This window comes from Protopterus annectens, chromosome 1.part0 (assembly GCF_019279795.1).
Source record: "Protopterus annectens isolate FY-2018-M chromosome 1.part0, PAN1.0, whole genome shotgun sequence".
NCBI lineage: Eukaryota > Metazoa > Chordata > Ceratodontiformes > Protopteridae > Protopterus > Protopterus annectens.
The window spans coordinates 1,304,980,265-1,305,052,353 of NC_056725.1; positions in this window are offsets into that span (position 1 = coordinate 1,304,980,265).

Sequence of the window (72,089 nt, forward strand, 5' to 3'; positions counted from 1 at the left end):
GGTCTGACAGCTGAGCATATTTCATGGTTTAACTTCATGGAATATGTGACTGGAGGTTTACCAAGCTCATCTGAAAATATCAGCATATTCACTAAAAATATTCTGTGTAAAACTATCACTGTTATTCAGATTTGTATGGTGGACCTCTTTATTAAATGAAATCAGTCCCATTCTCAGACTGTCTTTGAGGCATAACAGTGACTGCACGTGTCTTTTGACTATGTAAAACTGCAAGTCATAGCTGTTTCCAGCAGAATGGCATGAAAGAACTACTGCACCATCAGACTGAATCTTTTCACCACCTTAGTCAACTAGTTTTGCACAATTTGCTAAATTAAGTTTCTCACCAGCTTTTACTTTAGCAAACATTTGAGCTGATATAACATTGTACTTAGATCCAGTGTCTACTTTAAGCTCTACAGGTTTACCATTAATTTGTACAGTACAAAATATTTCACTCTTTGCTGACAACTGATAATCTGCTGTATTAACGGTTTCATCGATCACAGAGACACCATCAACATAGAAATTTTCTCACAGCTCTCAATGTTTGCAACAGTCTCTATCTGATCCATTTGCTTCTTTGCATACTCTCTTTTAACATAAATCTGCGGCACTTTAGACTTGCAAAACCTTTTGAAATGATTCCACTTTTTACATTTGTGACACTGCTAACTAAAAGCTGAACACTTTTCCCATTTAGGTTCATGACTGCCTCCACAATTGCAATAGTTAAAAATGAGGTTGGGTGTGGCACTGCCTCTTTGTTTATATTTCTTTTTCATCTTAACTTTCTGCTGCACACTATCAACATTCGCACTAGCAGATACTGCAAACATGCTTTTCTCCTTTTGAAGCATATTCATATGCTTTTCTGTAATCTCATTTATTTGACAAATCTCAATGGCTTTGTTCAATGTTAATTCACTATCTCAAAGCAAAATCTTTCTCACTGCATCCTTATTAACATCACATACAAGACTGTCTTTTATCAACTTATCTTGTAGATCACCAAATCTGCATGTTTTTTGCTTTATTTCTTAAGTCAGTAATATATGCTGCAATAGTGTCACCAAGCTTTTGAATTCTTGTGTATAATTCATGCCTTTCCAAAGTAATATTCATCTGAGGGTTACACATTTCTCTAAATTTACATTTTAAGCACTCAGGGTCTTCCCATGTTTCAGTCTGTATCACAGTATGGTGGTTCTCCCCCTCTCCTGTATACACATGCATTCATAAATGAATGTTCCCGCTAAGTAGCCTCTGAGCCAGCTAAATTGAGAAATATAAATGCTCTTGTACATGCATCTTTATCAAAAAATGCAGCCTGTAATAAAATATCATATTCCAGCTCAAACACTTTCTAATTCTCAACAATATTATTATCAAACACCATAACAACAAAATTCTTTTAAACATAAGTATAAACCTGATACTTGTAATTTTGTTCAAGTACACAGCCATCTCTCTGAAAATGCTTTACTTTAACACTGCAAATAACTCGAACACCCAGACACTGCTGACACTTTGAAAAGTCTTAGTTACTGGGAAAAAGTCGGACATTGCAAAAAAATTCAGACAGTTTAGCCTTTTTGAAGATTTTAAACACTTCAGAGATTATTTCAAACACTTTAAATAGTATGCTGCTATCTCAGACATTTTGAACATCACAGAAATTATTTTGAATGCTTTGAATGCTGCACCACATGTTTGGTGACTAAAAATCATTTAAAACGAGTTTAAGTAACTTTTAATAACCACTGACCTGTTTGAGCGTTCACTCTTGGATATTACTCCACTTCTAACTGCATGCTTCATGGTTTGCGAGCTGTTTCAACCTTGGATCCCATTCTGACATCATGTCACATGTCTCGTGTATTCAAATGAGACACTGAGGCTGGGTATGCAGTCAAGTAATTTATTATACATACACACATCAGGAGCTGTAACAAGTACACATACTTTGTACTTCATATGCTTACTGACTAACTTGTTACTTTTAATACACTCACATGTGCATCTCCACTGAAGCTTACATTCACACTGTCTGACTACGCAAAATGGCACTGATCTCGCATGTGCTCAGTAACTTATACACACGTGCTGTCTAGCTAGAGTGGCTGACTAGGTTCAGTAAACATACTGATCTACACTCCCGGCAGTTGGGGATCTTTTGTTGTCTTTAGCCTAGTTTCTTAGCTGCTGGCCTTTTCTCTAGTGGCATCAGTTATGATATTTGGTGAGAGCTCCTCTTTATACCTGCTTGATTGACATACATGGACTGCTTAGAACTTGCATAAGGCAGGTCAGCAAATAGAGCTTGCACCTCAGCTGAGATGCATATCTTTCCCAAATGGCCTGGATGGATGACATATCTAGCAAAGAAACATGTAGACTAGAACAAGGGGGGAAGGGAGGTATGGCTTATTATACCTGAATTACAGCCAATTAACAATTACTCAAAACACTGGTTATGGCTTATTGGTCACAGTCAAAATGTTAGGACTTGCTTCAGCGAGTCCTAAAATGCAGAGACTGAATCGGCAAAAAAAAACAATTGACACATACTAAGTCTGCGATGGCCATTTCTTGGAATATTCCTTTTTCCATGGTATGACAATCTTAAATTTTGTATATATAAGTTTGGGAGGTGTTGGGAACTTGCCCCCAACATTGGGGGAAGGTACAGAAGGACTTACCCCATGCAAAAAACAAGTTTAAAGTACAAGAGTGATGGTCAATATTCACTCTTCTGCATTTTCAGTCTTTTTTTGATGTGTTGGCACTCGGAATTACAGGTGTCAATATTTCAATAGGAAGCCTGTCTTATTTAATCTGAATTTGCATCCAGTTACCATCTACTTGGAGCACACAAGAAAAATACCCACTAGGAAACAAGCCTTGAATCTTTAATATCAGAGGAAAGCACTCTATTGTTAAGCAACAAAGAAATACCCAAGACATGAATATACAAATGTGCTAACTACCACACTGAAAAACTAAAGGAGCTGATTCATTCTTACAGTTACAATTGAAATACATAGTCATTAGATCACGGAGTTGGTATATTTAATTAGGGGTCTATATCACTTCAACGAAATGGCTGAAGTTCGAACACCATATGTTCGAACTTCTAATCTCGAAGTGCAAAAACATAGAAGTCTTAGAACAGCGATTTTTTTTCCCAGGGAAAAAAATTGCTGTTCCAAGAAACACACACACAACACAAGCACACCAAAAAAACAGCAATCCAGACACATACACTTAAAATCCTACATCTAGCCCTACACTAAACTGTACATACACTATCCACTTACCTTAACCCAAACCCTAACCCTAAGATCCGTCACTATCGCACACCCACCACCCGTGCCCTAACCCTAAAGTCTGTCACTATTGCACACCCACCTCACCCGCTCCCTAACATCTGCACACTTACTTTAACCCGACCTGTAACTTTCCACCACAGCGCTGACTATAGTGAAGCCACAGAAACGGCCCACCAAATTCTTTCCCTGGGAAAAAATTTGGTGTTCCGCGGCTTCGCGATAATCAATTTTCAGATGTCACAGTTCAAACATATGGTTTTCAAACTGCTGATGTTTCGACAAACTGATAGGAACCCTTTAATTAGCAGGGGGTGGGGGGGGTGCAGGGGTGAAGCATAAAAAAAAGATTGTTTTGGTTTTATTTTTTTTTATTTACGGTTCTAAGTTTCAAAACTTTGATCTTATGGTCTCAACCGTCAGAAATACGAAGTTTTGAAACTTCAAAAATTTAGAAGTAGATCTATATATATATATATATATATATATATATATATATATATATATATATATATATATATATGATTCACTGAAAACTCATTTCACTAAATTTTAAAACACTCATACCCAATCGCTGAAAGTTCATATCACTGAAAACTCATTTCACTGAATCACATTTCACTGAATGTAAGTACTGTTGGGCAAATAAAATGTATTTGCCCTTTTCTCCACTTTAGTGCGATCCTGGAGTCAGTATATATATATATATATATATATATATATATATATATATATATAGAGAGAGAGAGAGAGAGAGATGTAGATGTAGATATAGATGTAGATGTAGATATAGATATAGATATAGATATAGATATAGATATAGATATAGATGTAGATGTAGATGTAGATATAGATACAGATGTAGATGTAGATGTAGATGTAGACATAGATATAGATATAGATATAGATATAGATATAGATATAGATATAGATATAGATATAGATATAGATATAGATATAGATGTAGAGGTAGATATAGATATATACATAGATATAGATATAGACATAGATATAGACATAGACATATAGATGTAGATGTAGATATAGATATAGATATAGACATAGATATATAGATATAGATATAGATATAGATGTAGATATAGATATAGATGTAGATTTAGAAGTATATATAGATATAGACATAGATATAGACATTGATATAGATATAGATACAGATGTAGATGTAGATATAGATATAGATACAGATGTAGATATAGATAAATCTGAACTAAGCCTGCCATGCCATATACATTAGTGTGAAGAGGTTGAATAAAAAGTATTTCTTTTCATTTTCTTCCCATTGGGCCTGTGACTACACTGTGCGGAGAAAACATACTGCAGCAGCAGAAAGAATTGTTCATGAGCCACAACTGAAGAAAATGCTTTCAGCTGAAGTAACATCATGGGTAGGAAACCTATAAACATTACTGTGATTCAATATAAAGAGAAAGAAACTGACACCCAACCTTTTTTTTTAAAGTTTAACCACCAATGGTTCCAAAATAAAACAGCAGTGAGCACAAAAGGAGAAAGGCAGTGGGGGGAGATATGAGAAAATCTGCAGCAAAACAAATGTAACAACAGCTGTCTAACTACTAAATCTGTGATTTATTTATGGCAAATCATTGTTGGCTGAGATCACCAAACAGTCTAACCCTGAGTTTCTCCTCAGTATCCTTCAAAATACACATCAAATGAACTCAGATGTTGCAGAAGCTTACTGAACATAACACAAACGTTTCACTCTGTCACTGTGAATTGATTTGTAGCTTTAACAGGATTCCCAGCAGAATAAACCTGACAAGCATGACCACAATAAATAACTAATTAAAGTAAATGAACCCAGGCAGCAAACAAATGGGAAAAAAAAATACACCTCAAGCATAGAAATATGGAACTGAAAGTGAACAACCTGCTTGATAGAACCCAAAACCAATGAAGCTGAACACTGTGACTCAGATAAAAGCACTAACACATCACCATAATGCTGGACAATGGCAGAACCCTGAAAACATGGCAGAACAAGTAAAGAACAGTAATCCTGGACTGAAATAAAAAATAATTACATGGACACCACTGGGAAGACACGGGGGGATTTTAATAAAGCCTACACGTTTTTTTTTGCCACGTAGGCATTACACAGTGATGACAACATGAGCACGAACAATTTTAGATTCATTAAGCACTGCTGAGCAGCGTGCAAACATGGAAACTTCCATGGCATGCAAATCACCTCATAAGCAGGTGAATCTATGCAAAATGAGGCAGGTAGAGTGATCCAGTAATCAGATAGGCAGCTCTGCAGACCCCATGTTAGTGACTGTAGTGTACACTGAAAAATTCCATATACAGGACTGTAGACAGACAAAGGGGCTGTAAAAATGTAGGGAGATACACAGAAATGGCATAGTACACACACATATGAGCAAAACTATCCACTTCATGTTCCGAAAGTTACAAGAAATATATTAAAATAATTTATTTTTTTAATAATCCTAGCATGTTTGCACGGCACACTGCAGTGCGCAAACATGCCTTATAAAAAAACTGGAAAAATTAAATATTAATAACATGAGACAGAAATGTGTTACAGGACCCTGTGCAAATATGATCCTGACCTCCGACCAATGTCTGTTTTGAGTTTGCATGTTCTTCCTATATCTTTGTGGGGTTTCTCCCATGTACCAAAAACATGCTGAGTGTTTCCATCTCAAACTCACCAATGAATGGAGCTGTGGGCAGCAGCACAGACTATACATGGTCCCCTATAGAGGGAAGAGTTGCACAGACCAACCACTTTGGACATCTACTGTGGTGTGCAGTATCCTCAAGATATGAGAACACAGATCACAGACTGTGTGCCTTGGCAGGGCTAGCCACCCAGTGTAAAATATGACTCTAGGTGATTCAGTCATATTGACTAATGTCACCAAAATGGGCATAGGTAGTTACCAGCGATAAGTGGGTTGAGGACCCGGCCTACTCTGACCTATGCCAGGGACCCTTGCTAATGGTAGAAGGGGTATACTTGCCCCTATTGGCCAGTTTGTGCCTGCCATAAATCCCAGCAGCGATGCATCAATAAGCTACTGGCCAGATGGTGTCTAGTTGCCCAGCCTGGGTTACCTGGGATAGCTCTGTTGAGCGAAAGCTGGATGTAAAACCAATCAACCTGGCAAACATGAACTGAGAATTGATACCCTTAATGTAGGTTCACTGACGGGATGCAGCTTGGAAGTGGATGACACGACAATATGGAGGAGACTGGACATCCTATGTATCCAAGAGATGAGATGGAAGGGCAGTGCAGCAAAGCCACTTGGCTTGGGATCCGGACTCTACTACTCAGGAGGGGGACAGGCTAAAAATGGTGTAGGAATTGTGGTGAGAGAGAGGCTTTAGAAGGCAGTGAGGGGCATCATCAGAATTAATGACAGACTCATGGCAATCAGACTCCATTGTAATGATAGGCAGTATTCATAGTCTCAGCCTATGTCCCACAGCAGGGTTGTGACAGTGAGGAAAAGAGTGCATTCAGACAGCAGTTGCTGGACCTACTAGATAAAGCAGGACAACATGAATTGGTGGTGATAATAGGTGACTTGAATGCACATATCGGGATAGACAGAATAGGATATGAGGACTGTCTGGGCCATTCTAGACTTCTGTCTGGCAAATGGATTGATATTAGCCAACACATGGTTCAGAAAGAGAGACAGTCACAATATCACATACAAGAGTAGCCAACATGCAACTCAGGTAGACTTTCGCCTAGTAAGGAAAAGGCACTGGGGTAGATTCTGTGATTGCAAAGTCATCCCCAGTGAAACAGTTGCCCCCCCCCCCCAGCATAAACCACTAGTTGCCACAATCAACTGCAAGCAGTGGTCAAAGAAAGCTCTAAGGTCAACAGAGACCAGGTTAAAGACCTGGAAGTTGACTGGAGAGAAAGTACAGCAGTTCAAGGAATTACTCAGGGCTCTAGCACCCCAAGAAGAGGAGGAAATAGGTGGAGTTGCAGAAGAATGGCAGTGCCTAAAAACGGCATGTGTTAGGACTATAGAAAAGATATGTGGCCAAGCCAGGTATGGAAATAAGGTACATAAGAAAAGCTGGTGGTGGAATGCAGAATTCCAGGAAGTCATCAAAAGAAAAAAGGAGTGCAGGAAGAAGTGGAAGACAGAAAAGACTGACCAGGCTAGGAAGGACTACTGGTTGGCGAACAAAGAAGCTAAGAAAGATGTTGCAATAGCAAAGAATAGGGCATTGGAGGCACCCTACCAACTTCCAGAAAGTGACTCGGTAAGTGGCACAAAGAAACTATATGAGGTTGCAAGGCAAAGAGAAGACAGTCAGACACCCTTCATGAGGGATGCCAGCAACAACTTGCTCACCAGTCCACAGGACATCAAAGGCAGATGGAAGGAGTATTTTCAGCAGCTTCTGAATGAAGAAAACCCCACAGAAGCTATACTGCCCCAAAAACAGCCAACAATGAGAGGAGAAGAAGAGGAGTCCACCCTAGAAGAAGCAAGAACAGCACTAAGGAAGATGAAGTCAGGGAAAGCAATAGGCTCAGATGAGGTGACAGCAGATATGATAAAGATGCTGGGTGAGATAGGGGAGAAATGGCTCTTGAAGGTACTAATAGCAGTGTGGAGAGAAAGGTGTTTCCCAGATTACTGGAGAATAAGCATACTCATGCCAGTGTACAAGAACAAAGGGGACATCCAGAAATGTGTGCAGTACAGAGGCATCAAACTCCTATCACACTGCATGAAAGTTCTGGAGAGGGTGATTGATAAATAGATACACAGAGTAGTAGAAAGTAAGATGGGAAATGAAGAGTTCGGCTTCAGATCAGGATGCAGCACAACTGACCCGATGTTTGCAGTGAGACAGATACCTAAGAAGAAGCTAGTGATGAGGATAGATTTCAAATGGGCATTCCTAGACTTGGAGAAAGCATATGACAAGATTCCAAGAAAGCTGATCTGGGCAGTACTGTGGTGGTTTGAAGTCCCAGAAACATTTATAGAATTAGTGCAGGCTATGTACAAGGACCCAATGACTTAGGTACGAACAGTGTTCAGCCTCATAGAGGGGTTCCCAGTGGGAGTGGGTGTACTCCAGGGTTCAGTTCTGAGCCTACTGCTGTTCATACTGGTGATGGACTACATTAGCAAACTGGTCGGAGGGGACAGATCAACAAAGTTGCTGTATGCAGATGATGTGGTATTACAGGTTGACTCTAAGCTAGAACTTCAGCAAATGATAGGAGAATGGAATGCAAAACTGAAGGCACATGGGATGAGATTAAATGCAGATAAGATAGTGGTGATGGCAGAAAATTGGGGAAGTCAGAAGAAGCTGAGAATAGAGATAAAAGGGAAGATAGTGGAACAGGTAAACAGCATCAAGTATCTAGAAAGGGTGGTTGAGAAGGGAAATCTGAATGAAGAGGTCAAAGCTAAAATCAGAGGGGCTGCAGCCAACTGGCATAGAGTGTCAGGTGTAGTCTATGATAGAAGAATGCCAAAGAAGTTGAAAAGTAAGGTGTACAAGTGAGTGGTGCTACCAGAATTACTGTATGGTACAGAAACCTGGGCAGTAAAGGCAGAACAGTTGAAGACGCTAGAGGTGATGCAAATGAAGTGCCTGAGAAGGGTGGTAGGATTCCCACTGTGGGACAGATGAAGAAATGAGGACATAAGAGCAGAAGCCAAAGTAGCTCCAATTGCAGAAAAGATCAAGGAGAACAGATTACAGTGGTTTGGACATGTGCAGAAAAGCAGAAGACAATCTGGTGAGGAAAATTTGAGACAGACAGGAAGAAGGTAAGTGGAAGCGAGGACATCCAGCAAACAGATGGATGGATTGTGTGAAAGAAGATCTAATTATATGGAGCTTTTCTCCCCAAGCCTCCACTGAAAATGGGCAATTTTACCCAGTCAGACTTATAAATAAATAAATCTGCGACAGTCAGGCATGAGTGTTGGAGATGGCAGGAGTGTGGCAATGAATCTAGAGAGTTGGCGACAGTTAACATGATACGCCGACCCCATGTAGAAAAAAATGGAAAGGGGGGGGGCTGATGATGATGATGATGATGATGATGATGACCCTGCGTGTAGTATCTACAATGGTGCGCTGGTGCTGTTGCTAATGTGGAAGGGCTTGGAAGGGAGGTATCCGGGTTGTGAGCACGGGTCCCTATGCAAGTGAGGTGGAGATACTGACTAGCATAATGGGGTAACTATGTCTGCATATCCCTCCATCTAGGCAGAGAACCATGTTAGTGTCCACACAGGAGGTAGCTAACATCAAGAGAAGGTGTGTCCAGTAACTTCTAAGCTCATTGGAGCTTAGCTGCTACTGTTTTCTCGGCGCACCTCCATACTGAGTGTGGAAGCCTGGGGGTGTGTGTACAGACTTCTAAGCTTTCTTTCTTACAGGCCACATATTTCCATGTGTTTGTGCGGCACACCACTGTGCTGAGCTTGGCAGTTTGGGGGGGTGCACTTACTAATAAGCAGTGTTTACCTACAGGGTGTGCATTTGTGAGGTGCACTGCAGTGCTCACAGTATGTAAAAGGCCAATGATGTATTAATTAGTGTTGATCCTTGCTTAACTTAAACTAGGGCCATTAAATTATGTCAGTGATATACTAGGCAGGTGCACTGCATCATAAGTAGCCAATCATGCAGGCAGTACCTACAGTAGAACACTATAAAGTATGCATATACCCTACAATCTGATTTTTCCCCCATACTCTGCACCATTGGAATAAAGACTTGGGAACTTTAACTGAAATAATGCTAGGGGCTGCTGCAGGTCTGCTACATTTGTATGTGTTAGATGCTGAAGTCAATGCTGCTGCTGCTGGTGCTGCTGACAATAGGCCTAGGCAGAGAAGGAGAAGAGCTTTCAGGCTGAGGGTAACCTTCCAGGAGCTACATGAGCTGGAGATTGTAGAGCACTACAGGGTAGACAGTGACATACTACAAAAACTCACTAAGCTCTGCCACCCTCGACTCAGGCCTAGAACCAGCAGAGGGGAACCCATCTCAGTGGAAACAAAGGTATGTGTAACCCTTATAATAATAGCCACAGGTATCTTCCAAAGAACAACTGAGGGCATGATGGGGATCTCATAGGCATCAGCATCCAGGGTACTTCATCAGTTCTGGATGCCATGCTACCACTTGCCAGTGGGCACATATATTTTCCCCACACCCCTGAGGCGAGGGCCAGCAATATGCAACTCTTCTACCATGTTGCACACTACCCTTAGCTACTGGGTGCTATAGATTGCACTCATGTACACATCAAGGCACCACCCAGTGAGGAGGGTAGAATCTAAGTCAACCGCAAGGGGTACCACTCCATCAACTGCCAGGCTGTGTGCAATGCCCAGGGCATTATCATGAATGTGTCTGCTGGCAGCCCTGGCAGCTATCACGACTCCCATATCTGGCATGCATCACAGCTGTACCAGATGTTTGCTAGGGGGGACATCCCACACAGCCATTTACTGGTGAATGCTGGCTACGCACTTGGAACCGCGGATGATGACACTCATCAGATATGCACACACACCCACGGAAGAATCCCATAATGAGGCACATGCACAAACTAGGCACATCATAGAGCATGTATATGGGTTGCTGAAGTTGCCTCAATATATCTGGTGGAGCCCTGCAGTACTCTCCAGCCACATGTACACTTATGTTCACAGTATATGCCATAGGTTCATAGGTTCATAGGTTGGTACTGGGCTATCTGCCCGAAGGCATATATTAGCCCAGCCACATTGTTCAGTATTCACCGCCCCTTTAGTAGTTCCCTAGACCCTTGTACTAGCAGCTAGTACCCTTGGCCCCTATCTAGTAGTGCCGTTGGTGTAATCCCCGGTGTGAACTTTCTGTTACCCATCCACTCATCAAGGTTCCTCTTGAAGAGTGATAGCGAGGGACTGTCTTATGTAGATCGGGACCTTGTTCCATGGTAAGGGAAGTCTCTGTGAAGGGAATCTATCCCTCCAGCATGTTCTATTCATTGTTGTGTTGAGGTTTATATCCCTAGAGCGTGTAGCTCGAGTAGATTTGGTTTTGCTAAGATGGAGCATGTTCAACAATTCTGGGTTGGACATGGCTCTGTACGTTAGACAGAGATCACCTCTGAGAAAGCGGTATGCAACAGAGAACAGTCTTAGCTTTTTCAATCATGCTGCATAGGGCAACTGTTTGAGGCCAGTAAACCTCTTGGTTAGGTACCTCTGTGGTCTCTCCAGCTGCTGGAGATGTCTAGCCAGGTACATTCCAATTGGTGCATTGTACTCAATAATGGGTCTGATGAGGGAAGAGTAGAGGGGCACCATTACATCCTTAGATCTTGATGCGAACCCTTTTGTGATCAGATGGTTGCATAGAAGCATTTTCTACCCACTTTGGCAACATGGTTATCAAAGGAAAGCTGACTATCTACTTGGGTCCCTAGATCCCTTATTTCTTCTTCAGATTTCAGGGGGTTATCTCCTATGTTGTAGTTTGCAGGTACTCTGTTTTTTCCAAAGGGGATTACTACACATTTTTTTGCATTTAGCTTGAGACCTTGGCTTTGACACCATGCATCAGTCTCATTTAGGCCCTTCTGGAGGATCTCCATGTCAGCCGGAGACTCTATTATAGCACCCAGTTTGCAGTCATATGCAAACTTAGTCAGCCACAGCCCTTCCATGCTTGCCTGTACTTCTGAGAAGTACATGCCAAACAGGAGGGGCCCCAGGACAGAGCCCTGAGGCACACCACTTGTTACTGGTCTGGATTCGGACATAGATCCCGCTACTCTTACTATATGGGATCTGTCTGAGAGCCAATTTGTGATCCATCATGTGATGTAAGGTTTATGCCCAGGCTGGTGAGCTTATCAATAATACCTGAATGGGGAATGGTGTCAAATGCTTTAGCAAGGTCAAGGTAAGCCGTGTGTACCTCCTTTCCCTTATCTATAGCCGGAGTAACTGTCTCAAAGAAATCCACCAGGTTCAGGAGGCATGATCTGCCCTTGACGAAGCCGAACTGTGTGGGGTCCAGCGACTGGAGGTTCCCAATCTCTCCATTTATGAGTTCCATGATGATTCGCTCCATAGCTTTACAGATCAGACTGGTCAGGCTTATTGGTCAGTAGTTCCCAGGCTCAGTTGTGACCCCACCCTTGTGTAGCAGGATCACTGTTGCCGTGTGCCATTCTATGGGCACATATCCTGTGGAGAGGCTGAGACTGAACAGGGTATTAAGATGCGGAGTTAATTCCTTTTGGAGCTCGCGTATGACACAGCCTGGGACACCATCTGGTCCCATGGAGGCAGTGTTTTTAGCTTTAGATAGAGCCTTGTTAACCAACGTATCAGTAATAATTGGACTTACACAATCCCCTAGAATGGTAATAGGCCCTGTAGGTGGTGAGGGGGAGGGGGATTTGCACTGAACCTGTCAGCCAAGATGTTGGCAATGTCAGAAGGGTCAGTGTATTTTGTTCCATTTTGTACTAGCTCAGAACAGACCTGAGCATTGCCGTTTAGGTTTTTGATGTAGCCATAGAAGGCCTTATGGTTATCCTTGGCATCCTTGGCAACTTTCTTTTCAAAATTAGCTTTAGGTGACTTGATGAGGGCCCTCAATTTCTTACTAATGCTGATCAGGGATGATTTTTCTACTTGAGATTTGGCCTTTTTTTGTATGTCTCCTCCTTTTATTGTAAAGTTTGCTTATGGCCGGGGTCCACCAGACTTGTTTCTTCTTGCTTGAGGAAGGAGTCTTGGTTTTATTTGGGATAGCATGGTCCATGCAATCCTGAAGATGCATATAGAGTGCCTTGGTGTAGGATTCCGCAATCTGGATATCATTATCCTTCTGCAAGAGAATAGTGAAGCTTTCCACTTCGGATGCAAGTAGTTTGAAGTTTGCTTTGGAAAGGTTTTTGACTATGGTTTCTTTGACTGGGGGAGGTGGAGGGGTGAGGATGTCCAGGGTTATCAGTTTATGGTCAGATCTGACCAAGGAGGGAGTGATAACGGGTGTGGTACAATGGGCGCCCATATTTGTGATGATTAAATCCAATATTTTGTCCCCTCTAGTGGGGGGAACATACTAGTTGTTCAAGGGCATTTGAATTTATAAATTCTATGAATCTCTGAGTATAGGAGTTGGAACATTGGTAGTTCACCCAGTCTATACCAGGGTAGTTGAAATCACCCAAGATTATGGTATTGGGTAGGACCTTTATATTTTCCAATGTCTCAAGGAATGCAGAGTGAGCATCTTGGGACATGGTGGGCGATCTATAACCAGCTACAACTTGAAATGTGGTTTTGCCTGCTGATAGTTGCACATGGATGATCTCTGGGGCATCATGCTGCGCTACTAAGCTGGAGATATGGGTATCCTTGATGAATATGGATACACCTCTGCCCTTTGTACTGTGATCTTGTAACTGAGGCCGGAAGGTATGATATGAATTGTAACCTGGCAGTGCTGGGGTGCTCTCTTGAGCCTTGAACCAGGTTTCCATCACTGCACAAACATCAATTTTCTCCATGCTGAGGAGAGCCTTGAGTGTGTGCATTTTGAGGTTGAGACTTCTGGTGTTGAGTAGCATTACCCTTAGTTTTGGGTTACCTGTGCTGGTTACGGTGGATGGTTTGTCCTTTGAGCCTTGCCTAAAAAAGGCACTATGGGGACGGCAAGAGCCTTGGCCAGTATTCGAAAACCTAGGGGTGACAGGTGCAACCCATCTCTGGCAAAACAGTGAGGCTTGTCTATCATGTCATCCCAGGCAGACAGACACTGGATCCCCTTAGAATGACACCAGAAGCTTAGCCAATTGTTAAAATTGATCATTCTGTCTTTGTATTGTGGTATCATTCTAGATGAAGGTAGTATGCTACTCAAGGGCAGGGTCATACCAGCTTGGGCTACATGATCAGAGAGCTCCTCAATGTCTCTTTTCATGTAGTCCAGGGAGGTACGTCTTAGATCATTCACACCAACATGTACAATGACAGCGTCATACTTGTACTTGTTCTGGAGTAACCTAAGTGCCTGTGTTATGTGGCGGATTCAAGCACCCGACAGGCAGCTGACAGTAACCTTCTCCTTGTTCAGCCTGGTGAGTGGAACATCCGCGTGCCTTACTATAGGGTCTATTACTAGTGTGTTAGGTATGGTGTTTTGCCTTAAGGGCTGTTGTGAGGCACACTACTGAGGTGAATTATGTGTTTTCTGGCTTGTGTTTGGGGGTGCAGGTTGCTTGCTTGTCTGCTTTGAAGGGCACTGTTTCTTTTTCAGATTGGTACCTAGTGCCTCCGAATATGTTTTTGTGTATTTATGCATATGTTTTGCCAGTGCTTGTTTTGTAGATTCATGTGTGACAGGTGGTGTGATGCAAGTGTGTCCCTTATCCTCTTGACTGTCTGTTACAGTCATGGGTTGAGAGCGCTTAGCCTCCAGTCTGGCTGTGTATTTGCATCTCTCACAAGTGTTTGTGTCTAGAGGTAAGAGGAGAGGGTTGTCTGTATACATGAGGCAGTTGTGACATTGCCTCAGGATGCCCAATTCCACCAGATGAACTGGAGAGTACACCTGAAGCTGACCTCTGGACATGCTTTGAAGAGTAAATTGAACTTAAGTCCTGCGGATGATCGAGGGTCTTATGCTATATTATAATAGTGCTGTCTAGGAAATTTGGAGAATAATAGTGCTGTCTAGGAGATTAGGACAAGTGCTGATTTCTGTTTTGCAAGTGCTGCAATAAGAGCAGCTGATCTGAAGCACTTGAGTTGAGGCTTGCCTAGTTCTAAGGGAAAATTTACAGCGCAGACTTTGTGGGGCCGGGAATAGTATACCCCAGCTAACCAGCGCTGCCCGATGCTGCTCTGTGCGCAAGACCGCGCTACACAATATGGTCCTGTGGAAGCAGCTGCTGCAGGATCAGCACAGGGAAGGAATATATAACCCCCACCAGTGCCTAGATCACCATAGCCACACTCACAGGAGAACTTGGAGGAGGAGGCCCCTGATGATGTCCTTGTAGGCAGATGTAGGTGTGCCCAGTATGCTTTGGCATTGGCTAAGAGACAAAGCATAGCACATACACTGACATCCTAGGGCCCCAGGGACTGACACCTTACTCCCACTCACATATATATACATATAATGAAATAGCTGATGCCAGGCAACACACACAACCTGGACCTATCCATGTATTAGTTGTGTACCGCTTGCATCATACAGAGTCAGCCCTGAACTACAGGTATGTCAACTACTGCATTAGCAAGGTAAGTCTCTAACCTACACAATAATTGTAAGAATTACTATAATAAGGTATGGTATGTATGGATCTGCTGCAGTTATGCAACAAAATATAGTGGGCTATTTGGTCAGAGTTAACATGGGGCACCTGATACCCAGTCCAATAGTATATGTTCCTTAATATTCACTAGGCCTCATGGTTGGAATATTCACAACATCAGGCAAGGGAGATGTTAAACAGTGGGCACACATGATATTTGGACTACTGTCTACCCATGCTGATTATGTGCTGTTGTTATCCCACCCCAATACAGTGGTGTACCCATATAACCGCTTTAATAGAAAATCAGCTATGGTATAGTAGTGGACCAGGCAATCTCAGAGCGGTAACATAGGTAGTACTCACACATTCTATGTCTCTCTTCATGCAGGATAACAATGTACATATGTATACTGTTGAGTGTGTGATGAATGACCCCTCTCTGTTTAGCGAACTGTGTGGCTCAGTGGACTAAGAAAGCTAGCATGGGTGATGGAATTGATGGTTCTAATCTGGAATTACTCACTTTTGCATGTGAGGTAGTAGTATGTTGGTGTTCTTACAGAATGCCATACCTCCCAACCTCTCAGTACAAGAAATCTGGACAAAGCCAGAAAGATTGGAGGGACAAAAACCCAAACATAGGGACAGAGTTTAATTATTGGTCACATAAACCTTGCTGGAAGAAAAGGTGTTGCAGTAGTACATATATTCCGATGGATATAAAGTCTGACACACAATTGTTGGTCTGTAGTAAGTAGAATGTATTGATGTCAGCATTCAATAAAGCACCAGAAGACCACAAATGTGTGAGGAACAGACCAAACATATGATCAAAACTCTGGACATCCTGTGAAAATCAGGACAGGTGAGAGGTATGGGTATGCAGACTGTTAGTCTGTTGGTGGTGTAACATTACCAATCCCAGTCACATATTTAGTACAGCAGACAGCTCGGGAATGCTATGGACATTTTGACTGAAGTGCAGTACTGTAGAAACAGGGGCGGATGTTGATGTCTGTAACATACAGAATCCCAGACTAGAATACAGGTAGGTGTGGCCTGGAGTCACATGATAAGTACTGACAGTCTCACTGGGCATGCCTATACACTTAGTAAAAATGAGCGCAATTCTGTTGGCCCTTCATTGACATGACCTATTATGTATAAATGTCTATACATACAGACATATACGTACATGTATCCATCTGTTAGTATCTTTCTCTCTCACATGTATCACATGTGTGTGTATATCTATCGCTATATAGTGTCAAATATATATATATACCTATATATATTAAAATGATACATAGACACCACCTTATATGTACTGAACACATATACATATCATACACATACACAGCTACATTTATATATACATCCCTGTTATATACAGAAATATGTGTGTGGATGTCTGCATTGTCTGACATACCCTAATAATGGTGAGTAAACTCCACTAACACACAGCCATAATGTTGCTCAAAGGATCCAAACTAAGGGTGCAACAGAACATACTCCACTTACCTACAGACCCCATGCTTGCTGGATGTCACCACATAGACAAACACAGGTGAGCAGGTGGTATAATGTATAATGGTCTCAATGCACATATGGACAGGGCACATTGTCCATGCCCATGGTGTCACCTATATAACTGCAAGCAGCCACATATGGCCATACTGTAACTGTACACACATAGCTAGGATAACATCAGTTATCTCACTGCTAGGATACTAGATGCAGATAACAGTATGAACCAATATCACTCTGCAGGCCACAGATGCTGTTCAACACAAGCCTAGTTTGTGTAATGCACAAATACTGTGCCTGCAATCACATATGCAACAGACTTAACCTGTGGTGCATGCAATAAGTATTGTGATCTAGGGGTTCTAATCTCACTGCAGCCCACTTGGTGTGCGTTTGTGCATGTGTGCGTGTGTGGGTGTGTGCACACACGTGCATATGTGTGTGTGTGTGTGTGTGTGTGTGTGTGTGTGTGTGTGTGTGTGTGTGTGTGTGTATGCATACCCCTGCAAAACAATGGACATGCCCTCATGGGCTATCTACCTGCAATGGTTATGCAGTTTTTGGGCCTGTAACTTGATACTGGCTTCCACACTGCCCATTTCTACAAGGCCTGTTGGCAGCCACCTTAAGACTACAACCTGACAGTGTAGTAGCAAGACTTAAGTTGCAGAGTGTGTGATAAATACTGTCATCCGCAGTGTGTAATACTAGATAGGTGGGGGTTCTAATCTCATTCTGCCCAACATGGTGCAGGCGTATATCCATATGGCATACGTATGATAACCTGTGTAAAGTAGACATAGATAGGGTTTTGCATCATTTTATTTGTAGCGGGCGATGTGGCTCCCCAAATGACTGACCACAACAAGGTTTGCTTATATCAACGAGCAGTATATGTTCTAAACTGAGAGTGCTAGCAGACATGGGCTGTGTTGTGTGTATCAGGTACTGTGATCTGTAGTGTGTGCCAGTACATGGGTAAGTGTTCTAATCTACATACAGCCAACATGCAGTATATGTGTGCCTTGGCATGTCCTGGATGCAGTGAGTAGAAGCCATGCTAGCCTGAATGTGGTCATGTTTGTGTGTGAGGCTGTTACAGCAGTGTACATCATGTTAGGGGGCCATAGCACATGTAAACTTAACTACCATAATGGCCGTACAGCACTCACAATCAGAGACATCTGTATACCCCTCGGTACAGGACCAGCACATATTGCCCCAGTTCAAGAGGGACTCAAGCAGATGCTGTGTGTTGAGATGATGGCTGCCCAACCAATCAAACAGATAGCATGTGCTGAGATGCACTGAGGTGCTCTGTGTACCTTTAGGCAGGGTGTGTTTCAAGGTTGTGTTTATGTCTGCTAGACAAATATCTCCCACAAGCATGTAGTACTAATGTCACATAGTAGGTTAATGCCCTTACAGTGAGTCATCCATCTACTATGCTCCCTACAGATAGCCAGCATATGCACGCCAGCAAGGTCACACCTTTCCCTGTAGCAGACCTTATCACAAATTATGAACACATGAGTATGCAGACCACCGCCATTCTTCTTGGTAGATTGTCATACGGATGTGAACCTATGGAGCCATGCACGTATACTGCTGTACCTTGCTGAAGTCATATTTATGCTTTGCTGCCATGCCATGCTGTGCCGCTTCACTGCCACCGTGTGTCCATAGTTTATCCCCTCAGACTCCTGCAACAGAAACATACACAGGTCTATGTCATACCTGTCATTGTGTAACAATACCGCCAGTACAACATCATACAACATAATGTCCTCAAAAGTATGTTGCGGACACATGACACATGCCAGTGTATGTTGGTGACCACTATGAGTGGCATGCAAAATAATACTGCATTACACAAGTACATGTCAAGTAATCTAGTCACCCTGTGCATCAGACACATAGCTTCATTCCCCTGCATCAATGGGAAAGATGTCAGGGATGTGGCACAGGTATCATCACTTGCACAAGGTGATGTGTGGGACTGCTGGAGGCCTAGGTTAGCCCAAATGGTTAACAGTATGTGAGTGAGTCAGAAAGGGGACCGGGTTAGATGGAGCATGGAGAGGTGCTGTGTGTGTCTATAGGTGACCTGTATGTGACAGTGGTGTGTGAGTGTGTGCATGTACGCAGTCAAGCTCAGTGCTAGCCCTACAAGTATTTATGTTGGACAGCTGTGGTCTTTAAATGGTAGAGATGACAGTTCACCATCTCCAGCCCTGAACATAGGAACTGGCTCCACCAGGAGTTGCACTGGCACCACCATGCCCATGGTCTGATGATGACTGCTGTCTGCTAGGACCGTGTCCCCACGGGACTGCCCAGGACCACATGCCCTTGGTCTGCCATGTTGTGATGTGGACAGCGCACTCCCCTCTGTAGTGCTGGATGTACTGCCTCTACAGGAGCGTAACTGTTCATGGCCACATGGACTCTTAGCAGATGGTGTTGCTGACCAATGTCCACAGGTCTGATGCCCTACTCCAACCACACGTTCCAGTACAGACAATGTGCAGCCCAAGGCTGACACTGTCTCAGCCCACTGTCTGTCCAATGCATCAGTGAACTGCTTGAGGTGTCCCCAATGTGGTGGAGGCAGTCATGGATGTCAGACTGTGCTGCATCCATAACCCTAAGCATACATCTGTTCCACTCAAAATGTGCCTATGCCTCCATTATGGCCTAAAACATGTGCTGAGTGGCCCATGATGTGACACCTGCAACAGGTGATGAATGGAGAGCAGTCCTCCTACGAGCAGCCTGTCAATCCACCTGTGTGAGACCTCGCCAGCTCTCTGGCTATGGCCAGTGTCTACACTAACTGACACCATAGTTGCCACACTAGCCTGTTCAATGTCTCCACCCTCTGACTTTCCCATATATGAGGCCTGTGGGAACTGGTTATGTGTGAGCATACTGACTGTGTGCAGTGACATTGGGGGCAGAAGAAGGATGTCAACCTCTGGGACAGATTCGGCCCCCGACAACCCCACCTGTGCCTCACTGTGGCCATCATCAGCAGAGTCCAATGAGACACTGACATCAGGTGATGTGGGGGAGAGACCCCTACCCCCAGTCACCTGTAGAAACCAAGACAAAAGCAGTACATTACTATCTGCACTACTATGTATGGAAAATCCACAGAGAGTCATAATAATGAGGATCCATAACTGCATTACCAGTCTCACATCTTCTCATCTCTGCTTTCATGCACAACAGACTTCCTCACAACAACATACACATTCAACTCAAGGCCTTTATAACAAACACATTAAGTAAATCACGTGACATTATACCAGTACAATGTACTTTTCAGGTATGCAATATGACACTATACCTGATAACACAGCACATGAAACCTAGTACATCTATCTTAACAAATGCTTACAAATACAAGTTTCAGTGCCTAAGGTATGTACAATTGACCTTTCAGTATGTACAAGGCATGTGGGATTAATTGCCTCATGTACACCAGGAGGCATATTCACTTTGAACTATAACTGCAAAAGTGTTTCTGCCCATTCAACTACACTACTGTGATTATCCACTCTTGTAAACCTAGGTAACTGTTCCAGACTGGAACATACAAACATTCTACTGTGGTTATATGCAACATTACCTGTACATAAGATATTATCCTGGCCCTCACCATTAATAGCATATGTATGTTCCATAACAAAACAGTACCAAGCTTATCAGAAGCAGGAGCATGGCCTTGAACAACTCCTGACAGACCTGTAAAAAAGTGAGGGTGAGATCATTTCAGTAACACCGCATGCTGCATCACAAGGTAATACCTGCGTATATCTCACATGTACAGTAGCTACTGTGTTACTTGATATATTGCTGATATTCTGAGTATGAGTGTACAACTGAGCTAAACCCCCCACAGCACATAGACCTGACACCCACGTAAAGGTACAGCCTGACAGAATGACTGCTACAGTATCACAGTGGTGACCACAGTAAGCTTACCTTCATGCTCCTCAGCTGTGGACTCTGTGTCACCCACCTCCACAATGTATAGTGTGATGAATGCCTGGAAGCTGTCATGTGTCCCTAGGTTCACCAGGAGTTCCTCAGTGACCGTGAGTGGTTGTTCCATTGCAGACCCTCCATCAGTGATGGCATAATCCCTGGCTACATCAGCTGCCCTTCATCATGCAGCAGTCACCATGTCCATAACGCATTGTTGAACCTGCTCATATGTCCTGTCCGGGTGGCCAGTCTCATTCACATCCTGGACAAGGTCTGCCCACAGCGCAGCCCACTGTTCCCTGTTATGTCTTCCCTTGGATAGGAGGATGTGATGATGCTGCCATAGTCCTTGAAGTATAAGTTCATTCTATGCATCTGAGAAGGGGGCATGCCTTCTGTAATACATTAGTCCTGAGACACACCAAAAGGGAAACACATTACAAGATCAAATACATGGATGTCCACTATGTATAGATACAGCAAAAACAAAATGGCCGGCACTATCCACTGCTTGCTCACACATGTCATACCCCACAGTGTGACAACATTCTATGTGTGTGGATACAACCAAGATAGTATCATTAGTGAGGTAGTTCTCTGTGTGCCATGAGAGATTCTGCTGTATGATCATATACACAACATTCCAGTCCACTGTGGTGTATTCCCTAGGGCAAGACATCCACTAATATGTCATAAGACTAGTCCCAGACAAACAGCAGTGTGCTATTATGATCACTGTATTGGTACCTCTAACAACACCAGTGTGCCACAATGGCAAAAGACAATACAACCCTGATATATTGTATGTCCCCTGTATGTGTAAGACAGCAGGGTATCAATGACATGTCATTACCACAGGTCTAAGACAGGCTTATTGCCATAATCCCCATTCCCCGTACCTCCATCCTCCCATCTGCATCATGTTATACACAAAAAACAGTTACATACCTGGTAGAGTGCAGTACTGCTCTGTTGAAATGTGCTGCTACTACTATTGTGTCACTAAGGTGTGTTCTGTGTGAGGGAAGTCTCTACAGAATGTTTTCCCATAGCCAGCTGCTTGCATTTTGACACGCTGCTCATTAGCAGGCAATTGCCGCTAAACCAATCTGTGACTCTGATATGTTAATTGCAGCCAAAACAGCTGAGTTGCAGTATAATTAGCCAATGACATGGAACCACTGTGCAATGTATAAGGCCTTCATGTAGAGAAGGGCCCCTTTCTTAACTGCTGAGATGGACATTACTATGGTGAGGAGACTACATAATCACAAAGGGTAGGTCTGTAGCAGAAACCTTTAGATAGAGCTGTGTGTGCCATAGGCTGCAGCTGCTGCTGCAGGTAATAGATATAGGAAGTGAGTGTGAACACTTTGGAGGGCAACAAGCTGTAGGTGTATCTGTGTCAGCTGTGTCAGCCTTGTTGTAGAGACAGAGCCAGGATGAGAGTACCCCTGACACTCCAAATACAGCATGTGTTTAAGGTATGTATGTTAGGCAACTGTGTCAGTAACAGAGTACTAGGTGACATAAAGTAATACTCTACAGATATGTGATGCATGTCCCTACCTGCAGGCCTGTGGCTTCCAGCAGTGAAAAGCGGTTATTTACTTTGCAATGCTTTGTGTGGATAATGAGTGCATGAGTTATTCATTAATTGCTGTCTTCACAATAATGTAATTGAAATGCAACACAATACTGGATTTGAACCCAGAACTGCATCTGGCAAAATGTACTGCATGCAAAGCATTTAACAGACTGAGCTACTGAGTCACTGCTACAGTGGGTGTATTTGCAAGATATATGTGCACATATACAGGCTGTAACATACATTTACTACATCCTTCAGTATAGGCATGGCTTTATATGGATGTATTTCTGTACCAGAGTCCCAGTTGAATAAGTATTTTACCATGAATGCCTTAGCTGATGATTTTCTACATGTTGCTTATAAAAGGGCACATTTACATGGCATCACAGGCCTCAGTTACATCCATTATTATTATTATGTCTTTGAATGTCTAGTGGTGTATTATTGCACCAGAGTCCAAGGTACATTCCCATGTATTCCATTATTTTTTTATTCTAGTTTGGGCATTGCAGCATGGTACACAGCTCTACTGAAACATGCCTAATGACTAATTGGCAATTAGTATGTTTTGTTGAAACCACCTGTTTTAATTAAGAGTTGCGTGATGTGCTGGGTTAATGCAGTCTGCTGCAGGTGTGATGGGCTCAGGTTTGAAACATGGCAGACGTATTTATTTTGTACATGTGTCTTACACTGTTAAAAACACATATAGTCATTATAGCTCTATTTAGCTGAGCTTAGTGAAGCTGCGCAACTCGGCATGTCAGGCAGCTCAGTGCTAAAAAAATATAAAAGAAATGAAAAAAGGGGAGATAGGAAAGTGGTGAAATGGGGGCAAGAAGAGGGAAAAACTTAGTGAAAGGTAGGGAGGGATGTGCAGGAAGGGTGTAGGAAAGAACCACAGCTATCCATTTCATGTCCAGCAACAACTGTGCACTTTGACAGAATTAGTAGATCAATTTGGATTCTCAAACTCAGAGAGAGGGATGAGGACAACATAACTGCATTGTCAAGCCAGTTGGACTAAATTATGTGTGTCCAGTAGACACGTGCAAAATGGAGAGCTATGTATGGGACGATATTTTTTTTTTGGGAGAAGTACCCATTTTTTTTAAGGTGAGAGTGGAATGTTAGGGAGGGGCATAGGTACATGTAGGGAAGGTAAGTTGGGTAGATGAGGATGCATTTGTAAACAGACAAGAGAGACAAAAGACAGCGGACAGGGGCTGTGTGTGACACATGAGACTGAACACCTTGGATGTGGAAGGTGTTGTGGAATCCGAGTCCCACGTGCCTCCAGACGGCAGCAGTGTGACTCACATCCCCACTCATGGGACTGTCAATACTGCTCCATCACTGCCCTGAGGGTGGCTGTGCTGGAGGCTGGGCACCAGAGCGAGGCTGACCCACCAGGGTGGTCAGCATGCCCTCAATCCAGTGCAAGCAGTGGCCATAGCCATTGTGGACTATCCTGTGCACCAGGACTGGCAGCTCCACATGGGTGAAAACACCCCCTCAATCACCACTCACAGAGGGTGGTACTACCGGATGCTGCAAGTAATGTAGGGGCAGCAGAGGGGGACCACCAGTCTGGGTCCCAGACATGGTGACACCCAGTGCCATGGCTGGTTGAAGCAAGGTAGGGGGAACAGCCAGAATGGGCCTACCTTGACCTGCTGTGGGATATGAGGTATAGCAATATGTTATGGTTAGTAATAACCAAACCAATGATAGTATTAACAGAATCGGACATCATATATATATTCATCCAAATACATATTAATGTATAACGTGCAACACAACATTAAGTAACACAATAGCTAGTATGTTAATAGCATGCCAGTAAAAAGTAAACCACAGGGCCAACAAAACAGTTAGTTTAACAAATATGTTTATATTGCATCATAATAAAACATAACAATAATCAACCACATTTTCCAATATATAGTTAGTTTAACGAAATATGTTATTATTAAATCATAATAAACCATATCAATAATGAAACACATTTTTGCAAAATATAGTTAGTGTAACAAATTATGATAATATTAATTCATAATAAATAACAGTAATAAATAAATGAAGATAAGGGGTGGGGAGAGAAAGAAAAATTCCATTACTGACATTGCAGCCTATATCCCTCACTACACTGAAATATATACTCTACAGATGTGTAGTGTCAGATTTGAGTACAATGACTACAATTCTCCTATAACTAATGCAGCATATACATACCTTTCAAGCTGTCAGCATGGGTCAATATGGGCCAAGCAGTAGCAAATGCAGGTACACCACTACACAGAACAGTTTCACAAAATGTGAACTTGCATAACTACCCAGGTGTTCTGTAAATGGATTTGGTAATACATTGCATCCCAGGTATTAATTTATCTGCTAATCATGTGACAGATAGATTAGGCAGTTTTGATTACATTATGAGAAATCATGACACTTGAAAGGCATGTTTGTGTACAGTACATAAACTAGACAGGTGTCATGCCTTAGTTGGCAGGCATGGGAGTAGAACCCAATAGCTGTGACTGTAGGGGATATCTGCAAATAATGTAATAATTGACTGCATCAACTTAGTACAGACATGCAAGGGATACAGCCATACTGGGATTACACAGCTTTACTTATGACTCAACAATGCTGATGAACACATTTCTGGTATTGATCTTAACATTCCGTGAAATCTAAACACACTATCTTCTCATATTATGGGCCACCTCACCCATATATTTGCTGTGTTCCTGGTGAGACAGAAAATGTGAGCATTACTTGACTGATACTACTGGATTAGAACCCAGGACTATGTGAGGCAAAATGTACTGCATACAAAGCATTTAACAGACTGAGCTACCAAGTCACTGCTGACTGTTGAATGACTGATACTTGTCTGAAGACCACCTGGAACTATACTATGAACTGAGCACTACAAGTTACAGGACATTCCTCTGGCATTCTAGTACTATTACAGTGCTATAGTAGACTGCAGTGACAGTAGAGCTCACATGCATGGAATACAACCATACTGCATATATGAAAAAAAGCTGTATTTTAGAATCAACAATGCTAGTGAATACATTTTACTGTTATTGGTTTGAAATATCTATGAAGTCCACAAACAATATCTCCCCATGGACTGGGCTACCTCACCCACATACCTTTATTACCTGCTGTCTGAGGAAGAGAGAGCATTATGTGACTGATATTGGCCTGGAGATAGTCTTGAACACTACTATGGGCTAAGCAATACAGTTTGCAGACCATCAGATTTGCTGGCTACAGCTATTACAGTGTCACACTTGACTGCAGCAATCTTACCATTGACAATCAATGCATACAGCCTGCATTCCAGTTCCTGCTGAACAACATTTTGCTTACTGTTATTGGTATTCCTAATGCTTTATCAATATACAGTTTTTAGTGTTCATTTATTACACTGCAGCTATACAGCTCTAATTACTCATTTATTGCACTACAGTTCTGCATGCCCATTTATTGTAATACAGTTTTTCTTGTGTATACTTTATTGCAGTAAATGTTTTGCACATTTTTGCTTCTTACACTACAGTTGGCATACTAAATCCATACTTAGCATGCTCATGCTGCAACCTGGCTAGGCACCTGGCATGCGACTTGAGATTGCGAGCCCCCTCAGTTGCAGCTGTTGGGAGAGAAGCAAACCATTATACATACCTGTTTTGCAGACCTTCAGCTTGCATATATTGGTTAGACGGAGGAAGACATACTTACATACTAGTGGAGCATTCACAGCTCGAGCTTCCAGGACCCAGGTTTCCAGGGTTCCCCTCTTCCTCCTTTTCAGGTCATCAAAATGGTCACAACACTGCTCACCTGTGCGAGGGATACCAGTAACACTGGTGAGTTCCTTGGCCAAATGGTCCCAGGCCTCCACCTTGCACTCTGAGCACTGGAATCTGCCCTGCATCAGCTGGGGTTCATGTTTTTAATAAGGAGCCCTACCATATCACTGGACTCCTGAATGCCCCACTATTGCACCCAAAAATACCCACCTTCACCAACATCGCCAGCCATACCAACAGTTGAATGAAATCCAATGACTTTTACAGAATTCCCACCTATTGGGATAATATAGACTGTTTCCTGCCCTTACAGGTCATTCAGCAACATTCAAAAAAGCACTGCATCGCTTAGCAGCGTGCAAACCAGCTAAGCTAAGCCAAACAGCATGAAAACTCGCAGAACCATTGTTTTAGCAAGACTTAGCACCATCAAACATTGGTAGCCATTAGCATGTTTATGCATTGCTTAACATGACTGAGCAGTGCTTAGCAGAGCACAGCAGTGTCAAAATTCACAATACTGTAATGAAATTAAAGAAAAATAGTACATTCATTTACAGACATATTCTGCCTGTTATGGACTCGAACCTAGGACCTACTACACATAAGACTGCAACTCTACCAATAGAACTAGTTAGATGCTGTAAAAACTAGTATACTTTCACACATACTACTAGGCTACCTGCTAGTATTGCTGAGCACCACGCCGCGCCACACAAATATGCTTAAACACACCTATAAATGAATAATTACATCTGGTTTCTATTTTTAGATGTCTGGCAGGTGTCTGCCATATATGTATGAGCTCCACTCAGCTCTGCTGCACTCTGTGCTGCACCGCGTAAATGTTTGTCTTTTCGGCTTTTCCCGGTTAGTGGTCGCCACAGTGGAACTCCGGTTCGCTAATGATTGGCAGTAGATTTTTATGGTGCCGAGTTGCCAGCCCGATGCCCAACCTTCAGTGAAGGCACACCCATTCACACATGTCAAATGTCATTTAAAAAATACATATATCTATATATATATATATATATATATATATATATATATATATATATATATATATATACATATATCTTTAATTATGATAATTAATTACATCCTGTTTCTATTTTAAGATGTCTGTCAAATGTCAGCTGCCTATATGTGAACACGGCTTGGTATTGCTGCACTCCACTCCACGCAAACATGCAGTTAAATAAAATAAAAATAATTATAAAAATATTAAAAAAAAATAACACAGCATACAAAAGACAGACAGCTGACATGCTTTGCAACATTATAACAGTGGCGGGGAGCATTACAGGGAGCCTCACACTCATCTGCACCATGGGCACGCACTATACCTCTCCCTACACTGATTCAATATCCATGTTCTTCGGCTCCCCCTCAGCAACACTCCATCATTAATATTCATGACACTCTTCCGAGGGGGAACAGTGGCTGTGTACATGGATACATTCAGTGCAGGCTCTACACTGTGCCTTCATGGAGCCTATTAAATCCTGGGGACAGTCATTGTTATATAATTAACAACATGATAAAACCACAAAGAACCATGAACTGCAGACACAGTGAACAAACCCCAAGTGCTAAAGAAATCCACATAATGAAAAAGTTCACTATAACTGCAGCAAGTAAGAATTATTTAAAAAATACTCATTAAAAATTACTGGCAAACTTACTGGTCACAGGCAAACAGAACTGCTGGACTGGTTCACCAAAGAGGTGGTGAGAGCCTGCAGACCAGGAGTTAAACAGGAAGGGACCTTAGGGCAACTGATAGCATACTTCAAGTTAAAGATGGCAAAAGGACAGCTCAGTTTGTCCTGAAAGATAATTTATTTGCCTGAAATAAACTCTTTGAGTTATTTGCCTGAACTGAACTGTGTAATATTTAACTGAACTGACTTGTGAATTACCAAATCAGCTGTGTTTATTGGAAAGTTTGCTATTAAAGGTTGAACTCTTTGATTTTTCACTGCAAATAAATTGCACTAACTTAAGTCAAAGTGCCTCTGGTATGTTGATTTTCTACAATACTATATTAGCAAGAGAGAGAGAAACATGCTGAGTAAGTGAAGTGTGGATACACTCACTAAAATCATGCATATGTACTTGTTTACTTATTTTTTGAAATAACCAGTAACTGCCCTTTAATTATTAGCAATATAAAACTCCATATGCCAAACTGCAGAAAAGGTAAAAACAAAAGAATGCTGTAGAACCAGAATTAATCCGTGCCTGAAGCAACAAATGCTAGTGTATGCCGGGCTAGTATAGTTAAGCAGTAAGAAAGGGATGTTTCAAAATTCAGGATCGTGACTATGTAATAAGCGCCACTTTCTGTGCTTTTTTGTTTTTATACTATGTATATGTCATTCACAAATTCATTAATATTAATCATTGCAGTCACTTGTACTACTATGTATCATTTAATCCTGTGGTAACATCTCAAAAGGGACAGTTCTCATTAGCCTGCCAACTCAGTTACCAAATAAACAAATTACAATAAAAGGTTGTTATTATACTTTTATTATTTGTTTGTTTGTTTATCAGGGGAGTATTAACAAACATTTTTCACAATGATGAATAAAAATAACTGGAACCATTTTTGTATGAAGTAGGTAATGGCAGAGCTTTCTCATTTAAATATTCTGTTTCTTCTTTGATGATGTCTCACATCCAAACAAGAAAAACAAAAAAAACTTACTTTTAAAATAATAGTTTGACTTGAAACATAACTCGTGGTGATAATATACTAACGCTTCACACAGCTGTAAGATGCATTTCAATAGTATCTAACTGAAGCCACAAAAGCAGTACTTGCCCTTCACTGCCTCTCATAAGGATCAAAAGCATGGTAACAGACAGCCACAGCAGACTGAAGTACAGGAACACAACCTTCCAGAAAGCACTATCTTTACAGCACTCCGATCATGACAGAGCAGGTGTGCTTGCCTGCCAGCATTACTTGCATCAAATAAAAGATCTGGCCAGTGATTAGATCAGCTTTTTCCCTTGGAATACAAAAAGGGTCAACCAAGTGAGCCAGAGAACTGTCAGGTTGAGTCAGGTTAATGTGTATGAGATGGATGAGCCCTAACAAATCATTCTGTCATACCATTTTTATCTGAAAATGTTTACCAAACCTGTACAGATGACTAACAGAAACCTAGAACATGCATGTCAGCTACTACAGTTATATTCTAACTTTATCGTTTTAAACTGGCCTGCTCTTGCTTAATTAACTATAATTTCACAGCATAATTCAAATTATATCTGACTCTCACCTGCTAACTCAGAATTGCACATGACATAATATAATCTCATGTCATTCAGCACTATGGTATTATAAATGAAGACAATAAGACAGGAAACCTATTGCCTGCTGGCATCCAGTTGAGCTACTCTGAGAAAGTCATCACTGGAAAGTCACTAGCTCAATATAGGGGTCTATGTCATAAGATCTAAAGTTTAAAAAAATGAAAAACAACTAAATATCTAAAAGTCAAAATATCAAAAATGGGAATTTGCCTCTTCTCCACTCTCAGAGTTGGTATATATAATTAGTAGAGTGGAGTGGGGTGCAGGAGGCTTGCCTCCTGCATTAAATGTTTTTGTTATTTTGAGTTTTAGATAGTTTTGTCTTTTGAACCTTAGGTTGACATAGACCTATGTATGTATGTATACATATATATATATATATATATATATATATATATATATATATATATATATATGGGTCTACTTCTATTCGCTGACATCCCATTTCACTGAAACCCATTTCGTTGACAGCTCATTTCATAGACAAACTTTCAAGGTGTGTGCCCCCCACACCCCCCAACTATATATTACAACTCCACAGTCGCACAACAGTGGGGAGGGGGGCAAATCCCAGGTTTTTGCCCTGATTACTTTTGTCTATGAAATGGGGCTGTCAGCGAAATGGGTTTCAGTGAAATGGGATGTCAGCGAATAGAAGTAGACCCATATATATATATATATATATATATATATATATATATATATATATATATATATATATATATATATATATATATATATATATATATATATAGGTCTACTTGAGAGTACCGAAATCTCAGTAGACTGACACATGAAACACCGAGCCGAAAAGCTCAACGTGTCAGATGACCGACACATCAGAATGCCAACTTCTGAATGGTCGACAGTCCATCTTGAGCAGAACAGGAAATCTATTCTTGTAAACATTGTAGTATGATCTCGGAGTTGGTATATTTAAGTTACAGGGGGTATGGGGGGTGAAACCCCCCCATGGGGTGCAGGGGGGCATATCTCCTTCCTGTAAGAACATAAAACGTGAAGGTAAGTGTTTTAGATTTTTTTATTTGTAGTGTATATTTTGTTTTAGTGGTAAGGGTTTAGTTTAATATAGATGGTGGGCAGAGTGTGAGTGAGGGAAACTAGGTAGTTTTATGTTGAGTGTTGTGTTTTTTCTTTTGAATGTTGTTTGTGTGTGTTGTGTGTATGTTTTATGGAGGTGTGTCGGGGTTTTGACGTGTCGGTATTGTGTGTGTCGGGTATGTGCGGTGTTGGTGTTGTGCAATGTCAGTGTTGTCAGCTCTGTGTTTTGCATGTCGGTTATGTGGGATGTCGGGTAAGTGAAGTAGACCCATATATATATATATATATATATATATATATATATATATATATATATATATTTAGGTTTACTATACATACCCTAAATTTCAGATAACTGAAAACCACATAACTGAGGTGAAAAAGTCAAAACTTCATATACACGAATGTCCACATGGCCAAAATGTTTCCCAGGGTAAGTAACCACTGGCCCTAAAATGCACAGAGAACACACTGCACCATCTACAACCAGCTCAGGTGGGGGGGGTTACTCCCCCCACACCCCATGATGTGGGGGGCTGTGCAACCCCCCACATGCCCCCTTACTAAATATACTAACCCTGTGATCACACTACAGTGGGGAAAAGGCTAAACCTCCCCTTGTTGGCCCAGTGGTTAGTAACCCTGGGAAACATTTTGGCAATGTGGACATTCGTGTATATAAAGTTTTGGCTTTTTCGTCTCGGTTATGCAGTCTTCGATTATCTGAAATTTCAGGTATGTAAAGTAGACTCATATATATATATATATATATATATAGTTTGGGTGTGTGGGGGATATGATAGATCCCAGTTTTGCATTTGCAGAGAGGGCTGTTTTTGTGTATTTTGTGACCTTGGGAGTATTGCTGTTTTGAGTTGTGTCCTTTCAAAGTTTTAGATGCTTTTTGTTTGAATAATTATATGTCAAGCAAATGAGAAGTGTACATTAGCAAGGTGCCTGATGTTTTATCTCTGAATGTTTTTAAGTGGGCCACAAAAACATGCTGTCAATATTTGAAAGCATTATTAGATTTTAAATTTTAAATTATAAAATGATCCCATCATTTATTCATGAAAACCCAGGCTTAAGGGTAGACTTACTCTTAATGCATGGCAGAACTAATGCTGAAAACTACATGTTAAGTAAAGTCACATAGATATGTAGGACAGGTTGATTGGCGATAACCTTGAATAAGAAGAGAAAGTGAAAAGGACAGAGGTATATTTTACAGCAGGCAGTGATTAAAATGATTTTTCCATTTCCATTTCCATACAGATTTGTACTCAGGGGAACTTCAAAACTTGTGGCTACTGAAAATACCCTTAAAAGACTAGTTAAATGGCTGTTTCAGAGACTTATCTTCTCAAATGCCCTTTCAGAGACAGAATATAAATCTGTACCTCTGTTTAAATCTTTTCTCTGTGACTAGAATTAAAAACAAAATCTTTGCTCATACCAGAAGTTTGGACTTCATTTTGTCTATCCCAAAGGTCCCTTAGCTGAGTGCTTCTAGTTTCCTTTCCCCTTTATTAATCATCTTGCCAAGCAGCCTGGAGAAGCCTGTATGCAATTAAGGAGCTCTGAAATGAATACAGTAACCCAGCATGCCTTCAGAAGCTTAATGTCTTACTGGTCCCCAGCCATAAGCACAGAGCTTCTCATTTCATGTTCTATATACTACCCTAAATCAAATCTGTTCTAAATTCTAATTAAATCCTCATTGGCTTAATTGAATTATTTTTTCTTTCTTCTGTTCTGTACAAGTTGTCTAAAGTAATTGTAAAGATCAGCCCTGTGAAGGACCAAAATGGAAAATGTTACACAATGTTTCTCAAAATAACATACTGCTATTCTAATAACCTCTAATGCTTTATGTACTAGTGTTCACCATTACAGCCCAGCAATACTGCTATGTATATTCAAAGGTAGCAAATGTACTTGTAGTACTAATGGAATCACTGGTGCATGGCCATCCACACACATACGCACACACATACATCATACATACACACGTGCGCACAGAAAAAAAACATGCTTAGGTATAAAGCAGAGACATGCACATGGCAGGCACACACAGTTGTAAACACAGATAAGATAATTACAATTTACTTGTGAAGACATTAAAAGAAGTGTGTACTGCAGTTATACAAACATTTCAGTCATATCAATACTTCCTGAAATTAAACACAACTACATGTGTAACACAAACCTAATATACACTTTTAACCATTCCCATGCAGGAAAGCAGGAAACACAGGTATCCACTAATTTCCTCTGCCAGCTACAGAATACAGAATAATCAATGCCGGAGATATTAAATGACTCCCTACTTTCTATAATATAGCCAGCTAAGTTAAAATCCACTGACTACCCAACACAATAGATAGTCTTTAATGCTTCTGTAAATCCTGGATTCAGGTAATAAAACTCTCAATGACTTCCAACAGTCTTTTTCATGGCATATTGTATTTAATCTAATGTTAAACAGCATTGAACTGACAAAGTTTACACTAGCTGGCTCCCTTCATGGATGATTTTCTGCTCCCTTATTCATAAATTTAGCTGAAATAAATCCCACTCAAATACATTTAAATGAATAGAAGATGTGGTAATGGGTTACATTTTACATTCATTATATGATGCTCAACCCCCTGAGCATGTTCATTTTTTTCCAGAAATGTTAATGAACTGAAAAGTAGGTATTCTGTTAATACCTGGTGTCAACACATGATATAACCATTTGGTATATTGATTTACTTTTATTAGAAATATTTATGAACTTAGAAGTAGGTAATATGTCAATATCTGGGGTCCACCTATGATTTCATGACACAATAATGCAGCATCAGTGTTTCACAATATTCTGTTTACCCAGGGTAAGATTCAGTGACAATGGTGCATAGTGCATATGAGGAATTGCCAGCCACATGCTTGTGTGCCTCACAATATATGTGCCAAATATAGTAGTGTGCACAACAGGTGATGCAACAAAAGACCTGTAGATCATGCATCGGAAAGCACACTGGTTAAGGTGCATGGAATACGTCAATGCACATACTATGGTGTTTCCTCCAGCACTAGTATGCACTTCAAGATGTAACAAAAGAGGTAAAACACATTGGCAGAAGAGAGTGCAACACGTGCAATGATTTATTATTGCACTGTGTACACTGGTTCCTACATGCTGTTCTAAGCAGCCATCTATTATATTTCTACAATGTGATCTACATCCCTGGGGCCTGCCATGCTTTCTGGCATCTGGTTATGTCATCTTTGTAGACACAATAAATCACAAAATGATGTGAATGAATTACAAAATATAACCAAAGCAAAACAGTATTAATGCATAACCAAATGATGGCTGTAATGGTTTAAAAATTCACAATTTTATTACAGATATTGAGAGCTTTCCTCCCTCTAAATGAGGACTTCATCAGACTACAAACATAAGGTTATCCAGAAAGTCTTATAATTTATACTAACAACAAAACAACGCCATTGGTTAAATACAAAATGAACAAATAAGTGAGTAATTGATTGTCAGTTAAACATTTAACCCTTACTAAAACCAGGACAACACTGTGCAAGAAGCATTTGTGTTTAAGTAAGAATTGTTCAAACAACTTAAAACCACTTTCTAACATTCCTTATTACAACAGAATTTATATTAAATACCACACACTTAAAAATATGCATATTAAGTTATAATAAAATTTAAAAATCACTCAATTTTAACAAAGAGTTAGAAGGTCACACTGAAAAACCAATCAGAAAAAAACTAAATGAAAACTCCAGCCAAGCTAGAACTTCCAGTGAGTGACCTCCCAAACCTCCTGTAACAGAGGTGCATGGGATATATGCAAATGACCCTTATGAACATCAGGTGTTTCAGCTATATGGCAATTCTGATTGCCCATGGCTTTTACATTTGAAGTCGTTTTAAAGGACAATTTCAGGCCAATAAAGCCAAACCTCACTAGCTATGGATATGCATATTTCGGCCTTGTTATGACCTCGTCAGCATAGCATAAGCAGAGTGTTTGACTAAGCATAAGAAACACAGGGTTGTTATATCCAGATGATGTCCATTATCATTAGGGTGACTGCAAAATATCCCAAATAACAAATTAAAACAAAGAGTTAGAAGGTCACACTGAAAAATGAGTGACCTTGGAAGTTCTAGCTTGGCTGGAGTTTTCATTTAGTTTTTTCTGATTGGTTTTTCAGTGTGACCTTCTAACTCTTTGTCCATGTCCCATGGCTAACTAAACAAACTAAGCAGTTACTTACCTCCAGGGATAAAGCCTGGAAGGAATGTCATAGAAATAGAACCCCACAACTTGAACTCAGATATAAACAACTGCGTAACAATGCCAAAAAGCAAGTCATCAATGATAAAAAAAGCTATTTCTCAACTAAACTCACTACCGAAAAAAAAAAAAAAGGTTCTGGAACTCTATTTCCTCTCTCCTCAATCCTGGTACTCAACATAACCCTTCCCCATCTCTTGACAAAGACCCTCAAGAAATTGCCCAAGCCTTCAACTCACATTTTATTGAAACTGTCCAAAAACTTGTTAATAATTTCTCTCTACAATATAACAAAAGTACAACTGTCAACAAAAACAACAATACACCCTCTAACCACTCCCCCACATCAATTGCAATACCAACAAATTCCCATCCACTACCCTATTTACATAACAACCAGTACCCACCTCTCTAATTTGTAAACTGCTCTCAAAACTAAAACCATGCTCCCCCTCATCTGATGGCCTCCCAGCTGAATACCTAAAACTTGCAGCAGATTCTATAGCTCTTCCAATTAGCATTCTTATTAACCGATTGATCTCTGAATTATATGTCCCACAGCTATGGAAAAACTCAGTTATTACTTCCCTTCACAAAGGTGGCAACACCAGTGATCTATCTAACTACAGGCACATCTCCATATTTTTACCTCTATCTAAAATTCTAAAAAAGTGTATTCATTCACAATTGCTAAAACATATCACAGATAATAACTTACTTGCACCCACCCAACATGGTTTTTGGCCAGCACACAGCACAACAACAGCCTTACTGTCATTTACTAACACTGTATACAAAGCCCTTGATGCAGGCCTACTAACATCAGTGATCCTACTAGACCTATCAAAAGCTTTTGATACAGTGTCCCACTCAAAACTACTTGTACAACTTGAGTCCATAAACTGCTCCCCATACACTCTAACCTGGTCCCATAACTATCTACACAACAGAAAACAATCTGTTAGATGGCAAAGCAAGCAATCAGATTACCTAGTCAACAACACAGGAGTTTTCCAAGGGTCTATTCTTGGGCCCCTGATTTTTAACATATTTATTAATAATCTCCATAAAGCATCCCAATCATTCAATGCACGGATGATTTGACAATAATTACATCTTCTAATAACATCTCAGATCTCCTAAATTCAACACAAAATTCATTTACTTCTATTGAATCATGGCTTAATGAAGCTCAACTGCTACTTAATACCAAAAAATCAAAATGTTTACTCTTCACAACCAAACCTCTAACTCTAGACTTTAAAATATTTTCTCACAACAATACAGAAATTGAAACTGTAAAAACAGCTAAACTACTTGGCATTACAATTGATGACAAACTATCCTTTCAGAAACATTTACTCAATTCAATCTAAAAGACCTATTTTAAGCTTGCCAAACTCTATAGGCATAAACTCTATTTGGACAATTCCACCAAGTTGAAACTAGCTAATAGTCTACTTCTACCCTCCCTTCTCTATGGTTGCCCCATTTTCACTAACCTACACACATATCTCTCCTGAACAAACTGCAGTCATGCTACTATAAAATAGCTAAGTTTGTCGCCAACATGCAACTCACACATGTCATTGATTGGCCATTAAATCGATAAACGGGTCCAACTTCCTTCATTACCTACATTAATCCCAACTTACTCTCACCCACAAACTACTAAAAAATCCAAACTACTGCCCATCCCTTCAAACTATAATACAAATACACACCCCTACTCGGCATCTTAGGTCCTCTAACAAACAAATCTTAACCATAACTAAACCCAGCAAAAGAGCTGGGCAATGCCATTGCCAAACTTTGGAATGCACTCCCTCAGTCTATCACCCAACTAGACTCTTTAATAACATTTAAATTGGCACTAATAGAACACTATCTCAATAATTGTGTCTGTTCTTGTGGTCACATGATTAAACCACCTTAAATGTTTTTGGCCACTATACACTACAAATACTTTTACTAAATGAATATATTTGCAATTTACACTCTCTGACTTTGAATCCAATCTCTTTTGAATTCTTTACTTTTGTCACGGCATAAACAGAATTGATTAAACAGTATTCTTATTTATGAGAAGATACACACAGAAATGTTGAAAATTAAATATCCTGGTTTTATTTTCTTGTATTGTATACCTCTATATAATGTATTTGTATATCTACTTCAATTTGTATTATGTAAAATCTGTCTTTATATTCAAACTTTAAGCTGATGTTATGTAAAAACTTGTGTGTCTGTATGGAGTTTTTCTCCCCGGGCCGCCACTGAAAATGGATCATTTGGACCCAGTGGACTTTCCCGGTCAACAAATGTCAACAAATCAATAAATAATAAATACATACATGCATGCATACATACATACATACATACATACATAAATAAATAAATATCTTTATATTGTGGGAAGGTATGAGTGGTGATTTAGGACTGTTTGTTGATTATTTAAATACCGCTACTACTTATTTCAAGTTTACTTTCAATAGTAGGAATAATAAAATTAGTCATTTGGATACACTAATCTCTCATTCGGAGAATGGTTTTAAATCCAACATTTATTGTAAAAACACTTTTTGCAATTCATATCTCCATTTTTCAAGTAAACACACCCTTGTTCAGCAGAAAAGTTTAATTAAGGGGAAGGCAATAAGAGTGCCCAGGATGACTTCCAACCATAAGGAAGCCTGGGAAGAATTAGTAAAACTAAAGAATATGTTCCCTGCAAGAGGCTATTCGAGACGTATATTGGATGGAACTAATGAAGAAGTGTATAAAGAATGCAGTGAAAATACAATCCCCTACTTAGCATAGGTTTAAGTAAAATAGTAAGAAATAATGAAACAACACAACACAGGAAGTCATATGTTACTGAATACAATCAATACATTAATGAGATAAAAAATATAATAAAAAAGAACTGGATCATTTTTAAAGTGAACCCAGATGCATTTAAGGCAGTAGGTCCTGAGCCTTCTTTCGCCATGAAGACTGTCCAACTTTAAAAGATTACTTGAAAGCAAATTATGCATGAGCAGTAGTAATATGAGAGGGACTACCCCCTGTCATGAGCAGTAGTATTGGAGAGGGACTACCCCCTGTCATGAGCAGTAGTAATATGAAAGGGACAACCCCCTGTCAACAGCAGTAGTAATAAGAGAGGGAATACCCCCTGTCATGAGCAGTAGTAATAGGAGAGGGACTACCCCCTGTCATGAGCAGTAGTAATAAGAGAGGGACTATCCCCTGTCATGAGCAGTAGTAATAGGAGAGGGACTAACCCCTGTCATTAGCAGTAGTAATAGGAGAGGGACTACCCCCTGTCATGAGCGGTAGTAATAGAAGAGGGACGACCCCAGTCATCAGCAGTAGTAATAGGAGAGGGACTACCCACTGTCATGACCAGTAGTACTAGCAGAGGGACTACCCCCTGTCATGAGCAGTAGTAATATGAGAGGGACTACCCCCCGTCATGAGCAGTAGTAATATGAGAGGGACTACCCCCTGTCATGAGTAGTAGTAATAGGAGAGGGACTATCCCCTGTCATGAGCAGTAGTAATAGGAGAGGAACAACCCCCTGTCATGAGTAGTAGTAATAGGAGAGGAACTAGCCCCTCTCATGAGCGGTAGTAATAGGAGAGGGACTACCCCCTGTCATGAGTAGTAGAAATAGGAGAGGGACTACCCGCTGTCATGAGCAGTAGTAATATGAGAGGGACTACCCCCTGTCATGATCTGTAGTAATAGGAGAGGGACTACCCCCTGTCATGAGCAGTAGTAATAGGAGAGGGACTACCCCCTGTCATGAGCAGTAGCAATAGGAGAGGGAATAACCCCTGTCATCAGCAGTAGTAATAGGAAAATGACTACCCCCTGTCATCAGCAGTAGTGATAGGAGAGGGACTACCCCCTGTAATGAGCAATAGTAATATGAGAGGAACTACACCCTGTCATGACCAGCAGTAATAGGAGATGGACTACTGCCTGCCATGAGCAGTAGTAATATGAGAGGGAATACACTCTGTCATGAGTAGTAGTAACAGGAGAGGGGCCACCCCCTGTCATGAGCAGTAGTAATAGGAGAGTGATTACCCCCGGTCATGAACAGTAGTAATAGGAAAGGGACCACCCCCTATCATGAGCAGTAGTAATATGAGAGGGACTACCCCCTGTCATGAGCAGTAGTAATATGACAATGACTACCCCCTGTCAAAGGCAGTAGTAATAGGAGAGGGACTACCCCCTGTCATGAGTAGTACTAATAGGAGAAGGACTACACCCTGTCATGAGTAGTAGTAATAGGAGAGGGACTACCCACTGTCATGAGTGGTAGAAATAGGAGAGGGACTAGCCCTGTCATCAGCAGTAGTAATAGGAGAGGGACTACCCCCTGTCATGAGCAGTAGTAATAGCAGAGGGACTGCCCCCTGTCATGAGCAGTAGTAATATGAGAGGGACTACCCCTGTCATGAGCAGTAGTAATAGGAGAGGGACTACCCCCTGTCATGAGCAGTAGTAATAGGAGAAGGACTATCCCCTGTCATGAGCAGTAGTAATATGAGAGGGACTACCCCCTGTCATGAGTAGTAGTAATAGGAGAGGGACTACCCCCTGTCATGAGCAGTAGTAATAGGAGAGGGACTACCCACTGTCATGAGCAGTAGCAACAGGAAAGGGACTACCCCCTGTCCTCAGCAGTAGTAAAATGAGAGGGACAATCCCCTGTCAACAGCAGTAGTAATAGGAAAGGGACTACTCCCTGTCATGAGCAGTAGTAATAGGAGAGGGACTACCCCCTGTCATGAGCAGTAGTAATAGGAGAGGGACTACCCCCTGTCATGAGCAGTAGTAATAGGAGAGGGACCACCCCCTGTCATGAGCAGTAGTAATAGGAGAGGGACTACCCCCTGTCATGAGAAGTAGTAATAAGAGAGGGACTACCCCCTGTCATGAGTAGTAGTAATAGGAGAGGGACAACCCCCTGTCATGAGCAGTAGTAATAGGAGAGGGACTACCCCCTGTCATGAGCAGTAGCAATAGGAGAGGGAATACCCCCTGTCATCAGCAGTAGTAATAGGAGAGGGACTACCCCCTGTCATCAGCAGTAGTAATAGGAGAGGGACTACCCCCTGTCATGAGCAATAGTAATATGAGAGGGACTACACCCTGTCATGAGCAGTAGTAATAGGAGATGGACTACTGCCTGCCATGAGCAGTAGTAATATTTGAGGGACTACCCCCTGTCATGAGCAGTAGTAATATGAGAGGGACAATCCCCTGTCAACAGCAGTAGTAATAGGAGAGGGACTACCCCCTGTCATGAGCAGTAGTAATAGGAGAGGGACTACCCCCTGTCATGAGCAGTAGTAATAGGAGAGGGACTACCCACTGTCATGAGCAGTAGTAATAGTAGAGGGACTACCCCTTGTCATGAGCAGCAGTAATAGGAGAGGGACTACCCACTGTCATGTGAAGTAGTAATAAGAGAGGGACTACCAACTGTCATGAGTAGTAGTAATAGGAGAGGGACTACCCCCTGTCATGAGTAGCAGTAATAGGAGAGGGACTACCCACTGTCATGAGCAGTAGTAAACAGAGAGGGACGACCCCCTATCATGAGCAGTAGTAATATGAGAGGGAAAAGCCCCTGTCAACAGCAGTAATAATAGGAGAGGGACTACCCCCGTCATGAGCAGTAGTAGTAGGAGAGGGATTACCCCCTGTCATGAGCAGTAGTAATAAAAGAGGGACTACCCCCTGTCATGAGCAGTAGTAATAGGAGAGGGACTACCCCCTGTCATGAGCAGTATTAATAAGAGAGGGATTACCCCTGTCATGAGAAGTAGTAATAAGAGAGGGACTTCCCCCTGTCATGAGTAGTAGTAATAGGAGAGGGACTACCCCCTGTCATGAGCAGTAGTAATAGGAGAGGGACTACCCCCTGTCATGAGTAGTAGAAATAGGAGAGGGACTACCCCCTGTCATGAGCAGTAGTAATATGAGAGGGACTACCCTCTGTCATGATCAGTAGTAATAGGAGAGGGACTAACTCCTGTCATGAGCAGTAGTAATAGGAGAGGGACTACCCCCTGTCATGAGCAGTAGCAATAGGAGAGGGAATACCCCCTGTCATCAGCAGTAGTAATAGGAGAGGGACTACCCCCTGTCATCAGCAGTAGTAATAGGAGAGGGACTACCCCCTGTCATGAGCAATAGTAATATGATTGGGACTACACCCTGTCATGAGCTGTAGTAAAAGGAGATGGACTACTGCCTGCCATGAGCAGTAGTAATATTTGAGGGTCTACCCTCTGTCATGAGCAGTAGTAATATGAAAGGGACTACACCCTGTCATGAGTAGTAGTAACAAGAGAGGGGCCACCCCTGTCATGAGAGCAGTAGTACGCGAGTGATTGCCCCCGTCATGAACAGTAGTAATAGGAGAGGGACCACCCCTATCATGAGCAGTAGTAATATGAGAGGGACTACCCCCTGTTATGAGCAGTAGTAATATGAGAGTGACTACCCCCTGTCATGAGCAGTAGTAATAGGAGAGGGACTACCCCCTGTCATGAGTAGTAGTAATAGGAGAGGGACTACCTCCTGTCATGAGCAGTAGTAATAGGAGAGGGACTACCCCCTGTCATGAGCATTAGTAATAGGAGAGGGAATATCCCCTGTCATCAGCAGTAGTAATAGGAGAGGGACTACCCCCTGTCATGAGCAGTAAGTAATATGAGAGGGACTTCCCCCCTGTCATGAGCAGTAGTAATATGAAAGGGACTACCCCCAGTCATGAGTAGTAGTAATAGGAGAGGGACTACCCCCTTTCATGAGCAGTAGTAATATGAGAGGGACTACCCCCTGTCATGAGTAGTAGTAATAGGAGAGGGACAACCCCCTGTCATGAGCAGTAGTAATAGGAGAGGGACTACCCCCTGTCATGAGCAGTAGTAATAGGAGAGGGACTTCCCCTTGTCTTGAGCAGCAGTAATAGGAGAGGGACTACCCACTGTCATGACCAGTAGCAATAGAAGAGGGACTACCCCCTGTCATGAGCAGAAGTAATAGGAGAGGGGCTACCCCCTGTCATGAGCAGTAGCAATGTGAGAGGGAAAACCCCTGTCATGAGTAGTAGTAATAGGAGAGGGACTAACCCCTGTCATGAGCAGTAGTAATACAAGAGGCAATAGCCCCTGTCATGAGCAGTAGTAATAGGAGAGGGACAACCCCCTGTCATGAGCAGTAGTAATATGAGAGAGACTACTTCCTGTCATGAGCAGTAGTAATGTGAGAGGGACTACACCCTGTCATGAGCAGTAGTAATAGGAGAGGGACTACCCCCTGTCATGAGCAGTAGTAATATGAGAGGGACTACTCCCTGTCATGAGCAGTAGTAATAGGAGATGAACTACTGCCTGCCATGAGCAGCAGTAATATGAGAAGGACTACCCCTGTCATGAGTAGTAGTAATATGAGAGAGACAACTTCCTGTCATGAGCAGTAGTAATGTGAGAGGGACTACACCCTGTCATGAGTAGTAGTAATAGGAGAGGAACTACCCCCTGTCATGAGCAGTAGTAATAGGAGAGGGACTACCCCCTATCATGAGTAGTAGTAATAGGAGAGGGACTACCCCCTGTCATGAGCAGTAGTAATAGGAGAGGAACAACCCCCTGTCATGAGTAGTAGTAATAGGAGAGGAACTACCCCCTGTCATGAGCAGTAGTAATAGGAGAGGGACTACCCCCTGTCATGAGTAGTAGAAATAGGAGAGGGACTACCCTCTTGTCATGAGCAGTAGTAATATGAGAGGGACTACCCCGTGTCATGATCTGTAGTAATAGGAGAGGGACTACCCCCTGTCATGAGCAGTAGTAATAGGAGAGGGACTACCCCCTGTCATGAGCAGTAGCAATAGGAGAGGGAATAACCCCTGTCATCAGCAGTAGTAATAGGAAAATGACTACCCCTTGTCATCAGCAGTAGTGATAGAAGAAGGACTACCCCCTGTAATGAGCAATAGTAATATGAGAGGAACTACACCCTGTCATGAGCAGTAGTAATAGGAGATGGACTACTGCCTGCCATGAGCAGTAGTAATATGAGAGGGAATACAACCTGTCATGAGTAGTAGTAACAGGAGAGGGGCAACCCCCTGTCAGGAGCAGTAGTAATAGGAGAGTGATTACCCCAGGTCATGAACAGTAGTAATAGGAAAGGGACCACCCCCTATCATGAGCAGTAGTAATATGAGAGGGACTACCCCCTGTCATGAGCAGGAGTAATATGACAGTGACTACCCCCTGTCAAAGGCAGTAGTAATAGAAGAAGGACTACCCCCATCATGAGTAGTACTAATAGGAGAGGGACTACCCCCTGTCATGAGTAGTAGTAATAGGAGAGGGACTACACACTGTCATGAGCATTAGCAATAGGAGAGGGACTACCCCCTGTCATGAGTGGTAGAAATAGGAGAGGGACTAGCCCTGTCATCAGCAGTAGTAATAGGAGAGGGACTACCCCCTGTCATGAGCAGTAGTAATATCAGAGGGACTGCACCCTGTCATGAGCAGTAGTAATATGAGAGGGACTACCCCTGTCGTGAGCAGTAGTAATAGGAGAGGGACTACCCCTTGTCATGAGCAGTAGTAATAGGAGAGGGATGATCCCCTGTCATGAGCAGTAGTAATATGACAGGGACTACCCCCTGTCATGAGTACTAGTAATAGGAGAGGGACTACCCACTGTCATGAGCAGTAGTAACAGGAAAGGGACTACCCCCTGTCCTGAGCAGTAGTAATATGAGAGGGACAATCCCCTGTCAACAGCAGTAGTAATAGGAAAGGGACTACTCCCTGTCATGAGCAGTAGTAATAGGAGAGGGACTACCCCCTGTCATGAGCAGTAGTAATAGGAGAGGGACTACCCCCTGTCATGAGCAGTAGTAATAGGAGAGGGACCACCCCCTGTCATGAGCAGTGGTAATAGGAGAGGGACTACCCCCTGTCATGAGAAGTAGTAATAGGAGAGGGACTACCCCCTGTCATGAGTAGTAGTAATAGGAGAGGGACTACCCCCTGTCATGAGCAGTAGTAATAGGAGAGGGACTACCCCCTGTCATGAGCAGTAGTAATATGAGAGGGACTACCCCCTGTCATGATCCATAGTAATTGGAGAGGGACTACCCCCTGTCATGAGCAGTAGTAATAGGAGAGGGACTACCCCCTGTCATGAGCAGTAGCAATAGGAGAGGGAATACCCCCCTGTCATCAGCAGTAGTAATAGGAGAGGGACTACCCCCTTTCATCAGCAGTAGTAATAGGAGAGGGACTACCCCCTGTCATGAGCAATAGTAATATGAGAGGGACTACACCCTGTCATGAGCAGTAGTAATAGGAGATGGACTACTGCCTGCCATGAGCAGTAGTAATATTTGAGGGACTACCCACTGTCATGAGCAGTAGTAATATGAGAGGGACAATCCCCTGTCAACAGCAGTAGTAATAGGAGAGGGACTACCCCCTGTCATGAGCAGTAGTAATAGGAGAGGGACTACCCCCTGTCATGAGCAGTAGTAATAGGAGAGGGACTACCCCCTGTCATGAGCAGTAGTAATAGGAGAGGGACTACCCCCTGTCATGAGCAGTAGTAATAGGAGAGGGACTACCCACTGTCATGAGCAGTAGTAATAGTAGAGGGACTAACCCTTGTCATGAGCAGCAGTAATAGGAGAGGGACTACCCACTGTCATGTGAAGTAGTAATAAGAGAGGGACTACCCACTGTCATGAGTAGTAGTAATAGGAGAGGGACTACCCCCTGTCATGAGTAGCAGTAATAGGAGAGGGACTACTCACTGTCATGAGCAGTAGTAAACGGAGAGGGACTACCCCCTGTCATGAGCAGTAGTAATATGAGAGGGAAAAGCCCCTGTCAACAGCAGTAATAATAGGAGAGGGACTACCCCCGTCATGAGCAGTAGTAGTAGGAGAGGGATTACCCCCTGTCATGAGCAGTAGTAATAGGAGAGGGACTACCCCCTGTCATGAGCAGTAGTAATAGGAGAGGGACTACCCCCTGTCATGAGCAGTAGTAAACGGAGAGGGACTACCCCCTGTCATGAGCAGTAGTAATATGAGAGGGAAAAGCCCCTGTCAACAGCAGTAATAATAGGAGAGGGACTACCCCCGTCATGAGCAGTAGTAGTAGGAGAGGGATTACCCCCTGTCATGAGCAGTAGTAATAGGAGAGGGACTACCCCCTGTCATGAGCAGTAGTAATAGGAGAGGGACTACCCCCTGTCATGAGCAGTATTAATAAGAGAGGGACTACCCCCTGTCATGAGACGTAGTAATAAAAGAGGGACTTCCCCCTGTCATGAGTAGTAGTAATAGGAGAGGGACTACCCCCTGTCATGAGCAGTAGTAATAGGAGAGGGACTAACCCCTGTCATGAGCAGTAGTAATAGGAGAGGGACTACCCACTGTCATGAGCAATAGCAATAGGAGAGGGAATACCCCCTGTCATCAGCAGTAGTAATAGGAGAGGGACTACCCCCTGTCATCAGCAGTAGTAATAGGAGAGGGACTACCCCCTGTCGTGAGCAATAGTAATATGATTGGGACTACACCCTGTCATGAGCTGTAGTAAAAGGAGATGGACTACTGCCTGACATGAGCAGTAGTAATATTTGAGGGTCTACCCCCTGTCATGAGCAGTAGTAATATGAAAGGGACTACACCCTGTCATGAGTAGTAGTAACAAGAGAGGGGCCACCCCCTGTCATGAGAGCAGTAGTACGCGAGTGATTGCCCCCTGTCATGAACAGTAGTAATAGGAGAGGGACCACCCCCTATCATGAGCAGTAGTAATATGAGAGGGACTACCCCCTGTCATGAGCAGTAGTAATATGAGAGTGACTACCCCCTGTCATGAGCAGTAGTAATAGGAGAGGGACTACCCCCTGTCATGAGTAGTAGTAATAGGAGAGGGATTACCCCCTGTCATGAGTAGTAGTAATAGGAGAGGGACAACCCCCTGTCATGAGCAGTAGTAATAGGAAAGGGACTACCCCCTGTCATGAGTAGTAGTAATAGGAGAGGGACTACCCCCTGTCATGAGCAGTAGTAATAGGAGAGGGACTACCCCCTGTCATGAGCAGTAGTAATAGGAGAGGGACTACCCCCTGTCATGAGCAGTAGTAATAGGAGAGGGACTACCCCCTGTCATGAGCAGTAGTAATATGAGAGGGACTACCCCTGTCATGAGCAGTAGTAATATGAGAGGGACTACCCCTGTCATGAGCAGTAGTAATAGGAGAGGGACTACCCCATGTCATGAGCAGTAGTAATAGGAGAGGGACTACCCCCTGTCATGAGCAGTAGTAATAGGAGAGGGACTACCCCCTGTCATGAGCAGTAGTAATAGGAGAGGGACTACCCCTGTCATGAGCAGTAGTAATAAGAGAGGGACTACCCCTGTCATGAGCAGTAGTAATGTGAGAGGGACTACCCCCTGTCATGAGCAGTAGTAATAGGAGAGGGACTACCCCCTGTCATCAGCAGTACTAATAGGAGAGGGACTACCCCCTGTCATGAGCGGTAGTAATAGAAGAGGGACTACCCCCTATCATGAGCAGTAGTATTAGGAGAGGGACTACCCCTGTCATGAGCAGTAGTAATAGGAGAGGACTACCCCTGTCATGAGCAGTAGTAATAGGAGAGGGACTACCCCTGTCATGAGCAGTAGTAATAGGAGGGACTACCCCTGTCATGAGCAGTAGTAATAGGAGAGGGACTACCCCTGTCATGAGCAGTAGTAATAGGAGAGGGACTACCCCTGTCATGAGTGCTAGTAATAGGAGAGGGACTACCCCTGTCATGAGCAGTAGTAATAGGAGAGGGACTACCCCCTGTCATGAGCAGTAGTAATAGGAGAGGGACTACCCCCTGTCATGAGCAGTAGTAATAGGAGAGGGACTACCCCTGTCATGAGCAGTAGTAATATGAGCGGGACTACCCCTGTCATGAGCAGTAGTAATATGACAGGGACTACCCCCTGTCATGAGTAGTAGTAATAGGAGAGGGACTACCCCTTTCAAGATCAGTAGTAATAGGAGAGGGACTACCCCCTGTCATGAGTAGTAGTAGTAAAAGGAGAGGGACTACCCCCTGTCATGATCAGTAGTAATAGGAGAGGGACTACCCCCTGTCATGAGCAGTAGTAATATGAGAGGGACTACCCCCTGTCATGAGCAGTAGTAATAGGAGAGGGACTACCCCCTGTCATGAGCAGTAGTAATAGGAGAGGGACTACCCCCTGTCATGAGCAGTAGTAATAGGAGAGGGACTACCCCTGTCATGAGCAGTAGTAATAGGAGAGGGACTACCCCCTGTCATGAGCAGTAGCAATAGGAGGGACTACCCCTGTCATGAGCAGTAGTAATAGGAGAGGGACTACCCCTGTCATGAGCAGTAGTAATAGGAGAGGGACTACCCCTGTCATGAGCAGTAGTAATAGGAGAGGGACTACCCCTGTCATGAGCAGTAGTAATAGGAGAGGGACTACCCCTGTCATGAGCAGTAGTAATAGGAGAGGGACTACCCCTGTCATGAGCAGTAGTAATAGGAGAGGGACTACCCCTGTCATGAGCAGTAGTAATAGGAGAGGGACTACCCCTGTCATGAGCAGTAGTAATAGGAGAGGGACTACCCCTGTCATGAGCAGTAGTAATAGGAGAGGGACTACCCCTGTCATGAGCAGTAGTAATAGGAGAGGGACTACCCCTGTCATGAGCAGTAGTAATAGGAGAGGGACTACCCCTGTCATGAGCAGTAGTAATAGGAGAGGGACTACCCCTGTCATGAGCAGTAGTAATAGGAGAGGGACTACCCCTGTCATGAGCAGTAGTAATAGGAGAGGGACTACCCCTGTCATGAGCAGTAGTAATAGGAGAGGGACTACCCCTGTCATGAGTAGTAGTAATAGGAGAGGGACTACCCCTGTCATGAGCAGTAGTAATAGGAGAGGGACTACCCCTGTCATGAGCAGTAGTAATAGGAGAGGGACTACCCCCTGTCATGAGCAGTAGTAATAGGAGAGGGACTACCCCTGTCATGAGCAGTAGTAATAGGAGAGGGACTACCCCTGTCATGAGCAGTAGTAATAGGAGAGGGACTACCCCTGTCATGAGCAGTAGTAATAGGAGAGGGACTACCCCCTGTCATGAGCAGTAGTAATAGGAGAGGGACTACCCCTGTCATGAGCAGTAGTAATAGGAGAGGGACTACCCCTGTCATGAGCAGTAGTAATAGGAGAGGGACTACCCCTGTCATGAGCAGTAGTAATAGGAGGACTACCCTGTCATGAGCAGTAGTAATATGAGGGACTACCCCTGTCATGAGCAGTAGTAATAGGAGAGGGACTACCCCTGTCATGAGCAGTAGTAATAGGAGAGGGACTACCCCTGTCATGAGCAGTAGTAATAGGAGAGGGACTACCCCTGTCATGAGCAGTAGTAATAGGAGAGGGACTACCCCTGTCATGAGCAGTAGTAATAGGAGAGGGACTACCCCTGTCATGAGCAGTAGTAATAGGAGAGGGACTACCCCTGTCATGAGCAGTAGTAATAGCAGAGGGACTACACCCTGTCATGAGTAGTAGTAATAGAAGAGGGACTACCCCCTGTCATGAGCAGTAGTAATAGGAGAGGGACTATCCCCTGTCATGAGCAGTAGTAATAGGAGAGGGACTACCCCCTGTCATGAGCAGTAGTAATAGGAGAGGGACTACCCCCTGTCATGAGTGGTAGTAATAGGAGAGGGACTACCGCTGTCATTAGCAGTAGTAATAGGAGAGGGACTACCCCCTGTCATGAGCAGTAGTAATAGCAGAGGGTCTGCCCCCTGTCATGAGCAGTAGTAATATGAGAGGGACTACCCCTGTCATGAGCAGTAGTAATAGGAGAGGGACTACCCCCTGTCATGAGCAGTAGTAATATGAGAGGGACTACCCCCTGTCATGAGCAGTAGTAATAGGAGAGGGACTACCCCTGTCATGAGCAGTAGTAATAGGAGAGGGACTACCCCTGTCATGAGCAGTAGTAATAGGAGAGGGACTACCCCTGTCATGAGCAGTAGTAATAGGAGAGGGACTACCCCTGTCATGAGCAGTAGTAATAGGAGAGGGACTAACCCCTGTCATGAGCAGTAGTAATAGGAGAGGGACTACCCCCTGTCATGAGCAGTAGTAATAGGAGAGGGACTACCCCCTGTCATGAGCAGTAGTAATAGGAGAGGGACTACCCCCTGTCATGAGCAGTAGTAATAGGAGAGGGACTACCCCTGTCATGAGCAGTAGTAATAGGAGAGGGACTACCCCCTGTCATGAGCAGTAGTAATAGGAGAGGGACTACCCCCTGTCATGAGCAGTAGTAATAGGAGAGGGACTACCCGCTGTCATGAGCAGTAGTAATCAGAGACGGACTACCCCTTGTCATGAGCAGTAGTAATATAAGAGGGACAATCCCCTGTCAACAGCAGTAGTAATAGGAGAGGGACTACCCCCTGTCATGAGCAGTAGTAATAGGAGAGGGACTACCCCTGTCATGAGCAGTAGTAATAGGAGAGGGACTACCCCTGTCATGAGTAGTAGTAATAGGAGAGGGACTACCCCATGTCATGAGCAGTAGTAATAGGAGAGGGACTATGCCCTGTCATGATCAGTGGCAATAGGAGAGGGACTACCCCTGTCATGAGCAGTAGTAATAGGAGAGGGACTACCCCTGTCATGAGCAGTAGTAATAGGAGAGGGACTACCCCTGTCATGAGCAGTAGTAATAGGAGAGGGACTACCCCTGTCATGAGCAGTAGTAATAGGAGAGGACTACCCCTGTCATGAGCAGTAGTAATAGGAGAGGGACTACCCCTGTCATGAGCAGTAGTAATAGGAGAGGACTACCCCTGTCATGAGCAGTAGTAATAGGAGAGGGACTACCCCTGTCATGAGCAGTAGTAATAGGAGAGGGACTACCCCTGTCATGAGCAGTAGTAATAGGAGAGGGACTACCCCTGTCATGAGCAGTAGTAATAGGAGAGGGACTACCCCTGTCATGAGCAGTAGTAATAGGAGAGGGACTACCCCTGTCATGAGCAGTAGTAATAGGAGAGGGACTACCCCTGTCATGAGCAGTAGTAATAGGAGAGGGACTACCCCTGTCATGAGCAGTAGTAATAGGAGAGGGACTACCCCTGTCATGAGCAGTAGTAATAGGAGGGACTACCCCTGTCATGAGCAGTAGTAATAGGAGAGGGACTACCCCTGTCATGAGCAGTAGTAATAGGAGAGGGACTACCCCTGTCATGAGCAGTAGTAATAGGAGAGGGACTACCCCTGTCATGAGCAGTAGTAATAGGAGAGGGACTACCCCTGTCATGAGCAGTAGTAATAGGAGAGGGACTACCCCCTGTCATGAGCAGTAGTAATAGGAGAGGGACTACCCCTGTCATGAGCAGTAGTAATAGGAGAGGGACTACCCCTGTCATGAGCAGTAGTAATAGGAGAGGGACTACCCCTGTCATGAGCAGTAGTAATAGGAGAGGGACTACCCCTGTCATGAGCAGTAGTAATAGGAGAGGGACTACCCCTGTCATGAGCAGTAGTAATAGGAGAGGGACTACCCCTGTCATGAGCAGTAGTAATAGGAGAGGGACTACCCCCTGTCATGAGCAGTAGTAATAGGAGAGGGACTACCCCTGTCATGAGCAGTAGTAATAGGAGAGGGACTACCCCTGTCATGAGCAGTAGTAATAGGAGAGGGACTACCCCTGTCATGAGCAGTAGTAATAGGAGAGGGACTACCCCTGTCATGAGCAGTAGTAATAGGAGAGGGACTACCCCTGTCATGAGCAGTAGTAATAGGAGGGACTACCCCTGTCATGAGCAGTAGTAATAGGAGAGGGACTACCCCTGTCATGAGCAGTAGTAATAGGAGAGGGACTACCCCTGTCATGAGCAGTAGTAATAGGAGAGGGACTACCCCTGTCATGAGCAGTAGTAATAGGAGAGGGACTACCCCTGTCATGAGCAGTAGTAATAGGAGAGGGACTACCCCTGTCATGAGCAGTAGTAATAGGAGAGGGACTACCCCTGTCATGAGCAGTAGTAATAGGAGAGGGACTACCCCTGTCATGAGCAGTAGTAATAGGAGAGGGACTACCCCTGTCATGAGCAGTAGTAATAGGAGAGGGACTACCCCTGTCATGAGCAGTAGTAATAGGAGAGGGACTACCCCTGTCATGAGCAGTAGTAATAGGAGAGGGACTACCCCTGTCATGAGCAGTAGTAATAGGAGAGGGACTACCCCTGTCATGAGCAGTAGTAATAGGAGAGGGACTACCCCTGTCATGAGCAGTAGTAATAGGAGAGGGACTACCCCTGTCATGAGCAGTAGTAATAGGAGAGGGACTACCCCTGTCATGAGCAGTAGTAATAGGAGAGGGACTACCCCCTGTCATGAGCAGTAGTAATAGGAGAGGGACTACCCCTGTCATGAGCAGTAGTAATAGGAGAGGGACTACCCCTGTCATGAGCAGTAGTAATAGGAGAGGGACTACCCCTGTCATGAGCAGTAGTAATAGGAGAGGGACTACCCCTGTCATGAGCAGTAGTAATAGGAGAGGGACTACCCCTGTCATGAGCAGTAGTAATAGGAGAGGGACTACCCCTGTCATGAGCAGTAGTAATAGGAGGGACTACCCCTGTCATGAGCAGTAGTAATAGGAGAGGGACTACCCCTGTCATGAGCAGTAGTAATATGAGAGGGACTACCCCTGTCATGAGCAGTAGTAATAGGAGAGGGACTACCCCTGTCATGAGCAGTAGTAATAGGAGAGGGACTACCCCTGTCATGAGCAGTAGTAATAGGAGAGGGACTACCCCTGTCATGAGCAGTAGTAATAGGAGAGGGACTACCCCTGTCATGAGCAGTAGTAATAGGAGAGGGACTACCCCTGTCATGAGTAGTAGTAATAGGAGAGGGACTACTCCCTGTCATGAGCAGTAGTAATAGGAGAGGAACTATCCCCTGTCATGAGCAGTAGTAATAGGAGAGGGACTACCCCTGTCATGAGCAGTAGTAATAGGAGAGGGACTACCCCTGTCATGAGCAGTAGTAATAGGAGAGGGACTACCCCTGTCATGAGCAGTAGTAATAGGAGAGGGACTACTCCCTGTCATGAGCAGTAGTAATAGGAGAGGAACTATCCCCTGTCATGAGCAGTAGTAATATGAGAAGGACTACACCCTGTCATGAGTAGTACTAATAGGAGGGGGACTACCCCTTTCATGATCAGTAGTAATAGGAGAGGGACTATCCCCTGTCATGAGTAGTAGTAATAGGAAAGGGACTACCCCCTGTCATGATCAGTAGTAATAGGAGAGGGACTACCCCCTGTCATGAGCTGTAGTAATATGAGAGGGACTACCCCTGTCATGAGCAGTAGTAATAGGAGAGGGACTACCCCCTGTCATGAGCAGTAGTAATAGGAGAGGGACTACCCCCTGTCATGAGCAGTAGTAATAGGAGAGGGACTACCCCCTGTCATGAGCAGTAGTAATAGGAGAGGGACTACCCCCTGTCATGAGCAGTAGTAATAGGAGAGGGACTACCCCCTGTCATGAGCAGTAGTAATATGAGAGGGACTACCCCTGTCATGAGCAGTAGTAATAGGAGAGGGACTACCCCTGTCATGAGCAGTAGTAATAGGAGAGGGACTATCCCCTATCATGAGCAGTAGTAATATGAGAGGGACTACCCCCTGTCAGGAGTAGTAGTAGTAGTAGGAGAGGGACTACCCCGTCATGAGTAGTAGTAATAGGAGGGGGACTACCGGCTGTCGTGAGCAATAGTAACAGAAGAGGGACTACCCCCTGTCATGAGCAGTAGTAATATGAGAGGGACTACCCCTGTCATGAGCAGTAGTAATAGGAGGGACTACCCCTGTCATGAGCAGTAGTAATAGGAGAGGGACTACCCCTGTCATGAGCAGTAGTAATAGGAGAGGGACTACCCCTGTCATGAGCAGTAGTAATAGGAGAGGGACTACCCCTGTCATGAGCAGTAGTAATAGGAGAGGGACTACCCCTGTCATGAGCAGTAGTAATAGGAGAGGGACTACCCCTGTCATGAGCAGTAATAATAGGAGAGGGACTACCCCTGTCATGAGCAGTAGTAATAGGAGAGGGACTACCCCCTGTCATGAGCAGTAGTAATAGGAGAGGGACTACCCCGTCATGAGCAGTAGTAATAGGAGAGGGACTACCCCTGTCATGAGCAGTAGTAATAGGAGAGGGACTACCCCTCTCAACAGCAGTAGTAATAGGAGAGGGACTACCCCCTGTCATGAGCAGTAATAATAGGAAAGGGACTACCCCATGTCATGAGCAGTAGTAATAGGAGAGGACTACCCCTGTCATGAGCAGTAGTAATAGGAGAGGGACTACCCCTGTCATGAGCAGTAGTAATAGGAGAGTGACTACCCCCTGTTATGAGCAGTAGTAATAGGAGAGGGACTACCCCTGTCATGAGCAGTAGTAATAGGAGAGGGACTACCCCCTGTCATGAGCAGTAATAATAGGAAAGGGACTACCCCATGTCATGAGCAGTAGTAATAGGAGAGGGACTACCCCCTGTCATGAGCAGTAGTAATAGGAGAGGGACTACCCCGTCATGAGAAGTAGTAATAAGAGAGGGACTACCCCCTGTCATGAGAAGTACTAATAAGAGAGGGACTACCCCCTGTCATGAGAAGTAGTAATAAGAGAGGGACTACCCCCTGTCATGAGCAGTAGTAATAGGAGAGGGACTACCCCTGTCATGAGCAGTAGTAATAGGAGAGGGACTACCCCCTGTCATGAGCAGTAGTAATAGGAGAGGGACTACCCCCTGTCATGAGCAGTAGTAATAGGAGAGGGACTACCCCCTGTCATGAGCAGTAGTAATAGGAGAGGGACTACCCCTGTCATGAGCAGTAGTAATAGGAGAGGGACTACCCCCTGTCATGAGCAGTAGTAATAGGAGAGGGACTACCCCCTGTCATGAGCAGTAGTAATAGGAGAGGGACTACCCCCTGTCATGAGCAGTAGTAATAGGAGAGGGACTACCCCTGTCATGAGCAGTAGTAATATGAGAGGGACTACCCCTGTCATGAGTAGTATTAATAGGAGAGGGACTACCCGCTGTCATGAGCAGTAGTAATCGCAGAGGGACTACCCCTGTCATGAGCAGTAGTAATATGAGAGGGACATTCCCCTTTCAACAGCAGTAGTAATAGGAAAGGGACAACCCCCTGTCATGAGCAGTAGTAATAGGAGTGGGACTACCCCCTCTCATGATCAGTAGTAATAGGAGAGGGACTACCCCCTGTCATGAGTAGTAGTAATAGGAGAGGGACAACCCCCTGTCATGAGTAGTATTAATAGGAGAGGGACTACCCGCTGTCATGAGCAGTAGTAATCGCAGAGGGACTACCCCTGTCATGAGCAGTAGTAATAGGAGTGGGACTACCCCCTCTCATGATCAGTAGTAATAGGAGAGGGACTACCCCCTGTCATGAGCAGTAGTAATAGGAGAGGGACTACACCCTGTCATGAGCAGTAGTAATAGGAGAGGGACAACCCCCTGTCATGAGAATTAGTAATAAGAGAGGGACTACCCCCTCTCATGAGTAGTAGTAATAGGAGAGGGACCACCCCCTATCATGAGCAGTAGTAATATGAGAGGGACAATCCCTGTCAACAGCAGTAGTAATAGGAGAGAGACTACCACCCTGTCATGAGCAGTAGTAATAGGAGAGGGACTACCCCCTGTCATGAGCAGTAGTAATAGGAGAGGGACTACCCGCTGTCATGAGCAGTAGTAATCGCAGAGGGACTACCCCTGTCATGAGCAGTAGTAATATGAGAGGGACATTCCCCTTTCAACAGCAGTAGTAATAGGAAAGGGACAACCCCCTGTCATGAGCAGTAGTAATAGGAGAGGGACTACCCCCTCTCATGAGCAGTAGTAATAGGAGAGGGACTACCCCCTGTCATGAGCAGTAGTAATAGGATAGGGACTAACCCCTGTCATGAGCAGTAGTAATAGGAGAGTGACTACCCCCTGTTATGAGCAGTAGTAATAGGAGAGGGACTACCCCCTGTCATGAGCAGTAGTAATAGGAGAGGGACTACACCCTGTCATGAGCAGTAGTAATAGGAGAGGGACTACCCCTGTCATGAGCAGTAGTAATAGGAGAGGGACTACCCCTGTCATGAGCAGTAGTAATAGGAGAGGGACTACCCCTGTCATGAGCAGTAGAAATAGGAGAGGGACTACCCCCTGTCATGAGCAGTAGTAATAGGAGAGGGATTACCCCTGTCATGAGCAGTAGTAATAGGAGAGGGACTACCCCTGTCATGAGCAGTAGTAATAGGAGAGGGACTACCCCCTGTCATGAGCAGTAGTAATAGGAGAGGGACTACCCCTGTCATGAGCAGTAGTAATAGGAGAGGGACTACCCCTGTCATGAGCAGTAGTAATAGGAGAGGGACTACCCCCTGTCATGAGCAGTAGTAATAGGAGAGGGACTACCCCTGTCATGAGCAGTAGTAATAGGAGAGGGACTACCCCCTGTCATGAGCAGTAGTAATAGGAGAGGGACTACCCCTGTCATGAGCAGTAGTAATAGGAGAGGGACTACCCCTGTCATGAGCAGTAGTAATAGGAGAGGGACTACCCCTGTCATGAGCAGTAGTAATAGGAGAGGGACTACCCCTGTCATGAGCAGTAGTAATAGGAGAGGGACTACCCCTGTCATGAGCAGTAGTAATAGGAGAGGGACTACCCCTGTCATGAGCAGTAGTAATAGGAGAGGGACTACCCCTGTCATGAGCAGTAGTAATAGGAGAGGGACTACCCCTGTCATGAGCAGTAGTAATAGGAGAGGGACTACCCCTGTCATGAGCAGTAGTAATAGGAGAGGGACTACCCCTGTCATGAGCAGTAGTAATAGGAGAGGGACTACCCCTGTCATGAGCAGTAGTAATAGGAGAGGGACTACCCCCTGTCATGAGCAGTAGTAATAGGAGAGGGACTACCCCTGTCATGAGCAGTAGTAATAGGAGAGGGACTACCCCTGTCATGAGCAGTAGTAATAGGAGAGGGACTACCCCCTGTCATGAGCAGTAGTAATAGGAGAGGGACTACCCCCTGTCATGAGCAGTAGTAATAGGAGAGGGACTACCCCTGCCATGAGCAATAGTAAGAGGAGAGGGACTACCCCCTGTCATGAGCAGTAGTAATAGGTGAGGGACTACCCTGTCATGAGCAGTAGTAATAGGAGAGGGACTACCCCTGTCATGAGCAGTAGTAATAGGAGAGGGACTACCCCTGTCATGAGCAGTAGTAATAGGAGAGGGACTACCCCTGTCATGAGCAGTAGTAATAGGAGAGGGACTACCCCTGTCATGAGCAGTAGTAATAGGAGAGGGACTACCCCTGTCATGAGCAGTAGTAATAGGAGAGGGACTACCCCTGTCATGAGCAGTAGTAATAGGAGAGGGACTACCCCTGTCATGAGCAGTAGTAATAGGAGAGGGACTACCCCTGTCATGAGCAGTAGTAATAGGAGAGGGACTACCCCTGTCATGAGCAGTAGTAATAGGAGAGGGACTACCCCTGTCATGAGCAGTAGTAATAGGAGAGGGACTACCCCTGTCATGAGCAGTAGTAATAGGAGAGGGACTACCCCTGTCATGAGCAGTAGTAATAGGAGGGACTACCCCTGTCATGAGCAGTAGTAATAGGAGAGGGACTACCCCTGTCATGAGCAGTAGTAATAGGAGAGGGACTACCCCTGTCATGAGCAGTAGTAATAGGAGAGGGACTACCCCTGTCATGAGCAGTAGTAATAGGAGAGGGACTACCCCTGTCATGAGCAGTAGTAATAGGAGAGGGACTACCCCTGTCATGAGCAGTAGTAATAGGAGAGGGACTACCCCTGTCATGAGCAGTAGTAATAGGAGAGGGACTACCCCTGTCATGAGCAGTAGTAATAGGAGAGGGACTACCCCTGTCATGAGCAGTAGTAATAGGAGAGGGACTACCCGCTGTCATGAGCAGTAGTAATAGGAGAGGGACTACCCCTGTCATGAGCAGTAGTAATATGAGAGGGACTACCCCCTGTCATGAGCAGTAGTAATAGGAGAGGGACTACCCCTGTCATGAGCAGTAGTAATAGGAGAGGACTACCCCTGTCATGAGCAGTAGTAATAGGAGAGGGACTACCCCTGTCATGAGCAGTAGTAGTAGGAGAGGGACTACCCTGTCATCAGCAGTAGTAATAGGAGAGGGACTACCCCCTGTCATAAGCAGTAGTAATAGGAGAGGGACTACCCCCTGTCATGAGCAGTAGTAATAGGAGAGGGACTACACCGTGTCATGAGCAGTAGTAATAGGAGAGGGACTACCCCTGTCATGAGCAGTAGTAATAGGAGAGGGACTACCCCTGTCGTGAGCAGTAGTAATAGGAGAGGGACTACCCCTTTCATGAGCAGTAGTAATAGGAGAGGGACTACCCCCTGTCATGAGCAGTAGTAATAGGAGAGGGACTACCCCCTGTCATGAGCAGTAGTAATAGGAGAGGGACTACCCCCTGTCATGAGCAGTAGTAATAGGAGAGGGACTACCCCTGTCATGAGCAGTAGTAATAGGAGGGACTACCCCTGTCATGAGCAGTAGTAATAGGAGAGGGACTACCCCTGTCATGAGCAGTAGTAATAGGAGAGGGACTACCCCTGTCATGAGCAGTAGTAATAGGAGAGGGACTACCCCTGTCATGAGCAGTAGTAATAGGAGAGGGACTACCCCTGTCATGAGCAGTAGTAATAGGAGAGGGACTACTCCCTGTCATGAGCAGTAGTAATAGGAGAGGAACTATCCCCTGTCATGAGCAGTAGTAATATGAGAAGGACTACACCCTGTCATGAGTAGTACTAATAGGAGGGGGACTACCCCTTTCATGATCAGTAGTAATAGGAGAGGGACTACCCCCTGTCATGAGCAGTAGTAATAGGAGAGGGACTACCCCCTGTCATGAGCAGTAGTAATAGGAGAGGGACTACCCCCTGTCATGAGCAGTAGTAATAGGAGAGGGACTACCCCCTCCCATGAGCAGTAGTAATAGGATAGGGACTATCCCCTGTCATGAGCAGCAGTAATATGAGAGGGACTACCCCTGTTATGAGTAGTAGTAATAGGAGAGGGACTACCCGCTGTCATGAGCAGTAGTAATAAGAGAGGGAGTACCCCCTGTAATCAGTAGTAGTAATAGGAGAGGGACTACCCGCTGTCATGAGCAGTAGTAATAGGAGAGGGACTACCCCCTGTCATGAGCAGTAGTAATATGAGAGGGACTACCTACTGTCATGAGCAGTAGTAATATGAGAGGGACTACCCCCTCTCATGAGTAGTAGTAATAGGAGAGGGACTACCCCCTGTCATGAGCAGTAGTAATAGGAGAGGGACTACCCCCTGTCATGAGCAGTAGTAATAGGAGAGGGACTACCCCCTGTCATGAGCAGTAGTAATAGGAGAGGGACTATCCCCTGTCATGAGCAGCAGTAATATGAGAGGGACTACCCCCTGTCATGAGCAGTAGTAATAGGAGAGGGACTACCCCCTGTCATGAGCAGTAGTAATAGGATAGGGACTAACCCCTGTCATGAGCAGTAGTAATAGGAGAGGGACTACCCCCTGTCATGAGCAGTAGTAATAGGAGAGGGACTACCCCCTGTCATGAGCAGTAGTAATAGGAGAGGGACTACCCCTATCATTAGCAGTAGTAGTAGGAGAGGGACTACCCCCTGTCATGAGAAGTAGTAATAAGAGAGGGACTACCCCCTGTCATGAGTAGTAGTAATAGGAGAGGGACTACCCCCTGTCATGAGCAGTAGTAATAGGAGAGGGACTACCCCCTGTCATGAGCAGTAGTAATAGGAGAGGGACTACCCCTTGTCATGAGCAGTAGTAATAGGAGAGGGACTACCCCTTGTCATGAGCAGTAGTAATAGGAGAGGGACTACCCCTGTCATGAGCAGTAGTAATAGGAGAGGGACTACCCCTGTCATGAGCAGTAGTAATAGGAGAGGGACTACCCCTGTCATGAGCAGTAGTAATAGGAGAGGGACTACCCCCTGTCATGAGCAGTAGTAATAGGGGAGGGACTACCCCCTGTCATGAGTAGTAGTAATAGGAGAGGGACTACCCCTGTCATGAGCAGTAGTAATAGGAGAGGGACTACCCCCTGTCATGAGCAGTAGCAATAGGAGAGGGACTACCCCCTGTCATGAGCAGTAGTAATATGAGAGGGACTACCCCCTGTCATGATCAGTAGTAATAGGAGAGGGACTACCCCTTGTCATGAGCAGTAGTAATAGGAGAGGGACTACCCCTTGTCATGAGCAGTAGCAATAGGAGAGGGAATACCCCCTGTCATCAGCAGTAGTTATAGGAGCGGGACTACCCCCTGTCATCAGCAGTAGTAATAGGAGAGGGACTACCCCCTGTCATGAGCAATAGTAATATGAGAGGGACTACACACTGTCATGAGCAGTAGTAATAGGAGATGGACTACTGCCTGCCATGAGCAGTAGTAATATTTGAGGGACTACCCCCTGTCATGAGCAGTAGTAATATGAAAGGGACTACACCCTGTCATGAGTAGTAGTAACAGGAGAGGGGCCACCCCCTGTCATGAGCAGTAGTAATAGGAGAGTGATTGCCCCTTGTCATGAACAGTAGTAATAGGAGAGGGACCACCCCCTATCATGAGCTGTAGTAATATGAGAGGGACTACCCCCTGTCATGAGCAGTAGTAATATGAGAGTGACTACCCCCTGTCATGAGCAGTAGTAATAGGAGAGGGACTACCCCCTGTCATGAGTAGTAGTAATAGGAGAGGGATTACCCCCTGTCATGAGTAGTAGTAATTGGAGAGGGACTACCCCCTGTCATGAGCAGTAGTAATAGGAGAGGGACTACCCCCTGTCATGAGCAGTAGTAATATGAGAGGGACTACCCCCTGTCATGAGCAGTACTAATAGGAGAGGGACTACCCCCTGTCATGAGCAGTAGTAATATGAAAGGGACTACACCCTGTCATGAGTAGTAGTAACAGGAGAGGGGCCACCCCCTGTCATGAGCAGTAGTAATAGGAGAGGGACCACCCCCTATCATGAACAGTAGTAATATGAGAGGGACCACCCCCTATCATGAGCAGTAGTAATATGAGAGGGACTACCCCCTGTCATGAGCAGTAGTAATATGAGAGTGACTACCCCCTGTCATGAGCACTAGTAATAGGAGAGGGACTACCCCCTGTCATCAGTAGAAGTAATAAGAGAGGGACTACCCCCTGTCATGAGTAGCAGTAATAGGAGAGGGACTACCCCCTGTCATGAGCAGTAGTAATAGGAGAGGGACTATCCCCTGTCATGAGCAATAGTAAGAGAAGAGGGACTACCCCCTGTCATGAGCAGTAGTAATAGGTGAGGGACTACCCCCTGTCATGAGCAGTACTAATAGGAGAGGGACTACCCCCTGTCATGAGCAGTAGTAATAGGAGAGGGACTACCTCCTGTCATGAGTAGTAGTAATAGGAGAGTGACCTCCCCCTGTCATGAGTAGTAGTAATAGGAGAGGGACTACCCCCTGTCATGAGTAGTAGTAATAGGAGTGGGACTACCCCCTGTCATGAGCAGTAGTAATAGGAGAGGGACTACCCCCTGTCATGAGGAGTAGTAATAGGATAGGGACTACCCCCTGTCATGAGCAGTAGTAATAGGAGAGGAACCACCCCATGTCATTGGTAGTAGTAATAGGAGAAAGAATACCCCCTGTCATGAGCAGTAGTAAAAGGAGAGGGACTACCCCTTGTAATGAGCAGTAGTAATATGACAGGGACTACCCTCTGTCATCAGTAGTAGTAATATGACAGGGGCTACCCCCTGTCATGATCAGTAGTAATAGGAGAGGGACTACTCCCTGTCATGAGCAGTAGTAATATGAGAGGGACAACCCCCTGTCAACAGCAGTAGTAAAAGGAGAGGGACTACCCCCTGTCATGAGCAGTAGTAATAGGAGAGGGACTACCCCCTGTCATGGGCAGTAGTAATAGGAGAGGGACTACCCCCTGTCATGAGCAGTAGTAATAGGAGAGGGACTACCCCCTGTCATGAGCAGTAGAAATAGGAGAGGGACTACCCCCTGTCATGAGCAGTAGTAATAGGAGAGGGATTACCCCCTGTCATGAGCAATAGTAATATGAGAGGGACTACAACCTGTCATGAGCAGTAGTAATAGGAGATGAACTACTGCCTGACATGAGCAGTAGTAATATGAGAGGGACTACACCCTGCCATGAGTAGTAATAACAGGAGAGGGGCCACCCCCTGTCATCAGCAGTAGTAATATGTGAGTGACTACCCCCTGTCATGAGCAGTAGTAATAGGAGAGGGACTACCCCCTGTCATGAGTAGTAGTAATAGGAGAGGGACTACCCCCTGTCATGAGTAGTAGCAATAGGAGAGGGACTACCCCCTGTCATGAGCAGTAGTAATAGGAGAGGGACTACCCACTGTCATGAGCAGTAGTAATAGGAGTGGGACTCCCCCCTGTCATGAGCAGTAGTAATAAGAGAGGGACTACCCCCTGTCATGAGTGGTAGCAATAGGAGAGGGACTACCCCTGTCATCAGCAGTAGTAATAGGAGAGGGACTACCCCCTGTCATGAGCAGTAGTAATAGCAGAGGGACTTCCCCCTGTCATGAGCAGTAGTAATATGAGAGGGACTACCCCCTGTCATGAGCAGTAGTAATAGCAGAGGGACTATCCCCTGTCATGAGCAGTAGTAATATGAGAGGGACTACCCCCTGTCATGAGTAGTAGTAGTAGGAAAGGGACTACCCCCTGTCATAAGTAGTAGTAATAGGAGAGAGACTACCCGCTGTCATGAGCAGTAGTAACAGAAGAGGGACTACCCCCTTTCATGAGCAGTAGTAATATGAGAGGGACAATCCCCTCTCAACAGCAGTAGTAATAGGAGAGGGACTACCCCCTGTCATGAGCAGTAGTAATAGGAGAGGGACTACCCCCTGTCATGAGCAGTAGTAATATGAGAGGGACTACCCCCTGTCATGAGTAGTAGTATAGAGGAGGACACCCCCCTGTCATGAGCAGTAATGTCATGACCAGTAGCGTCATGAGCAGTAGTAATAGCAGAGGGACTATCCCCTGTCATGAGCAGTAGTAATATGAGAGGGACTACCCCCTGTCATGAGTAGTAGTAGTAGGAAAGGGACTACCCCCTGTCATAAGTAGTAGTAATAGGAGAGAGACTACCCGCTGTCATGAGCAGTAGTAACAGAAGAGGGACTACCCCCTTTCATGAGCAGTAGTAATATGAGAGGGACAATCCCCTCTCAACAGCAGTAGTAATAGGAGAGGGACTACCCCCTGTCATGAGCAGTAGTAATAGGAGAGGGACTACCCCCTGTCATGAGCAGTAGTAATATGAGAGGGACTACCCCCTGTCATGAGTAGTAGTAATACGAGAGGGACAACCCCCTGTCATGAGCAGTAGTAATAGGAGAGTGACTACCCCCTGTCATGAGCAGTGGTAATAGGAGAGGGACTACCCCCTGTCATGACCAGTAGCAATAGGAGAGGGACTAGCCCCTGTCATGAGCAGTAGTAATAGGAGAGGGACTACCCCCTGTCATGAGCAGTAGTAATAGGAGTGGGACTACCCCCTGTCATGAAGAGTAGTAATATGAAAGGGACTACTCCCTGTCATGAGCAGTAGTAATAGGAGATGGACTACTGCCTGCCATGAACAGCAGTAATAGGAGAGAGACTACCCCCTGTGATGAGCAGTAATAATAGGAGAGGGACTACCCCCTGTCATGAGTAATAGTAATAGGAGATGGACTACCACTGTCATGATCAGTAGTAATAGGAGAGGGACTACCCCCTGTCATGAGTAATAGTAATAGGAGAGGGACTACCCACTGTCATGAGCAGTAGTAATAGGAGAGGGACTACCCCCTGTCATGAGCAGTAGTAATATGAGAGGGACAACCCCCTGTCAACAACAGTAGTAATAGGAGAGGGACTACCCCCTTTCATGAGCAGTAGTAATAGGAGAGGGACTACCCCCTGTCATGAGCAGTAGTAATAGGACAGGGACTACCCCCTGTCATGAGCAGTAGTAATAGGAGAGGGACTACACCCTGTCATGAGCAGTAGTAATAGGAGAGGGACTACCCCCTGTCATGAGTAGTAGAAATAGGAGAGGGACTACCCCCTGTCATGAGCAGTAGTAATAGGACAGGGACTACCCCCTGTCATGAGCAGTAGCAATAGGAGAGGGAATATCCCCTTTCATCAGCAGTAGTAATAGGAGAGGGACTACCCCCTGTCATCAGCAGTAGTAATAGGAGAGGGACTACCCCCTGTCATCAGCAGTAGTAATATGAGAGGGACTACACCCTGTCATGAGCAGTAGTAATAGGAGATGGACTACTGCCTGCCATGAGCAGTAGTAATATGAGAGGGACTACACCCTGTTATGAGTTGTAGTAACAGGAGAGGGGCCACCCCCTGTCATGAGCAGTAGTAATAGGAGAGTGATTACCCCCTGTCATGAACAGTAGTAATAGGAAAAGGACCACCCCCTATCATGAGCAGTAGTAATATGAGAGGGACTACCCCCTGTCATGAGCAGTAGTAATATGAGAGTGACTACCCCCTGTCATGAGCAGTAGTAATAGGAGAGTAACTACCCCCTGTCATAAGTAGTAGTAATAGGAGAAGGACTACCCCCTGTCATGAGTAGTAGTAAAAGGAGAGGGACTACCCACTGTCATGAGTATTAGTAATGGGAGAGTGACTACCCCCTGTCATGAGCAGTAGTAATAGGAGAGGGACTACCCCCTGTCATGAGCAGTAGTAATATGAGAGGGACTACCCCCTGTCATGAGTATTAGTAATGGGAGAGTGACTACCCCCTGTCATGAGCAGTAGTAATAGGAGAGGGACTACCCCCTGTCATGAGCAGTAGTAATATGAGAGGGACTACCCCCTGTCATGAGCAGTAGTAATAGGAGATGAACTTCCCCCTGTCATGAGCAGTAGTAATAGGAGAGGGACTACCCCCTGTCATGAGCAGTAGTAATAGGAGAGGGACTACCCCCTGTCATGAGCAGTAGTAATAGGAGAGGGACTACCCCCTGTCATGAGTAGTAGTAATAGGAGAGAGACCTCCCCCTGTCATGAGTAGTAGTAATAGGAGATGGATTACCCACTGTCATGAGCAGTAGTAATAGGAGAGTGACTACCCCCTGTTATGAGCAGTAGTAATAGGAGAGGGACTACCCCCTGTCATGAGCAGTAGTAATAGGAGAGGGACTACCCCCTGTCATGAGTAGTAGTAATAGGAGAGGAACCCCCCCCCCTGTCATTGGTAGTAGTAATAGAAGAGGGAATACCCCCTTTCATGATCAGTAGTAAAAGGAGAGGGACAACCCCCTGTCATGAGCAGTAGTAATATGACAGGGACTTCCCTCTGTCATGAGTAGTAGTAATAGTAGAGGGACTACCCCCTGTCATGAGCAGTAGTAATAGGAGAGGGACTACCCTCTGTCATGAGCAGTAGTAATAGGAGAGGGACTATCCCCTGTCATGAGCAGTAGTAATAGGAGAGGGACTACCCCCTGTCATGAGTAGTAGTAATAGGAGAGGGACTACCCCCTGTCATGAGCAGTAGTAATAGGAGAGGGACTACCCCATGTCATGAGTAGTAGAAATAGGAGAGGGACTACCCCCTGTCATGAGCAGTAGTAATATGAGAGGGACTACCCCCTGTCATGATCAGTAGTAATAAGAGACGGACTACCCCCTGTCATGAGCAGTAGTAATAGGAGAGGGACTACCCCCTGTCATGAGCAGTAGCAATAGGAGAGGGAATACCCCCTGTCATCAGCAGTAGTAATAGGAGAGGGACTACCCCCTGTCATCAGCAGTAGTAATAGGAGAGGGACTACCCCCTGTCATGAGCAGTAGTAATAGGAGAGGGACTACCCCCTGTCATGGGTAGTAGTAATAGGAGAGGAACTACCCCCTGTCATGAGCAGTAGTAATAGGAGAGGGACTACCCCCTGTCATGAGTAGTAGTAATAGGAGAGGGACTACCCCCTGTCATGAGCAGTAGTGATAGGAGAGGGACTACCCCCTGTCATGAGTAGTAGAAATAGGAGAGGGACTACCCCCTGTCATGAGCAGTAGTAATATGAGAGGGACTACCCCCGTCATGATCAGTAGTAAGAAGAGACGGACTACCCCCTGTCATGAGCAGTAGTAATAGGAGAGGGAATACCCCCTGTCATCAGCAGTAGTTATAGGAGCGGGACTACCCCCTGTCATCAGCAGTAGTAATAGGAGTGGGACTACCCCCTGTCATCAGCAGTAGTAATATGAGAGGGACTACACACTGTCATGAGCAGTAGTAATAGGAGATGGACTACTGCCTGCCATGAGCAGTAGTAATATTTGAGGGACTACCCCCTGTCATGAGCAGTAGTAATATGAAAGGGACTACACCCTGTCATGAGTAGTAGTAACAGGAGAGGGGCCACCCCCTGTCATGAGCAGTAGTAATAGGAGAGTGATTGCCCCTTGTCATGAACAGTAGTAATAGGAGAGGGACCACCCCCTATCATGAGCTGTAGTAATATGAGAGGGACTACCCCCTGTCATGAGCAGTAGTAATATGAGAGTGACTACCCCCTGTCATGAGCAGTAGTAATAGGAGAGGGACTACCCCCTGTCATGAGTAGTAGTAATAGGAGAGGGATTACCCCCTGTCATGAGTAGTAGTAATTGGAGAGGGACTACCCCCTGTCATGAGCAGTAGTAATAGGAGAGGGACTACCCCCTGTCATGAGCAGTAGTAATATGAGAGGGACTACCCCCTGTCATGAGCAGTAGTAATAGGAGAGGGACTACCCCCTGTCATGAGCAGTAGTAATAGGAGAGGGACTACCCCCTGTCATGAGCAGTACTAATAGCAGAGGGACTACCCCCTGTCATGAGCAGTAGTAATAGGAGAGGGACTACCTCCTGTCATGAGTAGTAGTAATAGGAGAGGGACCTCCCCCTGTCATGAGTAGTAGTAATAGGAGAGGGACTACCCCCTGACATGAGTAGTAGTAATAGGAGTGGGACTACCCCCTGTCATGAGCAGTAGTAATAGGAGAGGGACTACCCCCTGTCATGAGCAGTAGTAATAGGAGAGGGACTACCCCCTGTCATGAGCAGTAGTAATAGGAGAGGAACCACCCCCTGTCATTGGTAGTAGTAATAGGAGAGGGAATACCCCATGTCATGAGCAGTAGTAAAAGGAGTGGGACTACCCCTTGTCATGAGCAGTAGTAATATGACAGGGACTACCCTCTGTCATGAGTAGTAGTAATATGACAGGGACTACCCCCTGTCATGAGCAGTAGTAATAGGAGAGGGACTACCCCCTGTCATGAGCAGTAGTAATATGAGAGGGAATACCCCTTGTCATGAGTAGTAGTAATAGGAGAGGGACTACCTCCTGTCATGAGCAGTAGTAATAAGAGAGGGACTACCCCCCCCCGTCATGAGCATTAGTAGTAGGATAGGGAATACCCCCTGTCATCAGCAGTAGTAATAAGAGAGTGACTACCCCCTGTCATGAGCAGTAGTACCATGAGAGGGACTACCCGCTGTCATGAGCAGTAGTAATATGAAAGGGACTACCCCCTGTCATGAGTAGTAGAAATAGGAGAGGGACTACCCCCTGTCATGAGCAGTAGTAATATGAGAGGGACTACCCCCTGTCATGATCAGTAGTAATAAGAGACGGACTACCCCCTGTCATGAGCAGTAGTAATAGGAGAGGGACTACCCCCTGTCATGAGCAGTAGCAATAGGAGAGGGAATACCCCCTGTCATCAGCAGTAGTAATAGGAGAGGGACTACCCCCTGTCATCAGCAGTAGTAATAGGAGAGGGACTACCCCCTGTCATGAGCAGTAGTAATAGGAGAGGGACTACCCCCTGTCATGGGTAGTAGTAATAGGAGAGGAACTACCCCCTGTCATGAGCAGTAGTAATAGGAGAGGGACTACCCCCTGTAATGAGTAGTAGTAATAGGAGAGGGACTAGCCCCTGTCATGAGCAGTAGTAATAGGAGAGGGACTACCCCCTGTCATGAGTAGTAGAAATAGGAGAGGGACTACCCCCTGTCATGAGCAGTAGTAATATGAGAGGGACTACCCCCGTCATGATCAGTAGTAATAAGAGACGGACTACCCCCTGTCATGAGCAGTAGTAATAGGAGAGGGACTACCCCCTGTCATGAGCAGTAGCAATAGGAGAGGGAATACCCCCTGTCATCAGCAGTAGTAATAGGAGAGGGACTACCCCCTGTCATCAGCAGTAGTAATAGGAGAGGGACTACCCCCTGTCATGAGCAATAGTAATATGAGAGGGACTACACACTGTCATGAGCAGTAGTAATAGGAGATGGACTACTGCCTGCCATGAGCAGTAGTAATATTTGAGGGACTACCCCCTGTCATGAGCAGTAGTAATATGAAAGGGACTACACCCTGTCATGAGTAGTAGTAACAGGAGAGGGGCCACCCCCTGTCATGAGCAGTAGTAATAGGAGAGTGATTGCCCCCTGTCATGAACAGTAGTAATAGGAGAGGGACCACCCCCTATCATGATGTGTAGTAATATGAGAGGGACTACCCCCTGTCATGTGCAGTAGTAATATGAGAGTGACTACCCCCTGTCATGAGCAGTAGTAATAGGAGAGGGACTACCCCCTGTCATGAGTAGTAGTAATAGGAGAGGGATTACCCCCTGTCATGAGTAGTAGTAATAGGAGAGGACTACCCCCTGTCATGAGCAGTAGTAATAGGAGAGGGACTACCCCCTGTCATGAGCAGTAGTAATATGAGAGGGACTACCCCCTGTCATGAGCAGTAGTAATAGGAGAGGGACTACCCCCTGTCATGAGCAGTAGTAATAGGAGAGGGACTACCCCCTGTCATGAGCAGTACTAATAGGAGAGGGACTTCCCACTGTCATGAGCAGTAGTAATAGGAGAGGGACTACCTCCTGTCATGAGTAGTAGTAATAGGAGAGGGACCTCCCCCTGTCATGAGTAGTAGTAATAGGAGAGGGACTAGCCCTGCCATGAGTAGTAGTAATAGGAGTGGGACTACCCACTGTCATGAGCAGTAGTAATAGGAGAGGGACTACCCCCTGTCATGAGCAGTAGTAATAGGAGAGGAACCACCCCCTGTCATTGGTAGTAGTAATAGGAGAGGGAATGCCCCATGTCATGAGCAGTAGTAAAAGGAGAGGGACTACCCCTTGTCATGAGCAGTAGTAATATGACAGGGACTACCCTCTGTCATGAGTAGTAGTAATATGACAAGGACTACCCCCTGTCATGAGCAGTAGTAATAGTTGAGGGACTACCCCATGTCATGAGCAGTAGTAATATGAGAGGTAATACCCCTTGTCATGAGTAGTAGTAATAGGAGAGGGACTACCTCCTGTCATGAGCAGTAGTAATAAGAGAGGGACTACCCCCCGTCATGAGCATTAGTAATAGGAGAGGGAATACCCCCTGTCATCAGCAGTAGTAATAGGAGAGGGACTATCCCCTGTCATGAGCAGTAGTACTATGAGAGGGACTACCCCCTGTCATGAGCAGTAGTAATATGAAAGGGACTACCCCTTGTCATGAGTAGTAGTAATAGGAGAGGGACTACCCCCTGTCATGAGCAGTAGTAATATGAGAGGGACTACCCCCTGTCATGAGTAGTAGTAATAGGAGAGGGACAAACCCCTGTCATGAACAGTAGTAATAGGAGAAGAACTCCCCCCTGTCATGAGCAGTAGTAATAGGAGAGGGACTACCCCTTGTCATGAGCAGTAGTAATAGGAGAGGGACTACCCCCTGTCGTGACCAGTGGCAATAAGAGAGGGACTACCCCGTGTCATGAGCAGAAGTAATAGGAGAAGGGCTACCCCCTGTCATGAGCAGTAGTTATAGGAGCGGGACTACCCCCTGTCATGAGCAGTAGTAATAGGAGAGGGACTACCCCCTATCATGAACAGTAGTAATATGAGAGGGACTACTCCCTGTCATGAGCAGTAGTAATAGGAGATGGACTACTGCCTGCCATGAGCAGTAGTAATAGGAGAGGGACTACCCCCTGTCATGAGCAGTAGTAATTGGAGAGGGACTACCCCCTGTCATGAGCAGCAGTAATAGGAGAGGGACTACCCCCTGTCATGAGCAGTAGTAATAGGAGAGGAAATATCCCCTGTCATGAGCAGTAGTAATATGAGAGGGAGTACCCCCTGTCATGAGTAATTGTAATAGGAGAGGGACTACCCCTGTCATGATCAGTAGTAATAGGAGTGGGACTACCCCCTGTCATGATTAGTAGTAATAGGAGAGGACTACCCCCTGTCATGAGCAGTAGTAATAGGAGAGGAACTACCCCCTGTCATGAGCAGTAGTAATAGGAGAGGGACTACCCCCTGTCATGAGTAGTAGAAATAGGAGAGGGTCTACGCCCTGTCATGAGCAGTAGTAATAGGAGAGGGACTACCCCCTGTCATGACCAGTAGCAATAGGAGAGGGAATAACCCCTGTCATCAGCAGTAGTAATAGGAGAGGGACTTCCCCCTGTCATCAGCAGTAGTAATAGGAGAGGGACTACCCCCTGTCATGAGCAATAGTAATATGAGAAAGACTACACCCTGTCATGAGCAGTAGTAATAGGAGATGGACTACTGCCTGCCATGAGCAGTAGTAATATGAGAGGGACTACACCCTGTCATGAGTAGTAGTAACAGGAGAGGGGCCACCCCCTGTCATGAGCAGTAGTAATTGGAGAGTGATTACCCCCTGTCATGAACAGTAGTAATAGGAAAGGGACCACCCCCTATCATGAGCAGTAGTAATATGAGCGGGACTACCCCCTGTCATGAGCAGTAGTAATAGGAGAGTGATTACCCCCTGTCATAAGTAGTAGTAATAGGAGAGGGACTTCCCCCTGTCATGAGTAGTAGGAATAGGAGAGGGACTACCCCCTGTCATTAGTAGTAGTAATAGGAGAGTGACTACCCCCTGTCATGAGTAGTAGTAATAGGAGAGGGACTACCCCCTGTCATGAGCAGTAGTAATATGAGAGGGACTACCCCCTCTCATGAGCAGTAGTAATAGGGGATGGACTACCCCCTGTCATGAGCAGTAGTAATAGGAGAGGGACTTCCCTCTGTCATGAGCAGTAGTAATAGGAGAGGGACTACCCCCTCTCATGAGCAGTAGTAATAGGAGAGGGAATACCCCCTTTCATGAGTAGTAGTAATAGGAGAGGGACCTCCCCCTGTCATGAGTAGTAGTAATAGGAGATGGACTACCCCCTGTCATGAGCAGTAGTAATAGGAGAGGGACTACCCCCTGTCATGAGCAGTAGTAATAGGAGAGGGACTACCCCCTGTCATGAGCAGTAGTAATAGAAGAGGGACTACCCCCTGTCATGAGCAGTAGTAATAGGAGAGGAACCACCCCCTGTCATTGGTAGTAGTAATAGGAGAGGGAATACCCCCTGTCATGAGCAGTAGTAAAAGGAGAGGGACAACCCCCTGTCATGAACAGTAGTAATATGACAGGGACTACCCTCTGTCATGAGTAGTAGTAATAGTAGAGGGACTACCCCCTTTCACGAGCAGTAGTAATAGGAGAGGGACTACCCCCTGTCATGAGCAGTAGTAATATAAGAGGGACTACCCCCTGTCATGAGTAGTTGTAATAGGAGAGGGACTACCTCCTGTCATGAGCAGTAGTAATAGAAGAGGGACTACACCCTGTCATGAGCATTAGTAATAGGAGATGGAATACTCCCTGTCATCAGCAGTAGTAATAGGAGATGGACTACCCCCTGTCATGAGCAGTAGTAATATGAGAGGGACTACCCCCTGTCATGAACAGCAGTAATATGAAAGGGACTTCTCCCTGTCATGAGTAGTAGTAATAGGAGAGGGAATACCCCCTGTCATGAGCAGTAGTAATATGAGAGGGACTTCCCCCTGTCATGAGTAGTAGTAATAGGAGAGGGACTACCCCCTGTAATGAGCAGTAGTGATAGTAGAGGGACTACCCCCTGTCATGAGCAGTAGTAATAGGAGTGGGACTACTCCTTGTCATGAGCAGTAGTAACAGGAGAGGGACTACTCCCTGTCATGACCAGTAGTAATTGGAGAGGGACTACCCCCTGTCATGAGCAGAAGTAATAGGAGAGGGGCTACCCCCTGTCATGAGCAGTAGTAATTTGAGAGGGACTACCCCTGTCATGAGTAGTAGTAATAGGAGAGGGACTACCCCCTGTCATGAGCAGTAATAATAGAAGAGGGACTAGCCCCTGTCATGAGCAGTAGTAATAGGAGAGGGAATACCCCCTGTCATCAGCAGTAGTAATAGGAGATGGACTTCCCCCTGTCATGAGCAGTAGTAATATGAGAGGGACTACCCCCTGTCATGAGCAGTAGTAATAGGAGAGGGACTACCCCCTGTCATGAGCTGTAGTAATAGGAGAGGGAATA